The sequence below is a fragment of the Lissotriton helveticus genome, chromosome 4_1 (assembly GCF_964261635.1).
Source record: "Lissotriton helveticus chromosome 4_1, aLisHel1.1, whole genome shotgun sequence".
In the NCBI taxonomy this organism is placed as follows: domain Eukaryota; kingdom Metazoa; phylum Chordata; class Amphibia; order Caudata; family Salamandridae; genus Lissotriton; species Lissotriton helveticus.
The window spans coordinates 28,565,236-28,637,324 of NC_136063.1; the positions used below are offsets into that span (position 1 = coordinate 28,565,236).

At 47.6% G+C, this 72,089-nt stretch overlaps 1 protein-coding gene across 2 annotated transcripts; it reads left to right on the forward strand.

Moving 5' to 3' along the window:
- Positions 1 to 1,032: 1,032 nt before the first annotated feature.
- Positions 1,033 to 48,595, forward strand: LOC144828295 (C-type lectin domain family 2 member B-like). 2 transcript variants are annotated; one of them, XM_078686375.1, is made up of 6 exons: positions 1,033 to 1,636; positions 1,697 to 2,046; positions 20,190 to 20,264; positions 22,956 to 23,146; positions 28,116 to 28,219; positions 44,780 to 48,595. In XM_078686375.1, exons 1-6 carry the CDS (start codon positions 1,068 to 1,070, stop codon positions 44,889 to 44,891), a joined length of 1,401 nt encoding a protein of 466 aa, XP_078542501.1. In that variant the 5' UTR covers positions 1,033 to 1,067; the 3' UTR covers positions 44,892 to 48,595. The 2 variants fall into 2 exon arrangements, with proteins under 2 accessions (XP_078542501.1, XP_078542502.1); XM_078686376.1 differs by having other exon boundaries at positions 1,189 to 2,046.
- Positions 48,596 to 72,089: the final 23,494 nt, after the last annotated feature.

The window sequence follows — 72,089 nt, forward strand, 5'->3', positions numbered from 1 at the left end:
CCCAGACCAGGACGCCTGACTGCCACCGAAGTAGACTCCAGGGGCATAAAACACTGTCCACAGAGACTATGATTAATGTTTATTTACTCAAAACAACACCCCCGTAGCTGCCAGACTCTTAGAAAACTACAATACCCAGTAAGCTATGCGCGCAGGTCACATGACGAGCATTAACGAATAGCGCCCATGCTTCATTGTAAGGCCTGCATAGACCCGGAAGCAGGTGCCATCCATACACCTGCAGCCGGGCAGAGGATGGAGGGGCTGGGGAGGCCGGAGGCGATAGACTGAAGGGCTGGGATGCCAGGAGGAGGCAGAGAGGCTGGAGTGGCAGGGGAATGGTATTTATTTACTCAAAAAAACACACCCGTAGCTGCCAGACTCTTAGAAAACTACAATACCCAGTAAGCTATGCGCGAAGATCACATGACGAGCATTAACCAATGGCGTCCATGCGTCATTGAAAGGCCTGCTTGGAAGCAGGTGCCATGCATACACCTGCAGCCGGGGAGAGGATGGAAGGGCTGGGGTGACAGGGGGAGGGCGGAGAGGAGAGGATAGAGGGGCTGGGGTGGCAGGGGGAGGTAGAGAGGCTGGTGTGGCAGGGGAATGGTATTTATTTACTCAAAAAACACACCCGTAGCTGCCAGACTGTTAGAAAACTACAATACCCAGTAAGCTATGCGCGAAGATCACGTGACGAGCATTAACCAATGGCGTCTATGCTTCATTGAAAGGCCTGCATAGACCCGGAAGTAGGTGCCATCCATACACCTGCAGCCCAGGAGAGGATAGAGGGGTTGGGGTGACAGGGGGAGGGCGGAGAGGAGAGGATAGAGGGGCTGGGGTTGCAGGGGGAGGTAGAGAGGCTGGTGTGGCAGGGGAATGGTATTTATTTACTCAAAAAACACACCCGTAGCTGCCAGACTGTTAGAAAACTACAATACCCAGTAAGCTATGCGCGCAGATCACATGGCGAGCATTAACCAATGGCGTCCATGCTTCATTGAAAGGCCTGCATAGACCCGGAAGCAGGTGCCATCCATACACCTGCAGCCGGGGAGAGAATGGAGGCTGGGGAGGCCGGAGGGGAGAGGCTTGGGTGGAAGGGGAAGGCAGAGAGGCTGGAGGGGCTGGGGTGGCAGGGGGAGGCCGGAGGGGATGGGATGGAGGGGCTGGGGTGGAAGAGGGAGTTGGAGAGGCTGGGGTGCCTGGGGGAGGCGGGCCCTGATTCATGGGCCCCCAGCCTTACCGAAGAGGGGCCCTCGGAGCAGCGGGGCCGGGCAGAGACCGCCGACTCCGGCTATACCTCCACCCTGAGCAGCCGCCTCCTCCCCCCGCCCTGTGACAGCCAGGCAGACATCCTGTGCCTGGGCAGGGCACCGGGGCCCGAGGAGGGCAGCAACACAGTGCCTAGAAGAAGCAAGGGCCGGGGGGAGGGGCTCACGCTAGGCCCAGGGGGGGCCTGCACCCCTGCGAAGAGTGTCGGCGGAGCTGGTCTGGATGTAATATTGGGGGGCATTGGGCTCCATCAAAGGAGTGAGGGGGAGTGCTCAGTACTGCGAATTCACCCAGATATTCATGAAGAGAAGGGGCCCCTGCTGGGGCCTGGAGAGAGAGGGGCCCCAAGGAGGGGGTCTGAGGATAGAGGCAAGGAGGCCCTGCTGGGGCCTGGAGAGAGAGGGGCCCCAAGGAGCGGGTCTGAGGATAGAGGCAAGGAGGCCCTGCTGGGGCCTGGAGAGAGAGGGGCCCCAAGGAGCGGGTCTGAGGATAGAGGCAAGGAGGCCCTGCTGGGGCCTGGACAGGGAGTGACCCATGGGAGGGGGTCTGAGGGCCCTAGGCGGCTTCAAGAAGACGCAGGCATTGAAAGGATCGCTCTTGAGCCGGAGGGGCCCCTGGAATGGATCGGACCAGAGCCCAGGGGAGAAAACCAAAACGGGGCTTTCCCCCCAGAGGCAGAGCAGCAGAGCCCCCTACTGACCCCAGGACCAGAAGGGGCTTCTCCAGGAAACCAGAGGTGGATGAGGAAGCTGCTACCGCCTACAGGTAAGAGGAAGTAATTGCACCAAGAGTTCTTAACCCACCCTCGGAGGGAAGGAAGTGTACCAGTTGTTCATCTATTGCCCCTGGAGATAAAGCAGCATAACTTCACCAATGTTTATATACTGACCCTAGGCCCAGAATCATACCAGGGGCGTCCTCCAGGAAACCAGAGGTGGATGAGGAAGCTGCTGCCACCTAAATGTAAGAAGTGTTATTACACATGATAGTCCTATGCTTCTGGTGCAGGGGATGATGAACACATAGGGGCTTATTATGAATACAGTGTTCTTTGGGCTGCTGTACGCACGCTGGCGGTCTGACCACCCTACTCTGACCGACGTATGCCAAGTTAGGTGTTTGGACCGCAACCAGCCTGCTATGGCACCGCCAGGATCCTAGATCTCACTATGCCAGCGGTATGTTAAGTAGTAAGGAACAGAGGTTGTGCAGATCCCGGCACCACGTCCATATTAAGATTTGCCCATTGGGGTGGGTGCAGGACTGGCACATGTTGTGCCCCCTACAATTGCACTTTCGGGCATGTGCTTCGTGGCATGCATAACATGGAGCATGCCACACAGTACATGTAGGTGCTGCAGGCTCAATCACAGCGCCATTCAGCTTGTTAGGCTCTCCTCTGAGCCTAACCGTCTGCCACCGCGAGACAGCCTCCGCAACACCCTGGATTTAAATCAGAATCCGATGGGCGGGTGCACCACAGGCTTGGCGCTCTTCCTGTGCCCGCAGCTATCCTAGCTGAAGACTGCCAAACTTCGACTAAGGCCCTTGGTGCATATACTTAGCATTGCCTCTGAGGGTTAATCGGTGAACAGCTGGCATACATGGTCCGCCTTAGGAAGTATAACCATGTACCTATACCAGGTGATCATCCTGTGCACCCCAGAAGTAAGAATATATTATCTAAGCCAAGTGCTTATCTCTTGCTAGTAATCCATAAATTCCTATGCATGTAATTTTGTTTCCATCTCTGGAAGCCTTAATACTATTGGCCGTCACCTTTTGTCATGGAGGTTGTTAAATTTAGATTTGCTGCAGCATTTTGTACCTGTTTTGAGTATTTGAGGGTTGAAAGTTGGACCTCAATGTTGTCTTCAACTGTCCCTGATGACGAATTTTTGCGGACAAAAAGAGATCATGCATTAGGAGCAAATCAACAGGTATATGCTGTCGTCTTGCAGATAACTTTATCTTCTAGAAATGAAACCAAATCTTGAAACACTCCAAACGTATGATTAGAATTAAGTTTGATTTTTGTGTATTGTTTGTTAATTAAATTAAATATTTAATGTATGTATTTTCTGCATTTTGTGTATGATTTTGAGGTTTGAATTGTAGAAATTGCTTAGACTGAGGTTCCTTGTTTCTAGTAGGGTTTCAGAAGTCGAAACGTTAAGAACTACTCATTTGGAGCATTTGTTAGCAACTACAAGTAACTTGCTAATGGCCAGTCAGCCTCTTTAGTATACTAGACTATGGGACACTTGTTGGCCAGATTTTGCCAGTTCCAATTGCGACTTTTACGACTAACATTTAGGAAGTCAAAAAATGCAATGTACTAATGTGTCTCAGGCACATTTAGTCATTCCTAATGGGGTCCCTATTGGCTCCTTCATTAATATTCATGGGGTTGGTCACAATTTGCAATCCATTAGGAATCTCTAAAAACCCAGGGATAGTGGCCTGAGTAGGACAGCAGACTAATATAGCTGTGTTTGCTTTTAAATAACACAACTTTTTATGGGAAATGCAGCCTGTTTTCCTTAAAGGTATATGGGATGCGTTTCTAATAGAAACCTGAAACATTTCAGTTTTATTTTTTAAGATAGCCTCCTGAGCCCAGGAGGGAGGGTGCATTGTATTAAACGTGTGAGCATGTAAGTGCCTGCTTATTTGCCCCAGTGGCTTTACTATTGAAGGGATTCATAATTTGCTAGATGGTCCCTAGGATAACATGAGCTGGCACCCGGGCAACCCCAAGGGTGGCAGTTCCATTATGGTTCAGCCTAAAAATGTAATTCTTTGTATCAAACAGCATTTCTTCTCACACCTGACTCAAATCTCGTGTCAACTGCGATGTGTGAGCCACCCAGGTGGCTACATTACAGGTTGCACCAACTTTACTGTTCTCTGGCTGGCAGCCCGCACTTGCTGCCACCAACACAGGATTCTGACCTCCTGCCAGGCAGTGTGAACACTCCCAGGAGTCGGGATCAAAGACCTGAGCAGGAAGGTGGTCACACCTCCTCCCTCTCTGGTTGACTAGTGAAGGAGGTGTTCACCCCCGCAAGACAAGCCACACCCCTGGGGGGGGGGGGGGGGCTAGTCATTACATCTAAGGAAGGCTTCTCCCATTTTTAAAAGGGGTAGAAATGACAGGTTCTTGGTAGAAAAGGTGACCTACACCTCCGAATGTGATCACCTCAGGGACAGACTAGCAGACCCTTGACCCCTGTGAGACCCTCAAGGACCCTAGGACACCCTTGGATTATTGGCATTAGTCCTTTGCACACTGCAGATAAAAAAATGCTACAGATACAAAGAATCACTAGTTATCGTGCCCTCAGGTGGATACCCCAAAACAAGCTGGACTAGTGCATTGTGGGAACTGTAGCCCTGCCTTCCATGAAGTTAAACGCAGCTAGCGCATTCCTCAGGACCACCGGACGATGAAGTACCTTTCTACCAAGTTTTCCGCTGCCAAGGCTTGCTGGTCAGTCTGGCAACTGACCCCTTCACTTGACACTGCATTTAGAGGGAACTCCATCCGACTTTGCTCCGATTTCAGCAACCGCCCCATTTTATTTTTGCACCATGTTCCCTGCACCACCATGTTAGCTTTAAAAAACACCTCTACAGCGGCTCACTTTCAGCACCAGGGACTACCGGGACCCAGGCTCCATGTGCCAGGTAAAATTGAATGGACTGTCGTGGCATGGTCCTGGACCCTCATCTCCTTAACCCTCCTTGGGTTCCATGCAACTCCACCTGCAAGCGACTGATTGTCACTGCTACTTTTTTCCCATTGACCACAGTGCAAAAGTTTTGTAGTCTTGAATTGCTGTGATTTATGCTTTCTTCTAAAATCCATGGCGCTGGTTATATGTACCTGATCATTTTCCTTTTGATGTCCAAATAAATATTTGACACCAATTTATAAAATTAAAATTTTTTTTAATCTTAATCAAGTCGTGTCAATTCAATCAATCCATGAGTACTTGTAGAACGCGGCTTATCACGCTGGAGGGTATCCAGGTGCTTGAATGCTTGGCTAGTCGAAGAGCCAGGTCTTGAGTTTTTTCCTAAAGTCCGTCAACGAGGGAGATGTTCGAAGGTGGAGTGGGAGGGCGTTCTAGGACTTGGCTGCGAGGTGGGGGAAGAAGCGTCCTCCGCTTCTGTCTGTTCCAGGGCAAGGGAAGTAGAGCAAAGGTTTCTGAGTGGTTGGTGGAATTTCAGGCGGTGGATCATGTATTCTGTTCCTTAGTCATTGAGGACTTCGTAGGCGTGTGCCAGTACCTTGAATTGTCATCTTTTCTGGATGGGGAGCCACAGTAGGTCTCTCAAGTGCTCGGTGACGTGGTTCCATTTGGGCAGGTTGAGGGTCAGTCCCGCTGCTGCGTTCTGTATTATCTGGAGCGTTCTCATGAGTTTGCTGGTGGTATCTACATACAGTGCACTGCTGTATTCCAGACGGTTGGTGATTTGGGCTTGTGTGACTGTTTTCCTGGTGCTTGTGGGGGGCGATTTGAAGATTCTTCGGAGCATACAGAGAGAGAGAGAGAGAGAGTGTGGAAGCAGGGAAATCAATCAATCAATCATAACACTTGTATAGCGCGCTACTCACCCGGGAGGGTCTCAAGGCGCTTGGGGGAAGGGGTCCGCTACTGCTCGAACATCCAGGTCTTGAGTTGTCTCCTGAAGGCGAGATGGTCCTGGGTCAGCCGAAGGTGGATAGGGAGGGAGTTCCATATCTTGGCCGCCAGGTAGGAGAAGGATCTGCCTCCGGCCGTGGCTCTTCGGATGCGTGGTACTGCGGCGAGGGCAAGGCTAGTAGATCGTAGCTCGCGTGTGGGCGTGTAGAAGGTCAGGCGGTCGTTGAGGTACTTGGGGCCCAGGTCGTGGAGAGACTTGTGGGTGAGGAGCCTGAACGTGATCCTCTTGTTGACGGGAAGCCAGTGCAGGTCCCTCAGGTGGCCGGAGATGTGGCTGCGTCGGGGGATGTCCAGGATGAGTCGGGCGGAGGCGTTCTGGATGCGCTGCAGTCTTTTCTGTAGCTTGGCTGTGGTTCCGGCATAGAGGGTGTTTCCGTAGTCCAGACGGCTGGTGACGAGTGCCTGGGTGACCGTCTTCCTGGTTTCGGTCGGGATCCATCGGAAGATCTTGCGGAGCATGCGAAGGGTGTGAAAGCATGATGAGGAGACGGCGTTGACTTGTCTGGTCATCGAGAGGGAGGAGTCCAGGATGAAGCCCAGGTTGCGTGCGTGGTCTGTTGGCTTGGGAGTGGTGCCTAGGGCGGGGGGCCACCAGGAGTCGTACCAGGCGGAGGGTGATGATCCCAGGATGAGGACTTCCGTCTTGTCTGAGTTCAGTTTCAGGCGGCTGTTCTTCATCCATTCGGCGACGTCTTTCATCCCTTCATGTAGGCTGGTTCTGGCGGTGTCGGGGTCTCTGGTGAGGGAGAGGATCAGCTGTGCGTATCGTCGGCGTAGGAGACGATGTTGAGGTTGTGTTGGCGTGCGATATCTGCAAGAGGTCTCATGTAGACGTTGAAGAGGGTGGGGCTGAGTGATGATCCTTGTGGTACGCCACAGATGACTTCGGTGGCCTCGGATCGAAACGGGGGGAGGCGGACTCTCTGTGTTCTTCCGGCGAGGAACGAGGTGATCCACTCCAGTGCCTTCTCTTGGATGCCGATGTTGCTGAGACGCTGCACTAGGGTGCGGTGGCAGACAGTGTCGAACGCTGCAGAGAGGTCCAGGAGGATGAGTGCCGCTGAAACAGTGTTGATCCGTCATTTCATGGTGAGTTTGCTTTCCAGTATGATGCTGAGTTTGCGGGCGTGGTCTTTAGGTGTAGGGGTAGGTCTGAGGGTGTAGGGGTAGGTCTGAGTTCCACAAGAGGTATGGTTGCCAAAGATCAGCACTTCGGTCTTGTGTTGAGCTTCAGGCAGTTGTCCTTCATTCAGCCTGGGACATTCTTCATGCAATTGTGGAAGTTGATTTTTGTTGCATTGGGGTCTGCTCAGAGTGAGAGTATTAGCTGGGTGTCGTTGGCGTTGGATATGATGTTGATGTTGTGGGTTCTGACAATGTCGGCTAGTAGCATCATGTAGATGTTGAAAAGGGTGGGGTTGAGGGATGAAGCTTGAGGGCTGCATAGATGGTGCTCTTGGGTTGCGAGGTGAAGGGAGGAGACACATTCTCTGTTTGTGATCCGTGAGGAATGATACCATCTGAGTGTGTCTTCTTTAATTTCGATCTGGTGCAGCCTCTTGATGAGTGTGTGGAGAGACAGTGTCGAAGGCTGTGAGAGGTCAAGAAGGATTAGGGCGGCTGATTCTCCTCTATTGAGTAGGGTGCAGATGTCGTCTGAGGCGGCGATCGGGGCAGTTCCTGTGCTATTCTGTATTCTAAAGCCAGATTGGGAGGAATCTAGCAGGTTGTTTCTCTCCAGATGTTTGGTGAGCTTTAGGTTGATGGCCTTCTCCAGGACTTTGGGGGGAAACTGGAGCATCAAGATAGGGCGGTAGATCTGGAGGTCGCTGGGGTCTGCAGAGGGTTGTTAGAGGAGAGGTCTCACCTTTGTGTATTTCCAAGCGCCAGAAAAGATGGATTTGGTGATGGATGTGTTGAGAATGATGGTGACTGATCTCCTCGTTTCTGAGATTTAAGAGGCGTTGGGGCATGGGTCGGTGGGTGCTCTTTAGTGGATGGAGTTCATTATGACTGCGGTGTTGAGCTGTTTCCCCTTTTAGCCATTGGGTGTCACAGTGGCAATATCTGGTACCGACGCTGGGGTGAGCCATGTCTCTGTGATGAAGGTCACATCGGTGGAGATGGTGTCCCAAACCTCGGTGGTGTGTTTTGAACTGTTCTCCATTAAGAAGGTCTTGAGTGGGGCACTGGAGAGGTAGGAAAAAGGAAAGTAGCACTGGAACAGAAAACAGCGAGTGGCACTGGCCATGGAGCCTAGAGCACAGGAACCTCGGGGGCTGACATGGCATGCTGGTGAGGATAACTGAGAGGCAGGAGCAGCCTGGCAGCAGTGGGGGGAAGGAGGCGACTAGCAGCGCAGGGAGCTGGTCATTCATGTTGCTACTCTGAGATGCTTAACACATGTTCCTCTAGTAATGCCTGACTGCTCTCTACCACACTACCAGGCTTGAGCTACGGGTTGAATATTGTGAAGCTAAGGACCATCTTTCGGGTCTGCGAGTACTGCATGGTGAAGCCTAACCAGCATCACCACATAATACTCCACCTTCCTACATTGGTGTTACAGTTTTGGGAATTCTGGGCCTGTGCTTCACAGTACCACGTGGTCATTAGTGATGTTGCACGAAAAATCAACTTAATTGACTTTAGACTCAAAAATAATTATGCAGAAATGCTGGGTCTCCCGAATGGGGTGTGTGTTAACATAAGAGCACAGGCAGCACCTATAGCTGCCATGGTTTCAGAATGCTATGTGTGACATTTTAATTATTTTAGTGTAATTATGAATGAAATTTCAATGACTATGATCAACACTTTCTTGTGAGCAAAATTAAGCAATGAAGAAAGAGGGAAACTTAAATATCAGAACATACACCCATTTCAGCAACGAGAAACTCTGGGGGCACCTGACAGACATTAAATTATGATGCCCATTGACAATATCAGACTATTACCAAGTCAGGGATAGTAGGATAGTGATGCAGGCAAAAATGCACAGGTTAAGAAAATCACAAAGAAGAACTTACATACAAGAAGAAGGAATGGTATACGTTTACTACTCATTCACTGTGCCTATATTCACTTACATTCACACTGAAACTCAAAGATTTTTGCTCTTTAATTTTTACGAAATGCATGAAAGGTTTTATTTCTACGCTAATTCAAAAGTCCATTGCCTTTTAAAGTATCACAAATATTGCCTGTTGGGATTTTGTGTCACAAAAAATGGTAAGGAATGGGCAATTTTATTTTTAGATACCCAAGTACCATCAAATGGCCAGCAGTTTGGTCTCCTGTTGTCAAGCATCTGTTCTCTCTGTGAAGTAATCCAACTAGTGTGCTGTCTACTATATATAAACTTAAAAGCTCTCAGAATTAATTTTTGTATTATCAACAGATTTAGCTTATTTGTGAATACTGATTTAGAAATAAAGGAATCTCTATTTCATTGTTATGCTGCACTTTCAGCACTGCAGGTGAAAGCACACACAAATCTACCACTATTTCAACAAACAATAAGCATTGAAAATGCAATAAGTCTCACCTTTGATTAAGTTAAAACAATTTGCTAATGGTATTGTATTCTAGCTTTGCATTATTTAGTGTATATGTGTGATATGTTGTATTTGTATGTAGTTAGAATTGTTTTGTTAGCTGTGTAGTAGTTTAAATCGTAGCATTAGTAGTAAAAGAGCAGTGTTTGATATTTGGGAGGTAAATGAATATAAGAATAGTATGTGTGTTAAATTTCGTATAGTGAGGATTACAATAGCATGAGGCAGATGAAAGGGGCAAGGGGAGAGCATATATATATGCACATATCACACATTATCAATCTGAACTTCTCCCCACTGACTGACTTCTACATAGAACTGGACACTGCCTGGATCGACCATCCGTTCACTGGCCCAATCTGGTCATAAAGAGCTAACCTCTATCTCCATGATGTGACCTTTCTCTTCTCCATATTAATCAATAAAACATTTATAGTGTGGTAGATCATCTGTGAGGGCCGCGAGGCGCTGGATCTGTTTGTTGCTGCGTGGACATTTGGTCATTCTTGATCAATCAAACATCCAGGTCTTTAATTCTGTTCTGAAATGCTGGAGTGACGGTGTGTTCCTGAGGTGCAGGGGGAGAATGTTCCAAGCTTTTGTAATCAGGTGAGAGAAGGAGCATTCTCCACTGTTGGCTCGACGATCCATGAGGTGCCTGCAAGGTAGAAGGAAGCTGATCAAAAGTGTCTGGTTGGTTGGTTGGTGGAGAGTCAGTCTCACTAGGGTCTTGAACGCGGCAGTGGAGGCGGGTCTGCCGCGCTCTTGGTCTTCGGCCACCATAGTTCCAATTTTTAAAAAAGGAAACCGAGACGATCCCAATTGCTATCGCCCGATATCTCTGATTGACGTCACGGCGAAGGTCCTGGGTAGAGTGGTTTTAAATCGCCTGGCCGAATGGGCAGATACCCACCGGGTAATAACGGACACGCAATATGGGTTTAGGGAGGGGAGGTCGACCACGGACCAATGCCTGAATCTTTACCTGTTGGTTGCAAAGTACACCTTAGCTAGCAAGGAAGCTGTCTATCTAGGATTCATGGACCTCTCTGCGGCATTCGATCATGTGAACAGAGAGAAGCTATGGGCCCTGATGAAAGGTTTAGGGGTGGACCAGAATTTAGTTGATGTTCTAAAGGCTTTGTACTGGAACACAACAGCGTCCGTCCGTTTTAACCAAGACGGAAGCAAGACCTCACCGTTTCCATGCACTAGTGGAGTGCGGCAGGGCTGCATCTTAGCTCCTTTTTTGTTTTCACTAATTTCGACAGGGACTTATGTAAACTTGGAGTGGACTCCCCCCAAATAGGCACCCGCCCAGTCCCTGTCCTGCTTTACGCGGACGACGCGGTGCTATTAGCCCAGACACCGCGGGGGTTACAGAGGTTTATTGATGGATTTGTGAGTTTCATGGCCTCACTTGATATGACGGCAAATCTGGACAAATGTTATACTTGCGGGAACCAGGCCTGATAAGAAATTTACTTATAAGATAGGAACCCACAGAATTAATCTAGTGCAGTCCTTTCCCTATCTAAGTGTACTATTTGATGGGCTTCTAAAATTTAGATCTTTAGTGGACAAACACTGTGCTAAAATTGGTGACTTCATCTGGTGCCATAATGGGGTATGGGAGAAGGCTGTGGAGATGGTCTCCCGAGCAAGTGATGAATTTGTACAGATCGATATGCTGCGCCAAGGTAGCCTACGGAACGGAAATTTGGGGCTTTGTGAATATACACCCGGTCCAGGCGGAGGAAAACACATTTTTCAGAAGGATACTGAAAGTTCGATCTAGTACATCTGCCTACATTCTACACAAGGAACTGGGAGAACCCTATATTGAAGACCAGATTAAGATCAGACCTCTTTTGGCCTGGGTGAAAATCTGGTACAACCCCGAGGCAGACCTCAGCAGACAAATTATCACAGACTGTTTGAAACGAGACAAATGGAGTTCTATCCCCTGGCTAAATTATGTAAAGTGTACCCTGGAGGCTATTGGCTGTAAGAATCTCTTCACAGAACCTGAAGCCCTTACTGCCCAGAACAAAATAATGGTTAAGAAAATGTTTGGGGAATGGACAATTGCCAGGAGGGCGGCTACTGAAGAGTGTAAATCTACAGTGGGGGCTTATAGATTATTGAAAATAGAGAGTGGAAGAGAACCCTATCTCTCACTGATTTATAATGCACAGGACAGATTTTACATGACCCGATTTAGATTAAACCTGTTGCATCACTTGCTGGCTGATCCCCCTTGTTTTACCTTAACGGTTGAGCAGAAGGGTACCTGCGGCTGCGACAATAGGTCTCCGCAGGATACCCTTCATTTTGTTTTATTGTGTCCTTTTTATTCATTACCTAGGCGAAAGTTCCTGGTGGGTCTACTGAAACGGGCCAGGTTTAAACATGCTAAGGTAGCATTGGTGTTCTTGCAGATGGCTAATGATGCATATACCCTTTGCTGTATTACAAGTAAGATGGCAGTGAGGCTAAGGAACTCAAGAGAGATGAGCTAAATATGATGCCCTATAATTTGAGATGTTGGACTAACCGAAATGAAATGTACTGGATGAACTATTTTTAAAAATATTTTTTTAATGTATTTTTGGCTGTTTTTATGTACTTTTATGGTATCTTTTTAAGTGCCGAATAAAGAAATATTTGAAGTTTGAATCAGGCATGTGTTGATGTATGCTGATCCTTCTTTATGCAGGGCCTTGTAGGCGTGTGTCAGCATCTTGAACTGGCATCTCTTCTGAATCAGTAGCCAGTGTAGTTTTCTGAGATGTGTTGTGATGTTGGTCCTTCTGACTAGGTAGAGTATGAATCTTGCTGCTGAGATATGTATCGTCTGCAGTCTGTTCAGGAGGTGGGCAGTGATTCCTACGTAGAGCCTGTTTCAGTAGTCGAGTCTCCTGGTGACATGAGCCTGCGTGATGGTCCTTCTGGAGTTTGCAGGGAGACACCTAACGATCTTGCGGAGCTTGCATAGGGTGTGGAAGCAGGCAGCTGAAACTGCATTGACAGGCTTCTCCATGGATAGTTTGCAATCCAAGATGATGTGGAAGTTGGAGGAGTGGTCTTTTGGGACTGGGTGTGCCGGGCTCCGTGGGCTGCCATGTGTCAGTTCATGGCGAGGTGTTGTTCCCAAAGATGAGGACTTCTATTTTTTCAGTGTTGAGTTTGAGACAGTTGTTGCAGAAATATGAATTTATCTTTAAAAAACAAGACAAGAAGCGTTTGGCAAGACAGGAGCAGTTGGTTTAATTAAACACTTCAGCCAGGAAACATCAGAGTATTGTCTCAATATTCATTCTTTCTGAGTGCCTTTTATATACAGTTTTTTGGACAATCATAAAACAATTGGATCCTATTTTAGAAAAAGGGATGCAGGCCTGGCCCTGGAGTTATGAATCATGCCACCTGATAGCAAATGCAGGTGGATCGCGACCTTGCATGGACACAATTGAGACCAATGGTTGAAGTGTCCAGATGTCCGATATAGAATGCACATGATCGCTTTATTCTGGTTGGCTGAGTGTTCCTAAATATGTGCTTTATTGGAGCCAATCTCCTGGGACCATTGTGGCGTTGCTGCTTATCTGTGGAATGAATCTGGGTTTTTCCTGTTTGCGTGTGTGTCCAGCTGGTTATGTCTCACCCCACCTATGATCTGTCAATCAATAGCCTCAGGCCTAGGTCGCAGGGCCTTGCCTGACCGCATGCTTCTTACTCTGGGTTGATGGAGAGTTCATTTTAGGAGATTTCGTAAACGGTAACTTGATCTCATTTTTGAATGTGCATGTATCATTGCGTAGATTGACTTCCGTATTAACACAGTTGCCCTTCATCCAGTCTGCAATGTTCATCATGCATCCCTGGGTGTTATACAATGAGTTTGTCTTTGAACCTCCTTCGTCCTGGCCAAGAACCTCTCCACACTGTTGCTAATTAATGCTATTCCTTCTGAAATCCTCAATCTCTCCATAGCACCAGGACTGCACAGTGTGCTCCTCTCGCCAAAATAGTATACTATTTCAACTACTCATGTATTTTAACTTATTTACGTGTCAAATTATTGTGCATATGTTTCACTTTTAACTATGTTGCTCATTCTGCATATAGATGCTATATTTTCTGATACATTTGTCGTTTTATTTGAAGTCTTTAATTGGGTGCGTTGTGTTGGGAAAGTGACACACAAGCTGGGACACCACGTAGAGCTCCCGTCATGCTCTGTGTTTGAGAGACTGCATCCGAGTAATGGAGGACACTCCCCAAGATGGCGGGCGTCTAAAGCGCTGCTGCTCGACTGTGGTCGGATGTCGCCAATTCCGTATCTGGCTCCATAACTGCGGCATTAGGGCATTGTCGGCTTCAGGATGCAGGAAGTCACAAAGGTCTATGGCACATTGCTGCAGGGCAAACCAACAAAAAGCAGCAAGCACCTCGCGCTTCCTCCCTTACCCTTGTGCTTGCTCTGTGCTCTCAGCCCAGTTTTTGCTCTGCACTAGGAATGGCCCCATATCACCTAATATCTCACCTGTGCCGGCAACACACTACACTTTGGTTCACCAGAGGCAGGCCATTTCGGAGGTGGCACTTCAGGAATTAAGGAGCCGACCTACAAACCTTCACGTGTTGTTTGTAAGCCAACTAGGATTGCGGGCTTTATAATAGGTGCCAAAACCTTTGAGGCTGCTGGCCTTCGACTTCAGATGTGCCCGATTGAGGCACTGGGGTAAGACCCTTAAATAGTTCTAGTACTATACGGCGAGCATGATCCCGCCAAGGAAAGTTTAAGGGACTTTTTTGAAAGCTGCATAAGGGGAGACAAGGGGGGGGGACCTTTTGATCTTTGTTGCTTTGCACATATGGCAGGGCAAAAGAAGTAGCCCTCCAGTGGAGAGTGAGGAGCACAGGAACGTACATGGACATATTAAATAAGTGATCAAAATCTACCCAAGGAGGTACTGTTAAGCATGGCAACTCAAGTACCTCCGGGCAGAATATGCGGTTAGGGCTGGAGCAGCCTAAGAGGGCTCCTTAGGGCACCCTTCAGGTGGAAGGAACTTTTGGGGCTTTGCGTACGCGATCTGTGTATCACGGATGATGCTACCACACTTGAGTCCCAAGTTTTATAATTAACGGGTAAGGACACCCCTCCCCCCAAACCCCCACACATAACATTGTGATCGACCAGAGCTGTTTGGATTTGTTGTTCATGACGCTGTGATAGTCCCGGACTGAGCTATTGATGTCAAGGAACTGTATTTCAAGAATATTTTTGCTTATGGATGTTTTTAAGAACTTTATGGTGGATTCTTACCGGTTTTGGTCTTGTTTGCATGGAAATATATTTCTAAAACTAATGTGGTGTCCTTTTGCATTGTTTTCTCTGTATTTCTGTTGTTTATGTGCAAATGCTTTACACACTGCCTAGGAAATAAGCCTGACTACTCGTGCCAAGCTAGCAAGTGGGTGAGCAGGGGTTATTTCAGAAGTGTATCCCCCTTAACTTGACTTGAAAGACGGGTCCCTACTTGGACAGGGTAACAACGTGCAAACTAGAAACCCCCATTTCTAACACTGTGTCATGCAGTCCTCTTAGTAACTAAAGCTATATCAACGCCTGAGTAACCCTGGGAGAAACTAGTAACATGCAGAATGTTGGTATCCATTTAAGTCCAATAATGCAGTGTCCTGAGGACGCCAGTGGTAAACTGCATGGGCATCGCGGATTCCATTCTCTTTGCCGCACTTTCTTTGAAATATTTTGAGAATGTAGTTTTCGCCACCTGTGTTATAATCAGGTCTGGTTTCACTGTGTACAGTGTATGGATGCCAGAGGCTGGCTCTTTTTCCAGCTAAACTGCAGAACTGCATAACATCCTTGTGGACAGATACAACATGTGACAGGTAGTCAAGTGCTGAAAGAGGCTACCCCAAACTCACTCTTTGTGCTGATCAGACCTCTGCCTAGCTGGATTGGAAAAGAATCTCCCATTTGTTCAGATATGTCCAACAGAAGATCCAAACAACTCTCATGAAAACCATTTCTGATCCCTGCAGCCCAATAGCATGGACTTCTGCTTAAAGTGTTACTGTGGACAGCCTGGCGCACGGCTCTCTAGTGCCAAAAGGCCCAGACTGTTCTGGCGCTAGATGTCCCAGGCTGGACTCCTATCCTCTATAGGCATTGCCCTTCCTTGTGTGCTGGAGCATGTGTAACACCTTGTATGGCAAGGCTCGTGTAACACCTTGAATGCCGGGGCTTGTGTAACACCTTGTATGCGGGGCTTGTCAAACACCTTGTATGCCCAAGCTTGTAGAACACCTTGTATGCCGGGGCTCGTGTAACACCTTGTATGCCGGGGCTCGTGTAACACCTTGTATGCCGGGGCTCATGTAACACCTTGTATGCCGGGGCTCGTGTAACACCTTGTATGCCGGGGCTCGTGTAACACCTTGTATGCCGGGGCTCGTGTAACACCTTGTATGCCGGGGCTCGTGTAACACCTTGTATGCCGGGGCTCGTGTAACACCTTGTATGCCGGGGCTCGTGTAACACCTTGTATGCCGGGGCTCGTGTAACACCTTGTATGCCGGGGCTCGTGTAACACCTTGTATGTTGGGGCTCGTGTAACACCTTGTATGCCGGGGCTCGTGTAACACCTTGTATGCCGGGGCTCGTGTAACACCTTGTATGCCGGGGCTCGTGTAACACCTTGTAATGCCGGGGCTCGTGTAACACCTTGTATGCTGGGGCTTGTCGAACACCTTGTATGCTGAAACTTGTCGAACACCTTGTATGCAGGGGCTCGTGTAACACTTTGTATGCCGGAGCTCCTGTAACACCTTGTATGCTGGGGCTTTTCTTTTTTTTTTTTTATTCTTTTTATTAAAGTTTTTTCTTTACTTTTTTCCGAGTATTCCAATACATATTACAGCACAAATATTCAGAATACACAATAACACAAATAATTTCATTTCAATTTCTTGCATTACCCAACAGTGGAGATCCCTCCACTATCCCGCCCTTTTTTCCACTGATCTATGGTTTGCCATATCTCCCTCCCCAATGTTCTCGCCCTTCTGCCCTTCCTATCATATATTGCCTTCTCCAGATTGTACGTAGAGAGTAGCCTTGCTACCCATGTTTGGAATGTCGGTGGTGCCCTGTCAAGCCATGCCCTCGCAATACCAATCCGATATACTGCAGCTGCCATAAACAGAAATTCTGTGGGGAGACCCTCTACCCCTGCCATCACCCCCAGCATTATTAGTTCATCTGTCATTTTGGTCTTAATCCCTAATGATCCTTCCAAAAATTTCTCAATAGCCAACTTTAATGAATGCAGTTGTGGACAATATCCGCATTACTTGAATCGCATCTCGGGCAAGTTATTCCTGTGTCCCCCCCCCCCCCCCCCCCCACTGTGCAATTCTAGCAGGTAACACCTTGTATGCTGGGGATTTTCTAACACCTTCTATACCAGAACTTGTATAACATCTTGTATGCCGGGGCTCGTGTAACACCTTGTATGCCGGGGCTCGTGTAACACCTTGTATGCCGGGGCTCGTGTAACACCTTGTATGCCGGGGCTCGTGTAACACCTTGTATGCCGGGGCTCGTGTAACACCTTGTATGCCGGGGCTCGTGTAACACCTTGTATGCCGGGGCTCGTGTAACACCTTGTATGCCGGTGCTTGTGTAACACCTTGTATGCCGGTGCTTGTGTAACACCTTGTATGCCGGTGCTTGTGTAACACCTTGTATGCCGGTGCTTGTGTAACACCTTGTATGCCGGGGCTCGTGTAACACCTTGTATGCCGGGGCTCGTGTAACACCTTGTATGCCGGGGCTCGTGTAACACCTTGTATGCCGGTGCTCGTGTAACACCTTGTATGCCGGGGCTCGTGTAACACCTTGTATGCCGGGGCTTGTGTAACACCTTGTAATGCCGAGGCTCGTCAAACACCTTGTATGCCGGTGCTTGTGTAACACCTTGTATGCCGGGGCTTGTCAAACACCTTGTAATGCCGGGCTCGTGTAACACCTTGTATGCCGGGGCTTGTCGAACACCTTGTATGCTGAAACTTGTCGAACACCTTGTATGCAGGGGCTCGTGTAACACTTTGTATGCCGGAGCTCATGTAACACCTTGTATGCTGGGGCTTTTCTTTTTTTATATTTTTTTTTAATTCTTTTTATTAAAGTTTTTTCTTTACTTTTTTCCGAGTATTCCAATACATACTACAGCACAAATAATCAGAATACACAATAACACAAATAATTTAATTTCAATTTCTTGCATTACCCAACAGTGGAGATCCCTCCACTATCCCGCCCTTTTTTCCACTGATCTATGGTTTGCCATATCTCCCTCCCCAATGTTCTCGCCCTTCTGCCCTTCCTATCATATATTGCCTTCTCCAGATTGTACGTAGAGAGTAGCCTTGCTACCCATGTTTGGAATGTCGGTGGTGCCCTGTCAAGCCATGCCCTCGCAATGCCAATCCGATATACTGCAGCTGCCATAAACGGAAATTCTGTGGGGAGGCCCTCTACCCCTGCCATCACCCCCAGCATTATTAGTTCATCTGTCATTTTGGATTTTGGTCTTAATCCCTAATGATCCTTCCAAACATTTCTCAATAGCCAACTTTAATGAATGCAGTTGTGGACAATATCCGCATTACTTGAATCGCATCTCGGGCAAGTTATTCCTGTGTCCCCCCCGCCCCCCCACTGTGCAATTCTAGCAGGTAACACCTTGTATGCTGGGGATTTTCTAACACCTTCTATACCAGGACTTGTATAACATCTTGTATGCCGGGGCTCCTGTAACACATTGTATGCCGAGGCTTGTGTAACACCTTGTATGCCGGGGCTCGTGTAACACCTTGTATGCCGGGGCTCGTGTAACACCTTGTATGCCGGGGCTCGTGTAACACCTTGTATGCCGGGGCTCGTGTAACACCTTGTATGCCGGGGCTCGTGTAACACCTTGTATGCCAGGGCTCGTGTAACACCTTGTATGCCGGGGCTTGTGTAACACCTTGTATGCCGGGGCTTGTCAAACACCTTGTAATGCCGGGGCTCGTGTAACACCTTGTAATGCCGGGGCTCGTGTAACACCTTGTATGCCGGGGCTCGTGTAACACCTTGTATGCCGGGGCTCGTGTAACACCTTGTAATGCCGGGGCTCGTGTAACACCTTGTATGCCGAGGCTTGTCGAACACCTTGTATGCTGAAACTTGTCGAACACCTTGTATGCAGGGGCTCGTGTAACACTTTGTATGCCGGAGCTCATGTAACACCTTGTATGCTGGGGCTTTTCTTTTTTTTCTTTTTTTTATTCTTTTTAAAGTTTTTTCTTTTCTTTTTTCCGAGTATTCCAATACATATTACAGCACATATAATCAGAATACACAATAACACAAATAATTTCATTTCAATTTCTTGCATTACCCAACAGTGGAGATCCCTCCACTATCCCGCCCTTTTTTCCACTGATCTATGGTTTGCCATATCTCCCTCCCCAATGTTCTCGCCCTTCTGCCCTTCCTATCATATATTGCCTTCTCCAGATTGTACGTAGAGAGTAGCCTTGCTACCCATGTTTGGAATGTCGGTGGTGCCCTGTCAAGCCATGCCCTCGCAATACCAATCCGATATACTGCAGCTGCCATAAACAGAAATTCTGTGGGGAGGCCCTCTACCCCTGCCATCACCCCCAGCATTATTAGTTCATCTGTCATTTTGGTCTTAATCCCTAATGATCCTTCCAAAAATTTCTCAATAGCCAACTTTAATGAATGCAGTTGTGGACAATATCCGCATTACTTGAATCGCATCTCGGGCAAGTTATTCCTGTGTTCCCCCCCACTGTGCAATTCTAGCAGGTAACACCTTGTATGCTGGGGATTTTCTAACACCTTCTATACCAGGACTTGTATAACATCTTGTATGCCGGGGCTCCTGTAACACATTGTATGCCGAGGCTTCTGTAACACCTTGTATGCCGGGGCTCGTGTAACACCTTGTATGCCGGGGCTCGTGTAACACCTTGTATGCCGGGGCTCGTGTAACACCTTGTATGCCGAGGCTTGTGTAACACCTTGTATGCCGGGGCTCGTGTAACACCTTGTATGCCGGGGCTCGTGTAACACCTTGTATGCCGGGGCTCGTGTAACACCTTGTATGCCGGGGCTCGTGTAACACCTTGTATGCCGGGGCTCGTGTAACACCTTGTATGCCGGGGCTCGTGTAACACCTTGTATGCCGGGGCTCGTGTAACACCTTGTATGCCGGGGCTCGTGTAACACCTTGTATGCCGGGGCTCGTGTAACACATTGTATGCCGAGGCTTGTGTAACACCTTGTATGCCGGGGCTCGTGTAACACCTTGTATGCCGGGGCTCGTGTAACACCTTGTATGCCGGGGCTCGTGTAACACCTTGTATGCCGGGGCTCGTCGAACACCTTGTATGCTGAAACTTGTCGAACACCTTGTATGCAGGGGCTTGTGTAACACCTTGTATGCCGGGGCTTGTGTAACAACTTGCATGCCAGGGCTCACCTTTCATGCCAGGCTTGTCTAACACGTCTTTGTCGCCTCTCTTTCAGAGATCTGCTCATCCCCATGGTTCCTCTTTCCCTGGGCTCTTGTACTCTTGCTGATTCTCGTGGCTGCCCTGCTTGGTAAGTCTTCTGTAAACAAGCATTGCTAAAGCCAAGAGGTTTGTATCTGTATAATGCATGCACATAGAGGCAGGCAGCAGAAGGGCCAGCACAGCTTATTTTTACAAAGTCCAACAGACATAAAAATACCATGACAGACCAGAATGTATTAAGATTGATGATCCTGCAGGATTCTTTGCAATTTCATTTACACGTCTTGATGATTATTGGAACGGTTGTGCATATTAGAGTCAACTCAGCAGTTACTGTGAAAAGTATTATGAATGTTCGTTGGGCCCAGTGCTTAATTTGAGCAGGTGGGGCCCGCTGGCCTTTCATTTTCATCATCAGTCTTTGATCCATAGCAAAAGAGAGGAAAGGCAAAAAAGAGGAGGGAGACCTTAATCGAAGCTGGGATGCAAGACTTAAATAAATGGGCAGGGGAGATTTGATGATGGAAGAAAGGTGCATGAGATGGAATTAACACTATGCACCCTTATAATTCGGCAATTCTAACATGTGCCAATGCCTGCTGGTGGCTTCAGGATAACCGATCAATAACAATGAATCCGATAGAAGAAGAAATGCCCATAAAATTGAAGGTTGGGTGGATTACAGCAGCTCCCCATGGGGTAACTCTACCTTGACAGAATAACTTAAAACCATATAAGGAAGAAATACTTATTCACAGCAAAACTATTAGACTACTCTCTTGGAATGTAAATGGGGTACACTCTCGAATACAAAAGTAATCTCTTGCTTCCAGGATGATTAATAACTTTCAGATTATATTTCTTCAAGAAACCTGGGCATCCAAATCAATAATGCTGGAAGGTTTCAAAGAATATTTTAAGCTGGCAAATAAACATAGCAAATAAAGGCGCCCAATTGGGGGCACGAACAAGTAGTCCTAATCGACAATAATATTTTAATAGTAAAGTTACGATTTATGGAAAAAACCTATTACTCATAAACTAATATATCCATCCTAACGTAAGATCAAGTAAGATCATGGCTACCAATGTTACTAACTTTGCATTCCAGCAAATGATTGAGGACCCACACACTGAATATATTATTACAGAGATTTTTTATCCAAACTTCCTGTTGTACTATCAAAGAGATGACTCGATCGAACAGCAGAATCATCTATGGGCAATACTCCAACAGTCATCACCCACGGTATGAAGTTCTGAAGGAGGTAAAGTCAAAATTAATGTTTTAAAGGATATAGATTCTCTGGGATTGAGAATTCTAAATGGGTGGTTTCCTCAAGACATACCACCTGCATGGACATATCAATCACATGGCAATATATCAAGGATTGAATATAAAATATCATCTTTGAATTTAATTCAATAAAATATCATCCTTTCAATATCATCCTTTCAAATTGACACACAATAGTGATCATCGCCAGCAAATATTGGTCATAAGATTGCAATTTATACATCACAAAAAGCTTTCAACTGTACCAGGAATGACAGAAACAGTTAATTACAGGAGACTGTACTGGAACGATAATTCCTAAGCACCAACAAACTTAGTAGCACTTTAATTGGCTGAGGACAACTTTGAAGATGAATCTCTGATGGCAATTGAAAGTTGGGAGTACTTTAAAAAACAATTAGTAGCCAGATATGTCTCAAAAGTGTGTCATAAACAACAAATAAGGAATCAATATTAAGCCAGAAATAAAATTAAGTTATCATACGCAACTCACATCCTAAAAAATACTCTCAATAGGCTACAGAGACTTTTAAAAAAGCTTCCGGATGATATGGTCATACGATCAAAATTGAAAACTATAATCATGACTTACAGAAGGTAATTTGGAAAGAAAAAAATCAAGCAAAACAAACACTCTGGGCTGAGGCGTATAAAAGTGAAAAGAATAATTTAAGACGTTTTTCTAAATTGATAAATGGCCTATCACAACTAACCAAAGCAACTGTGCCATCCACGTTAAGTGAAGCTGACTCGATAGGATTTATAACGACACACCTAAATATTAACCAGGAAATTATACGAAATGTCATTAGGTCTAATGACATAAGGATGGAAATTAAGAATTTAGAATCCAAAACCTTTATTATGGAAAATCAAGTATGTAAATTAATCCAAAGACAAAAAGATGGAGCTCCCGGCCCTAATGGTATGCCATTTGCTTTATACAATGAGAACCCCGTTCTTTGGGCTGAATACCTCACGAACGTATTCAAGAAAGTTGTCGGATCATCTTCCATAGCAGAATCATCGTTAATTGAACCTATATTCAAAAAAGGTGATGGGCCCAACCTGGCAATTACTGACTAATCACTTTGCAAGATAATTCATTGCACACCGACATTATTTATGAAATTGAGGGTATAATCTTAATGATTCTGTTATAGCACATGATCCATATTGAGGCATGCTCTTTTATACGGAGATCTTTGCCCAAAACATTGACTTGTGAATAGGGACCTTCGTGTTTATTCAAGGCCTTCGAGCCTGGTTTGGTACCACGTAGAGATGGCTTCATTCCTGGATGTGCGCTGTCATTGTTTAGCATTGACGCTTCCTTGCAGTAGTGTCACCTGTAGAGTTGGTACTGTACCTCATCACTGCCTTAACATACTCATTTGAACTAGTGATTACTTTCAGAACTGAGATATCTGTACAAGACGAGCTGTATATTGGAAATCATGCTCTAATATTTCTCTCCTTTAGGCCACAGCTTATCTCAAGTTGCCCCGGTGCCTCCTTGCTTCTCGCCCTGCCCCATGGACTGGCTCCACAGTAGAAACAGATGTTATTACTTCTCGACGATGTACAGAAAGGAGGGGGACTGGGACGAGAGCCAGAGGGTCTGCTCCTCACACAACGGGTCCCTCGCGCTCTTCGACACCCAGGAGGAGCTGGTAAGGACCAGAATGAGACCAATGCATGAAGAACACCTTCAAAAGCAGTCTGAGCAGTGTATGGACATTTGGCACTTTAAAGTGGTGTTTAGTGCCCTTTGCCTCCCCCTCCACCACCCTCTCTGTTCTTTTTCTGAGGAAAGCCTTGGTCAAGGTGCATCCTGAGAGGTTGGATCAGGAGAGGCTGTTCCCAGAGGGGTCAAAAGACACTCAATTGAAGGACGGAAAGCAGAACAAATCAAAACATTCACCCCCAGTCGAGAGATCTGGGTTAAATCCATCATTCTTTTACTCACCATGCCAGTTTAGACCTGGCCATATGCAAATCAGCAATTTGTGAAGTTTTGGTTGTGCGTGTATCGTTGTATAGGAGTTGAATGTTGATTTGCGCTTTATCCTACTTTTGATAGCCTGGACAACTAATTAATCTGTAGTTTTCTTTCAAGAAGGTGCCCTGGTGTCACTAAGTGCAGGTTACGTCACTGAATTGTCTCTCGCCCTTCTGATCCCTCTGTCCTAGTTCTTGGCCCTGCATTGAAACACCCCTCAATGGGTCAAATCGAATGACTGTTTGGTAAATCTACCCTCAGACAGCTGTCTGTAGGCATAATTACAAATGTACGCTCTGCTCTTACCTTTCCTTATATTAACATGCACAAAAGGACAAGGGCTGAGCCAAGAGGTGGGGGCTGGGACCCCAGGGGCAGAAATGAGAGGCTGTGAGTCGCCCTTCTACCCTTGCTCCAGCTCCTTCCATGGCAGTGCTGCACTGTCCTGCCTCATGGTATACTTCTCGGGATCTGGTGGGAACCCAGGGCTGGGGTCACCCACGTTAGTTCATGTTTTACCTGGCGGTTGTGCTCCGCGTTGCCCCAGCCAATCACACTAGTGGCTGTAGTCATGCCCTTGTGGCCAATCAAAAGCCATTGCACATTTCACACATTACAGGTATCTACCTTTGTCGTCCTGATAGACTGTAAGCATGAGGGGGCAGCAGTTCTCTGCCAGTTGCAGTAGTTTCAAATGTTGTTGCTGTTAGTGCACACAAACATTAAGGCAACTTCACTTGCATAGAAATCGAGGTGTCTTGGGCGTCTGGTGGTACAAATTCCTCATTCCGGCTTTGGTTTTTAAATGTGCCTTCTCCATAAAGACGAACAGAAAATTACTTCAAGCGACACTAAGCATATCATCCAAGTACTGCTGCTAATACCATTAAACGCACAAATAGTGTCATTAAACAGGATTCTAGTACCAATCAATCTCTCCTCAAGTACCATTAAATGGTCTGCTAGTACGACTAAATGGTCCTCTAGTAGCATTGAACGTGCCACTAGTACCATTAAACGATCCTCCAGTACCATTAAATGGTCTGCTAGTACGACTAAATGGTCCTCTAGTAGCATTGAACGCGCCACTAGTACCATTAAACGATCCTCCAGTACCATTAAATGGTCTGCTAGTACGACTAAATGGTCCTCTAGTAGCATTGAACGCGCCACTAGTACCATTAAACGATCCTCCAGTACCATTAAATGGTCTGCTAGTACGACTAAATGGTCCTCTAGTAGCATTGAACGCGCCACTAGTACCATTAAACGATCCTCCAATACCATTAAATGGTCTGCTAGTACGACTAAATGGTCCTCTAGTAGCATTGAACGCGCCACTAGTACCATTAAACGATCCTCCAGTACCATTAAATGGTCTGCTAGTACGACTAAATGGTCCTCTAGTAGCATTGAACGCGCCACTAGTACCATTAAATGATCCTCCAATACCATTAAATGGTCTGCTAGTACGACTAAATGGTCCTCTAGTAGCATTGAACGCGCCACTAGTACCATTAAACGATCCTCCAGTACCATTAAATGGTCTGCTAGTACGACTAAATGGTCCTCTAGTAGCATTGAACGCGCCACTAGTACCATTAAACGATCCTCCAGTACCATTAAATGGTCCACTAAGACCACTAACCTCCTCATCTACCTGGAACAGCCTCCCCACACATCTCTGGACCATCCCCTCCCTTCCGGAGTTCTAAATGGCCTTCAAAGCCTGGTTGTTCGAATAAGCGTCCGGGCCTGCAAGCGCCTGGATAACCCTGTAGGGTGATTAGTCTCACTTTATAAATATTGATTGACTAACACGGCCTCTAGCACCACATTTGCAATCTTTGCCCACCTTCAAGCATCATGCACACTGGCTCGTATGTAGTAGTTTTAGTGTTTTTAATTAGTTGAGGCCCTTTCCCTAGATGGCTCACGTATAGCCACTGTTAGCGTGCCGTGTTCATCTGGAAATGGTGCATTTTTCTAACCGTGGCAAGGGAACAAAAGTCATGCTGTGGGATCAGCCTCGCCATCTATTCACCCGAGGCCACCTTCATGTTTGCTTGCCATTAAGCTTGATAGTCGCATCCTTCCAGGATGAAGATTAGAGGAGTATATTCCGTTCACTACATAACCTATCAAGTCCACCCTAAAGAGAGAGGATTGACCTCAACAGCTTCAGAAGACCAGCAACTGTCTATGGAATGACCTGTCCTTTAGAGAATGATAGTAATCCATCTTGGGGCATCCCGACCACTTGTGATAGGCAGGCTCGACTGTCCCACTTTTATGCATGAAGAATTTCTGATCTTGTTCTAGGCCATGGAAGCCAAAACTCTTCCCTCCAGTTATGCCCAAGGTAGCTCATCTATTTCCTTTTAACCCCAGAGACACAATTGTGAACCTTGTCTTCTGCAGTTTCTCTCTTTGTCTGGGCAGCTTCATAAACTGCAATTAATGATTTACTGGACTCCAAGAAGGGTTCACATTTGAGTACTTTTATTTTTCTTCAGATACCAGTTTTAAGCCCAATACTGACTAGGTTGCGTATTTCAGACCTTAGTCTGTTCGATGATCATTGAAGCAGTATTGGCTAGATTAGCAGGGACGATTGGAGACACAACCTGGAAGCAGGCTGGCCCTTTACTGGTCATAGCAACTAGCCACAAACAAAACGTAGTCACACTCAACACATGTGCCATACCTTCACTTTGCATGACGGGCCAAATTGGATGCATAGGACAGCTCGCCTCGCTTATAGGATGCAATTAGGAGTCTTCCTACTAATTCATGGGTCAAGGTACGGATGTCCAGCAAAGGGGCGTACTCCGCGAAATTCCACCCAAACCAGGACCCTAAGCAAGATTGTATTTTGGCTCCTTTACTATTTACCTTGTATCTTCCAGACCTTAATGCCCACCTTGCTAGAGTAAACTGATTTCCACTGAAACTCCAAGCGAAGAAGGTGCATATGCTACAATACGCTGATGATTCAGTGCATCTGGAGTAGACTGCAATTGGTCTTCAATGAGCCTTGACATCCCTGGCCAAATATTTTGAGATAAAAACTGTATCAATACATCGAAAACTAAGATCTTAAATTTCAGTAAAGAGAGAATCAAAAATGGAGCTTGGTGCTTGAACGCACAGAAGATCGAAAGATTGCCTAGCATCAAGGACCTAGGAGTTTGGATCAATCAATGCGGCCCTCCAACTCTGCATATCGAGGCTCTGCAACATCAGCAAAGGCTCCTACGTTTGCTTTCCAGCACCTTCTTCAAAATCGTTCCGGCCTGGACTTGACTGCATTCCGCAAAGTTATCGAAAGCAAATCGATGCCTTTATTGGTATATGGATAAGAACATATGGTATCCCAACTGGTATTATTCAAAGGCAGTTTTTAAGGATATGAATACAACATTATCCAGAAGGAAACAAGGAAACTCTATTTGATCATCAGGGCTGGGTAGGGCCGGATGCAGTGCTGGTGCGGGTGAAGCGGACGATGGAAAACCAGGCCCGGATCGTCAAATAATTCGTACAGGTAGTCAGCATAGATCGGTGCCAGCGAGTGAATCGACGTAGCAAGAAGTACGAGCAATCAGGGTGGCATGTGAACGAGGGCTGGGGCAATCAAAGCGCCTCGTAGTTGGCCCGGCAGGGCAATAGAGAATCACCAATCCAACAGTGATCGGAATTTAGGAAGAATCGAGGGCTAAAACAATTCAAAGCGCCTCGCAGTTGGCCCGGCAGGGCAATTACCAAGCGCCGATCCAGAAGTGATCGGTGTCCTGAGAATGAATCTATGTGGTGCTGAGAGCCGTGTGGAGCTCGCGCAGGGCTGGCGTAGCAACCACATTGTTTTTACTCACTGTATATATCCATGCGTAGCAATGCCATCATAGCAAACATTACAATGTATGATTTTAATTAATCGCGCAATCATGATAAACTTTGAATTTCACCATGAATACACACAACATGTCACCGCAAGGTTCTAATTGTCATGTCTGAAGCAGCGTCTCGTTTTAGTGCCCCACACCCAATCTGTCCACATCTGAAGCATGAGTCTCAATTGTCCCTGCCAGCCCGCAGATATATCTCTCCTATGACCTTTTTGTGTAAATCTTTCTGATCATCAAGATCTAGCAATAAGAGGATGTGTCTGTCATTTAGAACAATTGTCTCATGTCACTATGAAATCACAGAACGGATTTTGGCCCTTAGATTTACTATGGACAGGCCTTAAACTAGTCTTTGGGTAAGAGCACAGGCTTGATTATTGTGTTGGCTGGCACCTTTGCCCTGAGGACAGGGGTACATGTCTGTATACCATGCAGAAGACCTTCCTGCCCCAACATCCCGTGACTGTTCTTTATGCAAAACGAAGATCAGAAAATCCTTAACATAAGACAGTATCATATGTTTTATATTCTGGACCCCCCACGTATACTGTTGATAACTCTTTTGCTCCTGACGTAAGTCAGAACATTTTCTGAGATTTTGGCAAATAGAAAAGGGAATAGAAGATATTCCTTGCGATTATGTCTAATTTGGAGAATGTTTGCTACAAATATTTATGACTTAGTTTATTTTAAATAACATTTGAATGTTATTTTTTGTTTTTTCTCCTTCAGAATTTTTTACTGCACATTTGTTCCGTGAAACACATGTGGATCGGTCTACAGAGGAGCGGGAGTGGAATCCGGTGGGCGAACGGTACCGCCTGCAACAGCAGCCTGTAAGGGTCTATAGCCTATGCATTTGAATGTCTTGTGTTTGCTGCCAGATAAAAGCTGAAATCTGGGCTGAGTCATGCGTGTGTAGTGAACAACTTGGCTGACAGGCAGTCAGTGATCCATTTGGAGGCTGTGGTGAGGTAATGTGGAATAGACACAATGAGTCTGACTGCTAAAGGGCTTGTTACATGCTAGCTCTACCCGTTCACCTCGAGGAGCCTTCTAATCTAATAGTTATTTTTTCCAGAGATCAATGAACTACTTCTGAAATGAAACATTCACACAAAGGGATTTTTGTTTGTGGTAGCTCAAAAATGTTGAAGTTTTACTTTTGCTATTGTGTTGTAAACATTGGAGTGTTCATAGATATTGTTTTGGCCACTAGCCACGGACCTGTGAAGCCCTGTGTGGCTCGGAGCACTTACCCTCCACTGTAGCGGGACCCTGCCAGCTGTCTCCCCCCGCCGCCGCAGCCCCTGACATCGCGCTGCGGCAGCCGTGCGGGGGAGACTACAATCCCCAGCCTGATTTGCGGCAGGAAGCCGCGGGATACCACTTCCGCGCCAGGAGGCGCTACAAAGTCCCCCAGCAGTCCCAGGGGAGCGGGCGGCCACTAGCCACGGACCTGTGAAGCCCTGTGCGGCTCGGAGCACTTACCCTCCACTGTAGCGGGACCCTGCCAGCTGTCTCCCCCCGCCGCCGCAGCCCCTGACATCGCGCTGCGGCAGCCGTGCGGGGGAGACTACAATCCCCAGCCTGATTTGCGGCAGGAAGCCGCGGGATACCACTTCCGCGCCAGGAGGCGCTACAAAGTCCCCCAGCAGTCCCAGGGGAGCGGGCGGCCACTAGCCACGGACCTGTGAAGCCCTGTGCGGCTCGGAGCACTTACCCTCCACTGTAGCGGGACCCTGCCAGCTGTCTCCCCCCGCCGCCGCAGCCCCTGACATCGCGCTGCGGCAGCCGTGCGGGGGAGACTACAATCCCCAGCCTGATTTGCGGCAGGAAGCCGCGGGATACCACTTCCGCGCCAGGAGGCGCTACAAAGTCCCCCAGCAGTCCCAGGGGAGCGGGCGGCCACTAGCCACGGACCTGTGAAGCCCTGTGTGGCTCGGAGCACTTACCCTCCACTGTAGCGGGACCCTGCCAGCTGTCTCCCCCCGCCGCCGCAGCCCCTGACATCGCGCTGCGGCAGCCGTGCGGGGGAGACTACAATCCCCAGCCTGATTTGCGGCAGGAAGCCGCGGGATACCACTTCCGCGCCAGGAGGCGCTACAAAGTCCCCCAGCAGTCCCAGGGGAGCGGGCGGCCACTAGCCACGGACCTGTGAAGCCCTGTGTGGCTCGGAGCACTTACCCTCCACTGTAGCGGGACCCTGCCAGCTGTCTCCCCCCGCCGCCGCAGCCCCTGACATCGCGCTGCGGCAGCCGTGCGGGGGAGACTACAATCCCCAGCCTGATTTGCGGCAGGAAGCCGCGGGATACCACTTCCGCGCCAGGAGGCGCTACAAAGTCCCCCAGCAGTCCCAGGGGAGCGGGCGGCCACTAGCCACGGACCTGTGAAGCCCTGTGTGGCTCGGAGCACTTACCCTCCACTGTAGCGGGACCCTGCCAGCTGTCTCCCCCCGCCGCCGCAGCCCCTGACATCGCGCTGCGGCAGCCGTGCGGGGGAGACTACAATCCCCAGCCTGATTTGCGGCAGGAAGCCGCGGGATACCACTTCCGCGCCAGGAGGCGCTACAAAGTCCCCCAACAGTCCCGCGTCGCGGGAGCGCCGGGCTAAGCCCGGGCAAAGGGCGGGCCCTCTGTGGCCCTCCGAGGCACGAGGAGGACGGGACGGGCCACGTTTCCTGGCTCCATAGCAATAGAAGGTACAGTTATAGATACCATGTACATGACTATTCGCGGACATTCCTGGTTTTTATTTTTTTTGTCTTTTTCAGTGTCATATAAGGGGGCATACCAAACTCCCATAGCACTACCAGAGAATGGAACATCTTTTCCAGAGTTATGCATCACCCACCAATACCTGCAAAATTGATATTGATGACCGTTCCCAATTGTTATCCCCGTCACACACCCCAGCTAGCTTGCCAATCTTGTCCTACTGGGAGGAATTAAATGCTCTGTGTGGGACTAAGTTCATCCCAATAACATCCCCCCCGTAAAAGGCCTTACTACTAACGCTCCCTCTGATAGAACTTGTGAACCTCCCCTACCACCCAATGAGGATAACATTCAGGCCACTGTGGTGTTGCCGGCCCAAAGTATGAAAAGGAAACATGACGGGACAAATGATTGCGAGCTCCAACCTAAAAATCAAAAACTTTGTATCGATCCCCCAACGCCTGCCACAAACTCCATCATACCCAGGGGGGTCGCTGAACGCTTGGATGATCCTCTATTGCAATTAATGCCTCAGCTTGAACAATTGTTAAAATCTGTAATGGCACCCCTGCTAGAACGAATTACTTCTTTAGGGGATAGGCTGACAAGTATAGAGATGGCTATTAAGACTAACTCTTCATCTGTTATAAATATGGCAATACCCAATTGTACCACTTCACCTACTGTACCTGCAGGCCCTATGCTGACGGACATAACAAAATCTGCTTCCGTTGATAGACAACTTCCCAGCATGCTACCCCTAATTGATACTAGAACTGGCCGTAAACCCTTGAACAACTCAAAAATAAATGTCCGGACTACTAAACAGCCCCCTAAGTGCCAACCTCCACTGGTCACTAAAATTGTCCCCAAACCCTTATTAACAAACTACCCAGCCGCTAGCACAGAGCCAAACAGAGCAGCACATATAGACCTACCCCCGGAAGCCGCCCCCTTTGTGCTAGTTCTCTCTGGAGTACCAGCTCCCTCACGCAGGAAACCCGAGAGATACCAGGACCTATTACACAAGGTCACCTTCTGGCTAGATAAAAATAGACCACTGCCACCCAATAAGGATGGAGGTATACTGAGTGCCAGAAGGGTGGGCTGGTTAGGCTCTCTACCTAAGGACATTCCCGGGGACCTAATCCTTGTTAAATTTAGGAATAGGAACACTGTCCCCTATTTACGATCCTGCCAGCCCCACGAAGGTGACGGCCCCATCTCCATTTGGGATTTGTATGATTTTTATCCATGTACCTCATACTGCTCCCCTCGAAGATCTACAGTATAAACACTGTAATGCTTGAGTAATGAAGTTTACTCTTCAAACTAGTATTCTGATAACTTGTACGAAGAGCCAGTAGCTGAGTGACAATTTTACTAACATATATTTCCTGGGTAGCATTCTTGAATTGACTTTTATTAATTGTATTAACGTGTACTTAAACGTCTTTCACTGTCATTTATTTGTTTTCAAACAAGACTCTTGAAAATTCTAACTGTATGTATACATTTGTATATATTAGATATGTGTTTTGTGTATGTATTTTATATGCTTGTTGTTGTAAATAAGGCATAGAGGCAGCTGGTGATTCTTGTAGGTTCCTTTATTTGATTGAAGAGACAACGTAAGAGCAGACCACCCACAGCAGCAACAACCGGTCAACTGCCACAGGGTGGAACATACAAGGTAGAGTAGAACATAGAATGTGGAATGGAGAAGGTAGACATTAAATATTCTTGAGAAAGACTAGAATAGCAACTCACATGTACTACACATCTTCTCCCTTTCTGTTGTTTAAAAACAAAAAAAAACAAAAGAAACTTAACAAATAAAATCTTGCAGATAAGTAGGAGGTCGCCTAGGTCTAAGAGGGCGTGTAGAGAGAGATGAACCTTGAGTAGGGTCAGGACTCTGTAACAGAGCAGAAGCATCGCCCCCTCCAGAGACAACAACCCTATCTTGTACATGAGAACCAAGGGACGCATCATTAGAAGGTTGCAAATCATTAGTGTCATTGGCAAGCAAAAACCCACTGGTAACGGAGTCATCAGAACATGAAGTAGAAGGAGTAGGACTCTCAGAGTGCAAGGAAGACAAAGGGGAGGAGCCCTTTTCCCTCTTGTAGAGAGCCACCCTCCTGAAGTTCCAGCATTCGCCATTATTAAGGATGACACAATATTTGAGCACCTTCTTGACCTTAAATGGGCCCTTGAATTTGGATAAACCTTTCTGTAACCTTCCCAGTTTGATTTTAACCAGATCTCCCTCGAAAAAAGGAGAAGGAGAAGGAGAAACATTAGGTGTGGATTCAACTACATCAGATTGAAAATCATCTGGTAAATTACTCCGGGCTTGCAGAGCAACGACATCCTTCATCCAGGATGGAAATAACTTTAAACCAGGATCACGTCCTCTCATCAACTGAAACGGAGACAGATGTCCATTAGCTAAAGGGGTGGTACGGTATGCCCATAGCATTTCATTTACCATCTTCCTAACAATATGACCACCACAAGATGCCATCTGTATAATACCCTTAACAACTTTATTGGCTCTTTCGCAAACAGCATTCCCTTGAGGATTGTATAAGGAAGTATGGTGATGGGAGACGCCACACTCTTTTAAGAAGATCTCCATGTCCTTGGAGGTGAGTTGTGGACCATTATCTGTGATTAGGACAGAAGGCAGGCCTTCATCCTTAAAGAGGTTTCCCAAAAACCTGATGGAGTTGGAAGAAGTGATATCATTGGTAAAATGGACAACCAACCACTTGGTGAAAACATCAATGACAACAATGGCAAATCTATCACTCTCCCCCAACTCACCCATTGGGCCAATAAAATCAAGTGCAATAGTGTGCCAGGGCAAATTTGGTGAAAGAACGTGTGCACCGTCAATAATTTTTGGACCAGTCTTCAAGCGTTTCTCTCCTTCCCTGCAGAGGGAACAACTCTCAACCCAATCTACTACTTGGGAGTCAACGCCAGGCCACCAGAAGTGATCTTTTAAACGCCTTTGGGTAAGGGTCTGGCCCATGTGCCCCTCATGTGCTAAAGCCAGTAACTTAGTTCTTAACCCAAAGGGGGGTACAAATTTCTCACCTTTACACAGAATGTCCCCAACAATGGAAAGATCCTCTAGGACTTTAATGTAAGGCCTAACAGAGACAGGGACAGAACTCTCTCGTCTAGGCCCCAATCTTATAAGTTTGATGACTTCCTGAAGGGTGGTATCAGCAGACATTTCTCTAGACCAATCACTGGAAGAAAAAACACCCTCGCCAACAAAAACAGCATCCTCCACCGAGGCCACAGCTATATCATCTAAGTCAAGTGAAACAACTGAATTGTGAGGAGAACGCCAATCCATAGATAATCTCGAGAGGCAATCAGCTTGGACATTCCTCCAACCTGGGATGTATTCTACCGAATACTGAAATTCTTGTAGTCTGGCCGCTAGCTTCATAAGGCGGGCAGAACCCTTACCTGCCCCACCAGGTGAAAGAACCTTGATCAGGGGCTTATGGTCAGATCGTAGAGTGAACTTCATGCCCCAGAGGTAAGTACGAAAATATTCAACAGCCCAAGAGGCCGCTAACGCCTCCCTTTCGATAACGGAATAGTTCTTTTCCGTATCAGTAAGGGTCCTGGAGGCAAAGGCGATAGTGACTTCTGATCCCCCACACAATTGAGACAACATGGCACCTAGACCATGTGCACTAGCATCAACAGTGACAATAGATCTGTTGTGTACATCAAAGGGAGATAGCATTTTTGCATTGCAAATTTCATTTTTGATGTCTATAAAACATTTCTCTTGCTCATCCCCCCAAATAAAACTTACACCTCGTTTAAGTAAAGATCTAATTGACACTGTCTTATCAGAAAAGTTCTGTACAAACTTAGAGTAGTACTCTATCAGTCCCATAAATGACCGAAGCTGGTCTTTGTCAGAGGGTGAGGGTGCAGAGCGAATTGCTTCACATAGGTTTCTCTTGGGTTTTATACCAGAGGAAGTGATGGTGTAGCCCAGATAGTCTACTTCACACACACCAAACAAACATTTGTCCTTTCGTAAAGTCAGACCAGCATCAGATAACTTCTCAAGAACAACATTCAGGGTGAAATTGTGCTGGGATTCGGTTTGACCATAAATTAGGATGTCGTCCTGAAAGTAGACTACCTTAGGCACATCTTCGAAGATACCTGACACCATGCGCTGAAAAACGCTAGCTGCTGACTTGAGACCAAATGGCAGACGAGTAAATTGGAAGGTACCCCATGGAGTGATGAAGGCTGTCAGGGACTTGGAGTCTTTGTGAAGGTCAATTTGGTGGTATGCACTCCTGAGGTCCAATTTCGAGAACATTTTTGCGCCATTTAGAGTGGTAACTAATTCAGATATGTTAGGTAGTGGGAAAGTGTCGGCAACAACACAGTGGTTGAGAGACCTGAGGTCGACACAGAAACGGAGCTTGCCGTCAGACTTCTTGGTGACGACAATGGGCGAAACCCAAGGAGAGGCTTCAACCGGTTCAATGACCCCAGAATTCAACATGTCATCAAGGAGACTCTTGACTTCATCCCTTATGATGATAGGTATGCGTCTTACCTTGTGTTGTACAGGGACAGAGTTGGGTTTGATTATTATTTTATGTGAATAGCCCTTTAGTCGACCCAAACTCTCACCAAAGACATTTTTAAATTTGGAGAGTAAAGAAATTAGATCAGAGTCTTCTACTACCATGACTTGAGGATCAGCTCGGGGATTCACAATAATGCAAAGGTCATACTGGTGTATCCACCCAAGTATAGCGGGACCAGACTCTGAGACATATACTTTACCAAAAATTTGTCTGGTTGAGAACACAATGTTAGCCTCAAAATACCCAAGGATGCTCAGTGGTTCCCCTTGATACCCACCAGGAGAAATATCTGTAGGAAAAAGAGTAGCCATACCCCACAAATCAACAAAAAGTGAATTGGGAATGATTGTGTATCGCGAACCTGTGTCCACCATTAAATAAACATGCTTTTCATTAAGAATGAAAAGGGCTTTAGGCCTATTCTTACGTTTGTGGTCTTCACGTTGAAGATCACTGTCATTACCAACCACTAAAATTTTGTCAGTGTCATCTTCAACTACCGTGATATCACTAACATATGAAACAGAAGGACGGGCTTTACTTCTGCAAACACGAGCATAATGCCCCAATTTACCACATTTCATGCATTCTTGTTTGGCTGCAAAGCAAAACTTTGAATCAGAAGCATGTGCAAGGCTACCACATCTAAGACATTGTCTAGAAGAAGAAAGTTTAACAGTGTTATTAGGCTTGACATTTGCAGACTTTTTGTTGAAAAACTTTCTCTGCTTAAGAAGAGCAACTTCGTCTTGGTCATCATCTTCCTGACTATGATACATGTGTGAATGACAAGACACTTCACTAACGTCATTTGAAGTAGCTCTCTTTTCTAACTCTTTCATACACCCTTGGGACTGTTCAACAACTTTTGCTAAATCAATTGCTGTTTGTAGGTTGGGATTCTTGGCCGCCCAAAGACGTTCCTGAATTTTCTTGTTATTGCATTGTACGATAAGCTGATCTCTGATCAGCTCATCAGTCATGTTGCCGAATTTGCATTTCACTGACATTTCGCGCAGTCTAGAAACAAAGTCATCTATGCTCTCACCAGTTTTTTGACTTTTGGTGTAGAATTTATACCTGTTCATAACCAGGTTCTCTTCTCTGGCATACTTGACTTCAAGACGAGACACTGCCTCCTTATATTCATCCAACGGTGCTTGTGCGCCTGTCAATAGGACTTGCGGCAAGAACCTGAACACACGTTGTCCTTCCTTACCAAGAGAACCCAGCAGAAGTGCTTTTTTGCGTTTGGCAGGGAACTCTTGAGCATCTAGTGCGTCAAGGTAGTTCTCAAACATGGGAAACCAGTCTTCCCATGATATGCTGGGTTGGCCAGGTGAAGAGAGAAAACTGGGTGGTAAAACCACAGAGCCAGACGGAATTGGTGACTGTTCAGACATATTACAGATTGTGGTGAGAAGTACAGATAATGTTTTAAATTCTCACACACCAAAAAAAAACGGAATTGTCTGAAAAGGTAACTAATAGTTAATTAAGGCAACTTTTTCCAGGAATATACGCTACAAACAGGATTAAAATCGATGCTTTACTTGTCAAGAAGCTTTACTTTACGAATGCGCATTGGACGAGCGCATCGTCGTTGCTGGAGTTGAATCCGTAACTATGGTAATCCAAGATGGCCCCCTCAGCGTGATGACGTGGACGTTGAAACGCACTGGCTGTCTGGGAGAGACGGCGCGTTGAGACGAGTCACGCTGGTTGAGAGGAGCGCATGGTAACGTCACAGAGAAGATCGCTAACTCCTACGGAAAGTTCTAAGACGTCATCAGAGTCGGGAAGGCGCCGCAGGAGTAGGAGACTACCAGGAGGGAGACGGCAGGAGGACAAACGTCGGGAAACAGAGGCAGAAGTAGGTAAAAACTTGCCAGTTTCGTAGATTGTCCAAAGTGGAGTCGTCAGGTGCCCTCCGGTAGTATGCAGGAGCGTAAGCAGGATTCAGCTCAACACGGTCTGCTCTTTAGTGTTTGTCTGAGTTCCAGAAGGTGGCGGAATAGCGCAAGGTTCGAAGAAGCGTCGCCAAAATACTGTTGTAAATAAGGCATAGAGGCAGCTGGTGATTCTTGTAGGTTCCTTTATTTGATTGAAGAGACAACGTAAGAGCAGACCACCCACAGCAGCAACAACCGGTCAACTGCCACAGGGTGGAACATACAAGGTAGAGTAGAACATAGAATGTGGAATGGAGAAGGTAGACATTAAGTATTCTTGAGAAAGACTAGAATAGCAACTCACATGTACTACACTTGTCTTTTATGAAGGAAAACTTCGAAATAAAGACGTTAAAAACTGGATATTGTTTTAGGCTTATCTCGTCTCAATTTGCTCCTTTTTAGGTCAAGCATTCGAGACCTCTTGTATATACTTTAGTATATATACTTTAGTATATACTTATGTGTGTATGTACTTTGTGAGCTCTGGAGATCAGCCCTAGGACTTGTCTGCTTCCTCTTAGGGACTATTTTTTCTGTTCAACTGCCTCTATTTGACTGTCTTGATGGAAAACGACCAGTAGAGGTCAGCAAAATACCTGAATTGCTTTCTGCAGAGGGACTTTTTAAAAAAAAATTCTGGCAACTGCCTCTATTTAACTTTCTTGATAGAAAACGACCAGCAGAGGTCAGTAAAATACCAAAATTACTTTAGCATTCTCTAGATTCCAGTCCATAAAAAGTTTCTTCCACGAGCACCCGTAGACAATAATGTTTTTCAAATCTTGTATTTTCAGTGATATGGCAACCAAAGAAAGGTCCTGATTTTATATTGAAACCAGAGCTTGGACTATACCATTTCCCGCTAAATCAACCAATCAGGCAAATTTATATAGCGCGTTACTCACCCGGAAGGTCTCAAGGCGCTGGGGGGGGGGAAGTGTCCGCTACTGCTCGAAAAGCCAGGTCTTGAGTTGCTTCCTGAAGGAGAGGTGGTCCTGGGTCAGCCGTAGGTGGATGGGGAGGGAGTTCCATGTCTTGGCCGCCAGGAAGGAGAAGGATCTTCCTCCGGCAGTGGCTCTGCGAATACGTGGTACGGTGGCGAGGGCGAGGCTGGACAATCGCAGCTGGCGGGTGGGCGTGTAGAAGGTGAGGCGGTTGTTGAGGTACTTGGGGCCCAGGTCGTGGAGAGCCTTGTGTGCGTGGGTGAGGATTCTGAACGTGATCCTCTTGCTAACGGGGAGCCAGTGCAGGTCTCTCAGGTGGTCGGAGTTGTGGTTGTGGCGGGGGATGTCCAGGATGAGTCGTGCGGAGGTTTTCTGTATGCGCTGGAGTCTTTTCTGCAGTTTGGCAGTGGTTCCCGCGCAGAGGGTGTTACCGTAGTCCAGTCGGCTGGTGACGAGTGCCTGGGTGACCGTCTTCCTGGTTTCGATCGGGATCCATCGGAAGATCTTACGGAGCATGCCCAGGGTGTTGAATCAGGATGACGAGACGGCGTTGACTTGTCTGGTAATCGAGAGGGAGGAGTCCAGAATGAAGCCCAGGTTGGTCCGTTGGCTTGGGGGTGGAGCCCAGGGCGGGGGGCCACCAGGAGTCGTCCCAGGCGGAGGGGGATGATCCCAGGATGAGGACTTCCGTCTTGTCTGAGTTCAGTTTCAGGCGGCTGGTCTTCATCCACTCTGCGACGTCTTTCATTCCTTCCTGGAGGTTGGCTCTGGCGGTGGCGGGGTCTTTGGTGAGGGAGAGGATCAGCTGGGTGTCGTCGGCGTAGGAGATGATGTTCAGGTTGTGTTGGCTTGCGATGGCTGACGGGATCTCATGTAGACGTTGAAGAGGGTGGGGCTGAGAGAGAATCCTTGTGGTACGCCGCAGATGACTTCGGTGGCCGCGGATTTGAACGGGGGGAGGCGGACTCTCTGGGTTCTTCCGGCGAGGCACAAGATGATCCACTCCAGTGCCTTCTCTTGGATTCCGATGTTGCTGAGGCGCTGTATTAGGGTGCGGTGGCAGACCGTGTCGAACGCCGCAGAGAGGTCCAGGAGGATGAGGGCAGCTGTTTCCCCGTTGTCGAGCAGGGATCTGATGTCGTCGGTGGCTGTGATGAGGGCGGTCTCGGTGCTGTGGTTGGCTCGGAAACCGGACTGTGAGGGGTCGAGAGATCCGTTCGTCTCGAAGGCGGCGAGCTGTTTGTTGACGGTCTTCTCGATGACTTTGGCCAGAAAAGGGAGGAGCGAGATGGGGCGAAAGTTCTTGAGGTCGGTGGGGTCCGCTGTCAGTTTCTTCAGGAGGGCGCTGAGCTCGGCATGCTTTCAGCTCTCCGGGAAGGTGGCAGTGGCGAAGGAGATGTTGATGATGTCTCGGAGTTGGGGTGCGATAATGGAGTCGGCCTTGTTGAAGACGTGGTGGGGACAGGGGTCGGTTGGGGATCCGGAGTGGATGGTGTTTATCGTGCGGGTGGTGTCTTCGGTGCTGACCGGGGTGCAGTTGTGTAAGGTGATGGTGGGGGGCGTTGGTTGGGTGCGTGGGCGGTGCGCCGAAGCTGTTGTGTATGTCGGCGATCTTGCGGTGGAAGAAGGAGGCGAGTGAGTCGCAGAGGTCTTGCGAGGGAGTGATGTCGTTGTTTCCGGCGCTGGGGTTGGAGAGCTCTCTGACGATGCTGAAGAGTTCCTTGCTGTTGTGGGTGTTGTTGTCCAGTCGTTCTTTGAATGTTGTCCTTTTGGTGGTGCGGATCAGCTGGTGGTGTGTGCGGGTGGCGTTCTTGAGGGCAGTCATGTTTTCTGTAGTCTGGTCGTGGCGGCAGGCTTTTTTGAGGGTGCGGCAGTTTTTCTTGGATGTTTTGAGTTCGTCGGTGAACCACGAGGCTTTCTTGCTGCCGGGTCTGCTGGGAGGGTTCTTTAGTGGTGCGAGGTTGTCGGCGCAGTTGGTGAGCCACTGCGTGAAGATGCGGGCTGCTTCGTTGGGGTCCGCTGCGCTGGTTGGAGGGTTCTGGCTGAGGGAGGTGGTGAGCTGGTCGGCGGTGATCTTGCTCCAGCTCCTGCGGGGAACCTGTTGCGGGTGGTGGTGGGTCGTGGTTCTCCTGAAGCTGAAGTGGACGCAGCTGTGGTCAGTCCAATGGAGTCCGGTGGAGTGGCTGAAGGAGATGTGCTTGCTGGAGGAGAAGACGGGGTCAAGCGTGTGGCCGGCGTAGTGGGTGGGGGTGTTCACCAGTTGCTTGTGTCCGAGGTTGGCGAGGTTGTCCAGCAGGGTGGTGGAGTTGTTGTCCTTGTTGTTCTCCAGGTGGAAGTTGAGGTCCCCCAGGAGGATGTAGTCAGAGGAGGTGAGGGCGTGCGGGCTGATGAAGTCTGCGATGGCTTCGCTGAATTGTGTGCGTGGTCCCGGGGGTTTGTAGATGAGGGTGCCTCTGAGGGTAGTCTTGGGGTCGGTGTGTATCTGGAAGTGGAGGTGCTCGGCGGCGGTGAAGGTGTCGTCGGAGTTGGTCATGATGCGGATGGTGTTCCTGTGGACGATGGCGATGCCTCCTCCGGTCTGGTTGACGCGGTCCCTCCGGGTGATCTTGTATCTGTCCGGGATGGCTATGGCGATGTGGGGCGCTGAGGAGGTGTTCATCCAGGTTTCCGTGAGGAAGGCGACGTCTGGTGATGTTGTGTCGATCAGGTTCCAGAGTTCGACGGCGTGTCTGTGGACGGAGCGGGCATTGAGCAGGATGCACTTGAGGTGGTTGTTGCTGGTGCCTGGCCTTTCAGGTGCGGTACAGGTCCGGAGGCAGGTGAAATTGCAGGCTTGGCAGGTGAGGGGTCCGTGGGTGCGTTTCGGGGTGGCTCGGTAGCAGGCGGGGTTCCGGCCGGCGTTGAGTGTGTTGAGGGTGGCGGCGTCGAAGGTCCGTCGTGTTGGTCTGGCATCGTCGAGGGCCAGGGGTCCTGGGGCTGGGCGCGGTCCAGGCGCGGATGGGGGCAGACGGGTTTGCCTTTAGCGCGCCTTCGGCGCACACTCGGCGCGTACGCGTGGACTCCGCCATAAGTGGTGCGGTGGGAGGGAGGGGCAGCTGGGAGGCGGGAGCGGGGTGGGGCAGGGAAGGGGAGGATACAGAAAGGAAGAAGGGGGCGGGCCGCAGGGGAGCAGCGGCAGGGAGCGGGAGGGGACAGAGGCGGGAAAGTGATCCCGAGGGGGCAAGTGCGATCGGACACAGAATCAGGGGCAGCAAGAACAGTACAACCAAGCACAGGGAGCAAAAAAGCAACGAGCGAACGGACACAGAATCAGGGGCAACAATAACAGTACAACCAAGCACAGGGAGCAAAAGTACAGAAGCAACCTTGCCACGGGGTCAGCGGCGGAGCGGAGACAGGCAGGGATACCGGGCGCACTAAGGGGGAGCCGCGCGGCGTGTGGAGCGACCGGCGCCGACCAAGGTCAGGACAGGTCACAATAAGGCAATATTTCTCTCCCTGTGTTCCCTTACTTGGTTTATTTTACAGCCATCTCTGTTTAATTAAGTCAACCTCCATCGTGCATTTGAAATACTTTTCTGTTAAATGTAGCTTTTTGTGGCACAGATAACATAGTTTTGTTTGTGATATTAACACTGTATATATTTTATATTGCTACTATTCCAAAATAATATATAATGTGCTTAAGTTCAGGGTATTTTTTAATATGTGGGAGTGGTAGGTCTGTGTGTCAAAAGTTGTACACAATTTCTTTTTATTTACTCTAGTTGTAGCTTGGCAAAATACTTGAGAATTGCTGAAACTAGTATCTTATTGAGTTTAGATAGAATCAAAGTAATATATGTTTTGGATCTGTATTTTGCTTTCAGCCCTGCCAGTGCTTAACACCTTCGCTGCGGCGGCTATTCCGCCGCAGCGCTAACGGTCGCGGGGGGCGCGCGGCTCACCTGCGCGGGTGACAGAACCGTTCCGTCACGGCTCGCGTGTGAGCTGTGCTTGTGACGGAACGGTTCCGTCACGGCCCCGCCCGCTTAATGAAACATGCCGCACAGGCGCGGCAGCCGGGCTGTGACGGAACCGTTCCGTCATGAGCACAGCCCACCCGAGGCGTCGAAGTGGTTAATTGGTAAAAACATGAAGTGCCGAGGCTAGAAGCAAAACTGTAAAAATGCCCAAAAGCACATCAAAAACACAATAAACTATCATCTAAATACTCCTTCTCTTGAATTATCCCCAAATTATTTGCAAATAAAAACCAAATTACCTTTATAGCGACACAAACACAATAGGTATAAATTCAGCTGAAGAGTAAACCCCCAAACCAGATCTGCGTATGCAAAATCAAAGAACCCCCAAGTTCCACACTTCCATACTCTGCAGCTATATAAGTCCCAAATAAAAGCCTACAATGCTTAATAGGTAACATAGAAAGTGCCAGTTGAGTATGCCTTTATTTGGGACCCGTGTGGCTGGAGAGTACAACGTGGCATTTTCTGCTTGTTTGATTTTTTAATATGCAAGACTAGTTATTTAATTGCAAATAGTTTGAAGGCATTTCATTCAAGGAAAAAAGTATTTAGAGTCTACTTTGGCATTGCGTTTTTGACTTTTTTGCTCAGTTTTTAGGTTTTGCTTTTAGCCACAGCACTTTGTTTTACAAATCAAGCAGTGAGTGTAAGCTTTTATTTAGGACTTATGTGGCTACAGAGTGCTAGAGCTTGGAACCTGCTGCTTGCTTGTTCATTAATAGTCAAGTCTGGTTTGGTGCTTGTCTTAGTTTGAATTTACACTTATTGTGTTTGTATCAAAGGTTGCATGTTTTTCAGGAAGTATCTAGAAAGATAGAGCTGGAGAAAGTCTAATGTGACCACAGAGGCAGGTTTTGTGGTTGTTGCTATAGAAGGGAGCATTTGTTCATTGAATTGCAAGTAGTTGGAAGACAATTCATTCAAGGGAATGAGTATTTAGACTCTACTGTGACCTGGCGTTTTTGCTTCTTTTGGGCATTTTAAAAAAATGTGCATTTAGACCCGAAACTTAATGCTTTACAAATTAAGCACTGGCTGTGTAGGCCTTTATTTGGGAACTGTGTGACTGCAGAGTGCTGGAGAGTAAAACTTGGCAGTTACTGTTTGTTTGATTTTTCATAAGGAAGTCTGCTTATTTAATTGCAAATAGTTTGGCGACAATTTATTTAAAGGAAGGAATATTTTGAGTGTAGTTTATTATCGCATGTCTGACATGTTTTTGGGCACTTTTAGAGTTTTGATTTTAGCCCTGCCACTTCAGGTTTTACAAATTAAGCACTAGGTGTAGGCCTTTATTTGGGACATATGTGACTGCAGAGTAGAGCGTGGCAGGCGCTGCCAGTACTGCTGCCTGGAACTTGGTGCTTGTTTGATTCTGCATAGGCAGGTCCAGTTTAGGAGTTTCCTTTTCAGCTGAATTTACATTTGTGTTTGTGTCACTATGGAAGTGTAATGGCGTTTTTGGCTTGTTTTTGTGCATTTTTTAAGTTTTGCACTTTCTGATTTACAAACTAAGCACTGGGTGTAGGCATTTATTTGGGACTTATGTGGCTGCAGAGTGCTAGAGCTTGCTGCTTGTTTGCTCTTGGATAAGCAAGTCCACTTTGGTGCTTTTCTCTTAATCTGCATTTACACTGATTGTGTTTGTATCAAAGGTCGCATGCTTTTTGGAGAGCACCTAGGCAGAAAGAGCTGGGGTGAGTATAATGTGACCGAAAAGGTAGGTTAGCAAGGATTAGCATTACAATAATGCTCTTTATAAAAACTACAACACTAAACTAATTAATATGGCAAGACCGATTGGCATTGCCATTGCTTGTTTAGTCTGTAAGCTCTATTTTTTTAATGAGTTTCTCCTCCTGCAGGCACAACATGCTTTCCTGCAACATTCAGCGTGCCATGCGCGCTTCATCTTCCCAAGCAGCCCAAGACCATGGTGGCCGCTTTGAGCTATTGGCATTGTAAATGAGACTGCCTGTTATTTACGTGTTAATTAGCAAAGCAGATAAATAAAGGCATTGTCATTTTAATATGCCAATGGCTTAAACTCTTGAAAATGCGAGACGTGTTCCATTGCAAATGCTTGTTTCCATGTGGCCTTAAGACACCTTTTTTTAAGTTATTTGCACGCTTTCCCCCGCCAAAATCTGGAGGAGTGGGGATCCCGCGTGTAGCCATGTATTAGAGTGACGCAATCACACTTCAGGAGGAAATGGTCTAGAGCCATGCCTGATGCTCCATTGACTGTGTGATGTGACGGCTTTCCCAGCTCTGGTTTGTAGCTGATTGCTGTCCCAGGGTAAACAACCTTTACAACGCAACTTTTATAACGCACTACCATTACAGCGAAACTTTTACAATGCAACATCCATTACATCGCATGCCATTACAACGCAACCATTACAACGCATGACACTACAACGCACACCACTACAACGCATGTCATTACAACGCATACCATTACAACGCATACCATTACAACGCATACCATTACAACACATAGTACCCTTACACTCTCCAACACTTACCCTACTGTTGCACCCCCTGGAGTTAGAATAGTAATTTTTACCCCTACACTATCCAACACATACCCTACTGTTGCACCCCCCTGGAGTTAGAATAGTTATTTTTACCCCTACACTATCCAATACTTACCATACATGCAATGTAATGTTATGCGTTGTAATGGTATGCGTTGTAATTGTATGCGTTGTAAAGCTAGTATGCGTTGCAATGCGTTGTAAATGTAGTTTTTGAAAATTCGTTGGAATGGCATGCGTTGTAATGGAATGCGTTGTAATGGATGTTGCGTTGTAAAAAATGCGCTGTAAAGGTATGCGTTGTAAAAGTATGCGTTGTAACATCATACATCCCAGTCCCAGGGCATTGTTTATAAATAAGCCCTTCTCTCTAAATAGAATCCCATCTCTAGTGCTCATTCCAGCACATAATATATGAACAACTCACTCCTTCTACCCTGACCTCATTCTCTGCAATGATTTCTGCCCAATTCAATCTCCTTTGTTTATCTACATTATCTTCAGTGATTCGTGTTTGTTGACTCACTCTCTCACCCTGGATTTTCTCTTTCTCTTCCCAGATGTAAAGTGCCAGACTCTGGAGACTGCGCCTACATTCAAGATGATGCCCTGTGGGTGTCTGGATGTGACCTCCAAAGACCCTACATTTGTACTAAGGAGACTTCTCTCTAATCAAACTGCACTGGACAAGATGTGCAAAGGCCAGTAGGTGGCTGTGAGGCCTAAAATCAGTCTTCATATCAATTTTAGCTTAACGCGAATACGTTTGGTGCTTCAGCCTTTTCCAAGCACTGCAAATAAGAACTGATCCAGATGTTCCCTTCGTGATGTTGATCAACTGGTCCACTGAAGAGTGTTCCCTTTCATCAGGAAATCCCAACACTCACCATAGTGACAGAAGCTTCTCTACAGGGTTGGGGTGGGTGTGTGTGAACCATCTGCAAATCCAAGGAACGTGATGAAAGAAAAAAGACTGTACCATATCTACCTGATGAAGCGGAAATACACAGCCCTACACAACATCGGTCCAACATACCTTAACTACCTCCTATATTTTCACCAGCCAACTAAACTTCTCCTCTCAATCAGGGATTCGTAAAGCGCTGCTATTCACCCATGAGGGTCTCCAGGCACGGGGGGGGGGCTGCTGATCTGTCTGGGTGTGGAGGTTTGGTTGAAGAGCCAGGTATGAGGTCCTTCCTGAATTTGGTCACCGGTGCAGGTCTTGGAGACGAGGTAGGAGAAGGATCTTCCTCTGGTTCTGGTTTTGTGGATCCATGAGACGTAGGACAGGGCGAGTTGGGTGGAGCAGAGTTGTCTGGCTGGTGTGTGGAAAGTGATGCAGTGAGTCAGGTATTCTGGTCCTACGTTGTGGAGAGCCTTGTTTGCATGTGTGAGGAGCTTGAAGGTGATTATCTTGTTAATTGGGAGCGAGTGGCATTTTCTGGGGTGTTGTCATGTGGCTGCAGCAGGGAATATCGAAGGACCAGTCTGGTTGCGGTGTTTTGGAGGTTTTGTAGATTAATGAGCTGTTTCTGGGTGACACGGGCATAGAGCGTGTTGCCATAGTCTAGTCTGCTGGTGATGAGTGCATGGGAGACAGTCGTTCTGGATTCTGTGGGAAGCCATCTGAAAGTCTTTTGAAACAGAATGAGGATACGGAGTTGATTTGGCGGTTCATTGAGAGCGAGAAGTCCAGTGCAGAGGTTGCTTGCGTGGTCCGTAGGGGTGGAAGAGGTTCCAAGTGCAACGGCCCACCAGGAGTCATCCCAGGCTGAGGGTGTGGGTCCCAGGATGAATACTTTGGTCTTGTCCGAGTTGAGCTTGAGGCAGCTGTCTTTCATCCAGCCTTCATTCCGTTGTGAAAGTTGATTCTGATGGTGGTGGTTCCGTTGGTGAGAGAAGTGGTCAGCTGGGTGTTGTCGGCGTAGGAGATGATGTTGAGTCTGCCACTTCTGACGATGGCTGCGAGGGGGGCCATGTAAACGTTGAAGAGGGTGGAGCTCAAGGAGGACCCCAGCAGCTGATCTCTGTAGGCTCAGAGAGAAACAGGGCTAGTCTGACTCTGTGTTTGGCTGGTCAGGAAGAAGTGGATCCTGTCCAATGCCTTGTCACGGAAGCCTACATCGTGGAGTCTCGTGATTAGAGTGTGGTTGGAGGTGGTGTCGAGGGCAGCCGAGAGGTCCGGTAGGATGAGGGATGTGGTCTTGCCATCTGGTCGAAGAGGGAGCGGATGTAGCCGGTGCAGCGAGGAGTGCGGTCTGTGGTTGCTTTGGAAGCCGGATTGGGAGGTGTCCAGGTCGTGGTTTTCTTTGATGAAAACTCTCAACCACCCTCTCACTTACATACATCCCCGGCATTCACAAAAACAAAGCAGGAGTTTGCTCCTTCTCCTACATCTCCCTCAAAACATGGAACGACTAGTTCATCCGGGCCTTCTCTTCACTTCTGAAATTCCGCAAGAAGCTGAACACCTGACTCTTCGCATAACTCTGTGGGGGATGATACGCTCACTCACCTGCTCAGGTGCCTGGATACTGTCACGGTTGTTTAGTGTGCTCTAGCAGGCTACATAAAATCTGTCCATCTGGCTCCAAAATAATTTCTTTCATCGTTCTGATCATACAGATAACACGACAACAACGTATTATCTAAACAAATAAGGCGGGACTTATTCCAAACTTCTATAGTATATGTGGCATTTCGGAGTCCCTTTTATGCACTTTAAAAGCTGCAGCTCTTTCTATAGAATTTTGTAGGTAAAGTTTTCTGTAGCAGATGTCTATAAGGAATGGAGAGTCGTGTTCAGTGAAAACGAGTTATGTTCCGGTACAGGTACTACCCTTTTTTGTAGTCTGCACAAAGAAGAAAGTGCTGGATTGAATTTTTTAAAACTGTGATCCATAGGGAGTGGGTGGGGCAAAAACAGATTCTCCCATTTAGTCATCCCTACATAGGAAGCATTAGCTACCCTGTATTTAAGTGCCTCTGTTATGCAGGTTTCTATACTACTCTGTACCATAAGCACTATGACAACTATGTTTGCACTTTGCCACTCATATGACTCACCCCGGAAGGGAGCATATGTATAGTAAACTGTCCTTCTGGTGAGCATTTGGACGTTCTGAATTATGTAAGACGGCATTCTCAAAGACATTGACTCCATGTGGTGTGCCTTATTTTGATATTTTGTATAGTGCTTCCAGAAATATATTCCAACATTGCCCATTTGTAAACGTCTTGCCACTTCACATGTCTTTCCAAGGCAGGTCAGTGGTGTGTAAAGTAGAGGTGGGAGCCGAAGGGGCGTATGGCCCATTGTACTGCTTGGTAACAATCTTGGTGCATCTTTTTACTCTTTGACTGACGCGAGCCACGACCAGCGGCTTATAGCTCACAGGAGCTGCAATGAATGGATTACAGTTAAGGTGTAACCTTCTGCCTCTACAGAGATCCGAGGCGGGGCACGGTGAGAGGGGGCCGCCTGTGCCCAGACACTATGCCTAACGTTCCCATAGGTGCTCAAGCTCCTGCTGTGCACAGCCTTTGAATGTACGTGTTGGGCTGGTCACAGGACCTGTGCCAACACCTTCCCCCTCCCCCGTTTTCGCCCTCTCTCCTTGCGGGCACCAATCTGGTGGCTCCTGCAGGAGTATTCCTTTACCTCACGGGTTAACTGTGCTGGGTCTTGTGGGAGTGCCACAGAATCCATGATAGGAAAAAAAAATTCCAACTTCAATGAGTTGGAGGTTTTTTTGTGACCATTTCAGGACACTGACTGAGTCTACTGAATTTACAGTTCCACTGGGAGTTCCCGGGACCAACCGTCTAGATAGCACTTTAAGTTTAACCATTTCAAATCCACCCAAGCACCTCTTTAATGGCATATTTCCCAAATTAATAAATGGATATACACAAAAGCACACTTTGAGTAAAGTTCAAACTTGTTGCTAGATTTGGAGTAATTGCTTTGCCATGTTTTCAGCATTGCTTCCCAATAGTTCCTATATGATTGTGAACAGGAAGATGACATTTTCGGCCTCTACCCTTTTTTCCCTCTGCTGCTTGGCGGATCACCCCAAAGCTTTCCAGGAAGGAGCAGAGGTGGGTGAACATTGATAAAACAGCGCTAAAGTTTTAAAATTTTCTTCCTATGGAAACTCTAACCTAAATATACCTACACAGGGGCAACCCCCATTATGTGTTATGTGTATATACTCTCCTTATTTCAACAAATCATCATTTGCTGTCAGTTGCGTAGAAGCACACTAGAAGACCAGAATTAGGTGATCCGAAATATTGTTCTTAATGCAACATTGATCTTGATATGTGCCATTTGTGTAAATAAATCTGTCTGGGTGTGATAACCCCTCAAATCTGTGATTTCTTTATTAGTACTCAGTAGTGCACAACCGTTGTGCTCTCCTATGCATGCATTTTAAGAATTAGGGAATTAACCAATATACAGGGTTGGTGTTTGAAACAATATTCGTGACAGTAGTAGATTTTGCTTTCCCTAGTAGATCCCGCTTGCACCTTATTTGGATAATTACATATGTATTTCATTAGAACTCATGTTTAGATGACCATTCTAAATAAATCCGTAAGACGTCACTTTTGGAGGGGTTACCGTGTGGGACACGAGCCCCAGCTCATTTCTATTGGTCAGTCCCATGGTCCATCAAAGGACCTTTCCCAAATTAAACTGTCCAGCACAAGATACACAATAAATTCACAACATGATGACCCTAAATTGCTAATGGCAGTTTTATCAGCAGAAAAATGCCATCAGCAAGACAGTCGGTAATTCAAAGGAATAACACTCCGGTAGCAAAACCAAAATAGGACCATGGTCTTAGAAAGGCCTCTGTCCTGAAGCCAGCAGCATCAGTGATGTTGAGCAGTGGTGGCCTGTGTTGCTTAATCCAAGGTCTGCATCCGGCGTGCCCATACAGTACAATCACTTGTAGCAGCATCAGTGATGTCGAGCAGTGGTGGCGCGTGTTGCTTAATCCAAGGTCTGAATCAGGCGTTCCCATATAGTACAATCACTTGTAGCAGCATCAGTGATGTCGAGCAGTGGTGGCGTGTGTTGCTTAATCCAAGGTCTGCATCAGGCGTTCCCATATAGTACAATCACTTGTAGTAGCATCAGTGATGCTGAGCAGTGGTGGCGTGTGTTGCTTAATCCAAGGTCTGCATCCGGCGTTCCCATACAGTACAATCACTTGTAGCAGCATCAGTGATGTCGAGCAGTGGTGGCGTGTGTTGCTTAATCCAAGGTCTGCATCAGGCGTTCCCATATAGTACAATCACTTGTAGTAGCATCAGTGATGTTGAGCAGTGGTGGCGTGTGTTGCTTAATCCAAGGTCTGCATCCGGCGTTCCCATACAGTACAATCACTTGTAGCAGCATCAGCGATGTCGAGCAGTGGTGGTGTGTGTTGCTTAATCCAAGGTCTGCATCCGGCGTTCCCATACAGTACAATCACTTGTAGCAGCATCAGTGATGTCGAGCAGTGGTGGCGTGTGTTGCTTAATCCAAGGTCTGCATCAGGCGTTCCCATATAGTACAATCACTTATAGTAGCATCAGTGATGTCGAGCAGTGGTGGTGTGTGTTGCTTAATCCAAGGTCTGCATCAGGCGTTCCCATATAGTACAATCACTTGTAGCAGCATCAGTGATGTTGAGCAGTGGTGGTGTGTGTTGCTTAATCCAAGGTCTGCATCCGGCGTGCCCATACAGTACAATCACTTGTAGCAGCATCAGTGATGTCGAGCAGTGGTGGCGTGTGTTGCTTAATCCAAGGTCTGCATCAGGCGTTCCCATATAGTACAATCACTTGTAGCAGCATCAGTGATGTCGAGCAGTGGTGGCGTGTGTTGCTTAATCCAAGGTCTGCATCCGGCGTTCCCATACAGTACAATCACTTGTAGCAGCATCAGTGATGTCGAGCAGTGGTGGCGTGTGTTGCTTAATCCAAGGTCTGCATCAGGCGTTCCCATATAGTACAATCACTTGTAGCAGCATCAGTGATGTCGAGCAGTGGTGGCGTGTGTTGCTTAATCCAAGGTCTGCATCCGGCGTGCCCATACAGTACAATCACTTGTAGCAGCATCAGTGATGTTGAGCAGTGGTGGCGTGTGTTGCTTAATCCAAGGTCTGCATCAGGCGTTCCCATGCAGTACAATCACTTGTAGTAGCATCAGTGATGTCGAGCAGTGGTGGCGTGTGTTGCTTAATCCAAGGTCTGCATCAGGCGTTCCCATATAGTACCATCACTTGTAGTAGCATCAGTTCAGTGGTTCAGTTGATGGGCTGGTGGTTTATATTCGACCAGAGCAGAATTTGAAACTGTAGAATTGCTGAAAGTGCAGCAGCAGAGGCCTCTGGTGAATCTGGAGACACAGTAGGCTCTGCAGCCTGGATTGGGAGTCTGGATACCAGCACTGTGTTGTCTTTAGGCGCTATGCTAGTTTGAACAGATCAAAAAAACATTAAGCTTACTCTTCGAGGGGGTGCGCGTGCCTGGAACAACAAAAGTTTTTGTTTGTTTGGAGTAACATGCCAGCTATGTAGAGAGCAAAGACATTGTGTTTGTTCAGGAAGAAAGATCGTCCGGGCAGCATTCAGTGCAGCCTGCTCCTCAGGAGAGTCTCTGTAGGAGAGTAGGGTCTGCAATCCTATGATCACCCAGATTTTTGCTTTTTGCTGCACTGGTTTACGACTTTCTCTGGCTGTGGGCCTGCTAATCAGACCCACAGCCTAGCTGTTCTCTCTATCCAAATTGTACTCAGGTACTGAATTGGCACTGGGCCCTCTCCAAGTCCCTGTACCCAGGGCTGAGGTGCACCCAGAAGTCTCCCAGGGGCTGAAGCATGTATTGTGCCACCCCTGGGCTGACTAACTAAACTGACACAACTGGCTGCACGACAGCTGGGGCAAGGTGGTGTACTCACCCTTTGCTTTAGATATAGTATACCTATATCTAACCCTAAAATGGACACACAGATCTCCTATCAGTCACTCCTATGGCAGGCCTTAACAATCCTGAAGGCAGAGTGCTTGGAATCGTGTGAGATGGTGCTCTGGCATGAGCTGAGCCTGTCTGCGGCTTTCGGGATCTATCCCTTAGCCGTTTCCATGATATCGCATACCATATACTCTTAAGTGCATTATAATCCTCGTGGCTATATGCCAACTCTGGTATCGCTTTATCAAAACATGTCGAGTAAGGTGTCATACGAATTGGAATACTAACCCCTCGCCAATTCTGGCGACGGGGTTAGCATTCCACCCTTCTAGAGGGACACGACATGTATGTAACCTCTAACCCCGGTTAAAGTCAAACAGAGCCTCAGCTCCACAAAATGGATGCTGCCACCGAGACACAAGTCTGCCCTCCTGCTGCTGGGAGTCCTCCCAGAGCAGGAGATAAGGACAAAGGGTTTCCTGCCAGGGGCGGTGCCAGCACCGTCCCAGACAGGATTTTGTGTATCCTAGGTAGGCAGGGCTTCAGAGGAAGGTGACTGCAAGTGGCAACCCGGTGCTCACTGTGCATAGGCCGGCTGAAACCAGTTCCAGGGGCACTCCAGCCCCTGGCCTGGGGAAAGCCCGCCAAAGGAGAGGGGTGTAACCACCCCCCTCCTGGTCCCACCCATAGGGCAGGACTTAGTCGCGTGCCAGCCCCCTTTTCCCAGATAAAGGTAGGAGCAGGCCCCCTTCCAAATTAGATCATCTTTGGAATCAAGACACGACTTTCTGCGAAAGGACTTCAAGATTTCTTCTTCAAGATTCTCCCTTGTGGCTAAGGAGTAGTCACCCTGCATCCGCAGGCACCATCTTAAGAACACTGCGGTCTGCTGTAAGTCCTTCCTCCGGAATCCGACTGCCCAGCTCGACAAGACCCGGCTTCCCTGGTACCTCCGACCTCTACTCACCTCTACAGCCAAGCTGAGAACCGTGAGTGCGACGAGACCTCAAGGGACCGACTATTGCCAAGACTGCACGACTTCTTCACAGCAAGCCCGCCGAGTAATCTCCTGGCGAGTGCTTTGGGGTCCGAGAAGCCCCGACCCTGAGCAGCTCCAGCACCGAAGATCAGCCCCCCAGCATCTCCACGATCAGCGTGGGGCCCTTCTGCTTTTTGCTGCTCACCGCGTTGTTTGGCTACTAGCCCGCTGGCTTGTGGCCTTCTGAACGACGCCCGACGACATCACTGCTGCTGGTCTGGTTGCTCCAGACTGGCTCTTGCTCCCTTCCAGAAGAGGAGCACCCCGGACCCTCCTGGTCCACTCAAGACGCCATTTTGAGTCCACCGCGTGGGCTTGAATTAGCCAAGGCTTTGTTGCCCAATCCTGGGTACTTCGACGCCGACAGCTTCATCCATCGTGGGACAGCTCGCCCCTCCATCCTGGTCGCCGACAACGCCTCCTGGTCCGTGAGATCTGCAGAGCACAGCGTCGCCCACTCACCTAGTCGAGGTGACTACCATCTGGTGCCCTCCTGGTGCCCACTGACTACTGGCTAGTAGTCACGAACTTGGTCCCCTCTGCTTTCAGGTGTCATCCATCTTCCAGATCCAGGCTTGGATCACTTCGAACTCTCTTCACCGGTCGCCTGCCAGCATCTTTCTTCCAGGCTCCTGGTTCGTCAACGAGGATTCCCGACGTCTTTTGAGACATATGCAGCTGCAGCCCCTGGGCTAGGTAACTTCGGCATTTTGGTGCTCCAGCATAGCCTCACTATCGAAGGGTCAGGATCCACTCTCGTTTTCTCCCTACCAGGTCGGGTTCGCCCGTGAACACTAACTTTAACTTTACTAGCTATCATAGACTTTGTCCCGCATCCCGCGTGAGAGTGCACACTCTGCACCCGAGTCCCCTGGGCCTCCTAGAAGTAATCTGACGATTCTATAGTCAAGTCCTAGCGATTCCAAAGCCTATTAGTACTGTAGTTACCTGCTAGTAATTTCGCATTCCACTTTTAGAGTATATGGTTTTCCGTGCCCCTCGGGCATTTGTATATACTGTGCTAACTTAAGTATTTTTGTAAGAGTTTTGTTGTGTGCCTAGCACCCTGTCCTCATAAAGAGTACAGGGCTGTTGTGATTCTAATAAATACACTGTTTATTTTCATAACACTTGTGTGGTGTCCTTTCACTGGGTGTTCAAGGGGTAATGTGATGGTAAAACAGCTGGCTTAACACGCCCTCTAGAGTCTTAGCCTTAGACTGCTCGTATCCATGCTACTAGGATAGCTGGTCTATAAGGTTGACTTACAACCAATCATCAATAAGGGTTGTTTGGACTGATATATAGTGATCACTAGAATAGTGAGCACTGCACATCAGGCCAACTTCTCACATTGGTGAGCAGCGGTTGGGATTTGAGCTTGCTGTTGTTTTACCACACATATCCTAAGAATATCTTGTGAAAGATCACATAAGTACTAAAGGTACATATAACTTAGCTTAGAATACTCTGAGTTCTACTGAACCAGCTGTTGTAGCTCCTAGGGCCTAGCACACCCTAAACTACAACTCTAGCAAGGGATCAGTAGGCAAACATATAGTGTAGGTAAGTGCACCACTTACACCTCACTAGAAAAGCATGTCTAACCATGGAGAGTCCACTGAGACTCCCCTGGTGAGTGTTGACCCTCCACAGGTCACTTCAAGATATGCAGCTCTCAGTTTCCAGGAGATGAGACAAGTCTGTACCTCCAGGAAACTGAAGCAGGGGTCTAACCCCACCATTCCCTTTCTGATAGGTCTCTTAGAGACATATGATGCCAGAAAGATTTCTCAGTTACATGAGAATATGCCAGCCTTAGAGGGAACCTCTGGGGATCCAGACCTCCCCAACACTGCTACTGCAGTTGAGGAGGAGGATCAAGAGGAACTCTCTGGGGATGAGGTAGACAAAGGTCTTGAGGTAGTCAGAAGGCTAACTAGGGCCAACTTAGACTTACTTGGGCTAGGATCTGGGGGACCCCCAGTACTAACCCGAAGTGGGCCTAACCTTGGAGTTAGGAGAGATAGATCTCTTTCTAGGGACTCCAATAGATCTCTGCACTCTAATGCCTCTTCCCAGAGGAGGAGGAACTCTCCACAGAGGAGAGTGACTTTCCCTCGGAGAATAGAGCATGAAGCTAGAATGAGACAGGCTGCTCTGAGGATTGAAAGGGAAGAACTTGCCCTGGCCAAAGAAAAGCTTGCCTTTGCTAGAGAGCAGCAGATGAGTGGGCTAGCTCCCACTGGTGGCAGCATTCTCCCAAGAGATAGAGAGAAGGGTTTAGATACTAAACACCTGACTAAGATAGTGCCCCCCTTTAAACAAGGGGATGACATCCAGAAATGGATGGCTGCTTTGGAGAGGGCCTGCACTGTGCAGTGCATTCCCCGAAGTCAGTGGGCAGCTATACTGTGGCTCTCCTTTGATGGTAAAGGTAGAGATAAGCTCCTCACTACAAGAGTGGAGGATGCTAATGATTACCAGGTCCTGAAAAATGCACTGGTTGATGGGTTTGGTTTAACCACTGAGCAGTACAGGTTGCTGTTCAGAGACACCCAGAAAACTCAGTCTCAGGACTGGTCTGACTTTGTGGATTGTGCCACTAAGGCTTTGGAGGGCTGGTTGCTGGGTAGCAAGGTTACAGATTACACAGGATTGTATAATCTTATGATGAGAGAACAAATTTTAAACAATTGTCAGAACCAGTTGTTGCACCAGCACCTTGTTGATTCAGATCTGACCTCTCCCCAAGAATTGGGAAAGAAGGCAGACAAATGGGTCAGGACAAGGATCAAGCAGAACCAGAACCAGAACCAGGGTGGTCAGAAGAAAGCAGACCAGAAGGGTAATGTTAAGAGTGAACAAAATTACCAGAAGTCTTCACCAGGTCCCCAACAAACCAAAGAGGGTGGGGGTCAGGCTTCCCAGAAGAAGAAGACTCAAGAAGGCCAGTCAAAGAGGTGGTGCCAGTACTGTAAAAGTAAGTCTCACTGGTTTAGTGAGTGCACCAAAAGAGGAGGACAAACTCCTGCCACTACAGCCCCTAAGGCAACTGCACCCCCTAGTACAGTCAGTAGTGGTAGTGTACCTCCCAAGGCATTAGTTGGGTTAACCTTGGGAACTGAGGGGTCTGACAACTTAGTTGGCACACTCACTCAGGCTGTCCTTGTCTGTACAGGGGATATAGATCTATCCTCTGATATAAGTCCCAATACTTTGGGCAAATACAGGCAGACACCTTTGATTAATGGCAAGATGGCTCAGGCCTATAGGGACACTTGTGCCAGTGTCACCATGATGACACCTAACTTTGTGGACCCTGGACAGATCATGCCAGGTACAGATTTCCTGGTGACCAATGCCAGCAACGTCACTACCAGTCATAGTATGGCGATTGTGGCTTTCTCCTGGGGTGGAGTGAAGGGTCAAAAGAAAGTTGTAGTCAGTTCAGACCTCCCAGTTGATTGTTTGTTGGGCAATGATGTGGAGTCATCACTATGGTCAGAAGTGGAGCAGAGGACTCACATGGAAATGTTAGGCTTGCCAGCACATGTGCTTGCTGTGACTAGGTCACAGGCCAGAAGATGCCCCACTGAACAGGTGCTGGATCCTGAAAGTATGGACCAGACACCTTCCAAGAAGAAGAGCAGTAGGGTTAAGGCTTTGCCTTCCCCCTTGCCCCAGGTTGAGGATCAAGTCTCTGAGGAGGCTGATCTGAGAGAACTGAGGGAAACTGAGCCTAAAGAACTTGAACTTGATCAAGTTGAGTTTCTGGGCTCAGGGGGACCCTTCAGAACAGACCTGGGGAAGGCACAGTTAGACTGCCCTTCCCTTGAACCCCTCAGACAGCAGGCTGCTGCTGAGGCTGCAGGGAATGCCACAGGTGCCCACAGGGTATACTGGGAAGATGGACTCCTGTACTCTGAGTCAAGAGACCCCAAGCCTGGTGCAACCAGGAGGCTGGTCATCCCCTTGTCTCTGAGAGGTTTCCTTCTCACCTCGGCCCATGAGATTCCCCTTGCAGGTCATTTAGGTCAGACAAAGACATGGGACAGGCTTGTCTCACACTTTCACTGGCCCCACATGAATGAGAATACCAAGGAGTTTTGTCGCTCCTGTGTCACTTGCCAAGCCAGTGGTAAGTCAGGTGGCACCACAAAGGCCCCCCTCATACCACTACCTGTGGTGGGGGTTCCCTTTGAAAGAGTGGGGATTGACATTGTTGGTCCAATGGAACCCCAGACAGCATCAGGGCACAAGTTTATACTGGTGGTGGTGGATCATGCCACCAGGTATCCTGAAGCTATTCCACTTAGGACCACTACAGCACCTGTAGTGGCAAGGGCCCTAGTTGGAGTGTTCTCCAGAGTGGGCTTCCCTAAGGAGGTTGTTTCTGACAGGGGTACAAACTTCATGTCAGGATATCTGACTGCAATGTGGAAGGAGTGTGGTGTGAACTACAAGTTCACCACACCCTATCACCCACAATGCAATGGGCTTGTTGAGAGATTCAACAGGACCCTCAAAGGGATGATTCATGGGTTACCTGAAACTCTTAGGAGAAGATGGGATGTCCTGATCCCCTGCCTCTTGTTTGCTTACAGAGAGGTCCCACAGAAGGGGGTTGGCTACAGCCCCTTTGAGCTTCTGTATGGGCATCCTGTGAGAGGACCCCTGTGTTTGGTGAAGGAAGGATGGGAGAGACCTCTCAAAAAGCCTGCAACCAACATAGTGGACTATGTACTTGGTCTCCGCTCCAGGATGGCTGAGTATATGGAAAAGGCATCTAAAAACCTTGAGGCCAGCCAAGAACTTCAAAAAGCTTGGCATGACCAAAAGGCTGTTCTGACTGTGTACCAGCCAGGACAGAAAGTGTGGGTGCTGGAGCCAGTGGCCCCAGCAGCTCTGAAAGACAAATGGTCTGGGCCCCACACCATCATTGAGCAAAAGGGAGAGGTTACCTACTTGCTGGACCTTGGAACTCCCAGGAGCCCTCTCAGAGTGCTCCATGTCAACAGGTTCAAGGCATATGTTGACAGGAAGGACATGAGCTTGCTCATGGCCACAGATGAGGGACAGGAGGAAGAGAGTGACCCTCTCCCAGACCTGCTCACTCAGAATCCTGATGATGGATCAGTAGATGGTGTTGTCTTTTGTGGCAGCCTCACTGAGCATCAGCAACAGGATTGCAGGCAAGTTCTGCAATCCTTCAGACATATGTTCTCTCTGACACCCAGCCAAACTGATTGGTGTACCCATGATGTTGACACTGGAGACAGTCTGCCTGTCAAGAGTAAAATCTACAGACAGCCTGACCATGTTAGAGACTGCATCAAAACTGAAGTGCAGAAAATGTTGGAGCTGGGAGTCATTGAGCCCTCAGATAGCCCTTGGGCTAGCCCAGTAGTTCTAGTGCCAAAGCCTCACACCCAGGGTGGTAAGAAAGAGATGAGGTTTTGCGTAGACTACAGAGGCCTCAATGCAGTCACTAAGACTGATGCCCACCCAATACCAAGAGCAGATGAACTTATAGATAAATTGGCTTCTGCCAACTTCTTAAGTACATTTGATTTGACAGCTGGGTATTGGCAAATCAGGTTAGCTGAGGAGGCCAAACCCAAGACAGCATTTTCTACCCCTGGTGGGCATTATCGATTTGTGGTAATGCCCTTTGGTTTGAAAAATGCACCTGCCACCTTCCAAAGGTTGGTGAATCAAGTCCTCACTGGGCTGGATGACTTCTGTGCAGCATATCTTGACGATATTGCTGTCTTTAGCTCCACCTGGGAGGATCACCTGGTCCACCTGAGGAAAGTGTTAGAGGCTCTGCAGAAGGCAGGCCTCACTATCAAGGCCACTAAGTGCCAGATAGGGCAGACACAGGTTGTATACCTGGGCCACCTTGTAGGTGGAGGCCAGGTTCAGCCACTGGAGAGTAAGATACAGGCCATCAAGGACTGGACTCCTCCAATCACCCAGACTCAGGTTCGAGCTTTCTTGGGCCTGACTGGGTACTATAGGAAGTTTGTCAGAAATTATGGGTCCATAGTGACCCCTCTTAATGACCTGACAAGCAAAAAGATGCCAAAGAAAGTTCAGTGGACAGCAAGCTGTCAGAAAGCATTCAATGACCTAAAGCAGGCCATGTGCACAGCACCTATCCTAAAGAGTCCAGATTACTCCAAGCCATTCATTGTCCAAACAGATGCTTCTGAGTTGGGTGTGGGAGCTGTTCTGTCTCAGCTGAATTTTGATGGTAATGATCAGCCTATTGCTTTCATTAGTAGGAGGCTGACCCCCAGAGAGAAAAATTGGTCAGCTATTGAGAGGGAGGCCTTTGCTGTGGTTTGGGCCCTGAAGAAGCTGAGGGCCTACTTGTTTGGCACTCACTTCACCATTCAGACCGACCATAAGCCCCTCTTGTGGCTAAATCAGATGAAGGGTGAAAACCCCAAACTGCTTAGGTGGTCCATTTCCCTACAGGGGATGGATTTTACAGTGGAGCATAGACCTGGTACTGATCACAGCAATGCTGATGGGCTCTCCAGGTATTTCCACTTAGAGCAAGAAGACTCACCTGGTCAAGGTTAGTTTATTGTCCCAAAGTTTGGGGGGGGGGGGTCATGTAGGAGAGTAGGGTCTGCAATCCTATGATCACCCAGATTTTTGCTTTTTGCTGCACTGGTTTACGACTTTCTCTGGCTGTGGGCCTGCTAATCAGACCCACTGCCTAGCTGTTCTCTCTATCCAAATTGTACTCGGGTACTGAATTGGCACTGGGCCCTCTCCAAGTCCCTGTACCCAGGGCTGAGGTGCACCCAGAAGTCTCCCAGGGGCTGAAGCATGTATTGTGCCACCCCTGGGCTGACTAACTAAACTGACACAACTGGCTGCACAACAGCTGGGGCAAGGTGGTGTACTCACCCTTTGCTTTAGATATAGTATACCTATATCTAACCCTAAAATGGACACACAGATCTCCTATCAGTCACTCCTATGGCAGGCCTTAACAATCCTGAAGGCAGAGTGCTTGGAATCGTGTGAGATGGTGCTCTGGCATGAGCTGAGCCTGTCTGCGGCTTTCGGGATCTATCCCTTAGCCGTTTCCATGATATCGCATACCATATACTCTTAAGTGCATTATAATCCTCGCGGCTATATGCCAACTCTGGTATCGCTTTATCAAAACATGTCGAGTAAGGTGTCATACGAATTGGAATACTAACCCCTCGCCAATTCTGGCGACGGGGTTAGCATTCCACCCTTCTAGAGGGACACGACATGTATGTAACCTCTAACCCCGGTTAAAGTCAAACAGAGCCTCAGCTCCACAAAATGGATGCTGCCACCGAGACACAAGTCTGCCCTCCTGCTGCTGGGAGTCCTCCCAGAGCAGGAGATAAGGACAAAGGGTTTCCTGCCAGGGGCGGTGCCAGCACCGTCCCAGACAGGATTTTGTGTATCCTAGGTAGGCAGGGCTTCAGAGGAAGGTGACTGCAAGTGGCACCCCGGTGCGCTCACTGTACATAGGCCGGCTGAAACCAGTTCCAGGGGCACTCCAGCCCCTGGCCTGGGGAAAGCCCGCCAAAGGAGAGGGGTGTAACCACCCCCCTCCTGGTCCCACCCATAGGGCAGGACTTAGTCGCGTGCCAGCCCCCTTTTCCCAGATAAAGGTAGGAGCAGGCCCCCTTCCAAATTAGATCATCTTTGGAATCAAGACACGACTTTCTGCGAAAGGACTTCAAGATTTCATCTTCAAGATTCTCCCTTGTGGCTAAGGAGTAGTCACCCTGCATCCGCAGGCACCATCTTAAGAACACTGCGGTCTGCTGTAAGTCCTTCCTCCGGAATCCGACTGCCCAGCTCGACAAGACCCGGCTTCCCTGGTACCTCCGACCTCTACTCACCTCTACAGCCAAGCTGAGAACCGTGAGTGCGACGAGACCTCAAGGGACCGACTATTGCCAAGACTGCACGACTTCTTCACAGCAAGCCCGCCGAGTAATCTCCTGGCGAGTGCTTTGGGGTCCGAGAAGCCCCGACCCTGAGCAGCTCCAGCACCGAAGATCAGCCCCCCAGCATCTCCACGATCGGCGTGGGGCCCTTCTGCTTTTTGCTGCTCACCGCGTTGTTTGGCTACTAGCCCGCTGGCTTGTGGCCTTCTGAACGACGCCCGACGACATCACTGCTGCTGGTCTGGTTGCTCCAGACTGGCTCTTGCTCCCTTCCAGAAGAGGAGCACCCCGGACCCTCCTGGTCCACTCAAGACGCCATTTTGAGTCCACCGCGTGGGCTTGAATTAGCCAAGGCTTTGTTGCCCAATCCTGGGTACTTCGACGCCGACAGCTTCATCCATCGTGGGACAGCTCGCCCCTCCATCCTGGTCGCCGACAACGCCTCCTGGTCCGTGAGATCTGCAGAGCACAGCGTCGCCCACTCACCTAGTCGAGGTGACTACCATCCGGTGCCCTCCTGGTGCCCACTGACTACTGGCTAGTAGTCACGAACTTGGTCCCCTCTGCTTTCAGGTGTCATCCATCTTCCAGATCCAGGCTTGGATCACTTCGAACTCTCTTCACTGGTCGCCTGCCAGCATCTTTCTTCCAGGCTCCTGGTTCGTCAACGAGGATTCCCGACGTCTTTTGAGACATATGCAGCTGCAGCCCCTGGGCTAGGTAACTTCGGCATTTCGGTGCCCCAGCATAGCCTCACTATCCAAGGGTCAGGATCCACTCTCGTTTTCTCCCTACCAGGTCGGGTTCGCCCGTGAACACTAACTTTAACTTTACTAGCTATCATAGACTTTGTCCCGCATCCCGCGTGAGAGTGCACACTCTGCACCCGAGTCCCCTGGGCCTCCTAGAAGTAATCTAACGATTCTATAGTCAAGTCCTAGCGATTCCAAAGCCTATTAGTACTGTACTTACCTGCTAGTAATTTCGCATTCCACTTTTAGAGTATATGGTTTTCCATGCCCCTCGGGCATTTGTATATACTGTGCTAACTTAAGTATTTTCGTAAGAGTTTTGTTGTGTGCCTAGCACCCTGTCCTCATAAAGAGTACAGGGCTGTTGTGATTCTAATAAATACACTGTTTATTTTCATAACACTTGTGTGGTGTCCTTTCACTGGGTGTTCAAGGGGTAATGTGATGGTAAAACAGCTGGCTTAACACGCCCTCTAGAGTCTTAGCCTTAGACTGCTCGTATCCATGCTACTAGGATAGCTGGTCTATAAGGTTGACTTACAACCAATCATCAATAAGGGTTGTTTGGACTGATATGTAGTGATCACTAGAATAGTGAGCACTGCACATCAGGCCAACTTCTCACAGTCTCTCTCTAATCTTCTCCAGTTAGGTTGAATCTGGTTCCACACCATCTGGATCTGCTCCTTTGGAGAAGTTTCTCTCGCAATCAATGGTCAATTCCTGGGGATTATATAGGGTATTGACCACTGATTCCTATCTTTGTTTTCAGAATGGAATGGGGATTTTAAGATTCCACCTCCAACCAGACTACATTAGTGGGATTCAAAAAAGTCACCCATGTATCAAGCTCTTAAGCATTTATATCCTCTTTAGCTCACCTTTACTTTAATGATTTATTTCTAAAACATCGATGCAGATATCAGGAGGGTCTCCTAGACTTGTGACGCCTGATAGTGCAGCAATTCAGGTGAAAAGGTGCTTAGACATGAATGACATAGTCACAAGTTCTGCGAAAGGTGACAGAAACGTGGACTGTAAGGTCGAGTGCAGACAGGCCCGCTAAAATGAAAACTGTGGCTAGATTGGAACCCATCATGCATGTGTTTAAGAACATCAGATTTTATACTAAAATGAAAATACAGAAGCCAAAATGCAGAGGGTTCAAATAAAAGGGACTGGTCCTAGTGTTTGATTGCCCGGGATTACTTCTGAACTAAACAATCACTGAATGTGTTTTTTGTGTAAGCTTGATTATCCCTAACTTCATGACACGTTTACAAAACAGAGAAATAACCTATGAACGTGCATTGGATGGAATTGCAGTTCATCACTTGTTGCATGTTCAATAGCAAATGTTTTTCTACTAAAATGAAAGGGGCCTCTGCTTTGAAAAACACTGGATCATAGCAACCCACTGGAGGAATCTGAGCTCCATAAAAAGTGTATGTCCTGTATTTAGAGTCGACAGACAGGTTAGTCCATCTCAAAAGGAATGGATATCTCCTGTACTCATGTGTTTCTATTCAAAACATGAAGTATTTTTACAAAAGTGAGACACTGCTGCCTGACTGCCCCATACGCGGCACTCTCAGCGGAGCCGCGTATGGGGCAGTCAGGCAGCAGTGTCTCCTGGACCTTCGTAGCTAATCAGCACGTTAATCCCCTACGTTCCACAGGCTCATGAGGCTTTGCAAGAGAATTATCACAGTCGAAAATAGCGACTAAAACCAGTAGGTACATAACATGTCCTGCACATATATTTCACTTTTGTAAAAATACTTCACGTTTTGAATAGAAACACGTGAGTAAGGTGGGTATTTGTGTACCCTGTCCTGAAGAAGGAGCCCAGTCTCCGAAACATGTCGACACACACACAAAGGAGGTAGTGCACATAGCCTTGCACTTCAAACCTCCGTTTACTGCACGTTTTTAATAGTGCCAGCTCGGGGGCAGATTAACATTTTTTGTTACCCCACGAGCCAAGCCCTTTTTAAACTTCGCTCACCGTTTATAACCTCACCACTCACATAAAGATACCTTCACATACACCACACATAGGCTGGATTAAGTACTCCCGCGTAGTCGTAGGTCATAGCACGCCGCATCCCGTAGAGGGCTACGAAGACCCCAATGATGAAGCACGACACCAAGGGTCCTTTTGGTGTGTGAGGGGTATTTTAAAACATAGGGTGTTCCCAACCATAGTTACGGAAACCCTTCCTACAGTGGATTCTGTTTGTTTATAAACTATTTACCAAGGGGTATGAATCCACCTGTGGACCATCCCTCCCTCTTTGTTAATTTTGCAAAATAACTGTTTTGCCATGGCCCAAACCTTCCTTTTTAATATTTATAAGTCAACCCCTAGTGTAGACCTAAATGCCCATATGGCAGAGTCCATGGTATTTACTAATGTTCTACATGTCCTGGCTCTGACATTTTTTTTTACTGTGGCAACCTGGGGATTTGTCTAACAGAGAATTCCACAGCAGCCAAACATAAAAAAGAGCCAAACAGCAGAGCCCATGCTGACAGTACTCCGGGCAAATTAATTCCAGCAATTAATTATGGCCACCTGGCCTTCCAGGGAGCTTTAGAGAAACTCTTAGCTGCAGCCCAGATAAAAGCATATAAGACCGTGCTGCCGGTGCGAAGACAAGTAAGGGTCATCAGGTTGGGGTTGGAATTAGGTTTCGGCAGACCAGACCTGGCCCTACAGTGGGACCTAAATAAATATTACATCGGTGTTCTTAGCGCCCCCCCATACCGCTCTTAAACATCACTTGAACACGATCTTCAGTGAAGCGGATTCCTCGTGGCACACCAAGCGGGGCCAAGCATTCGGAACCCTAAAAATAGGAGCAGATTGTATACCCTTACACGAGATCCCACACTCCTTCTGGGCAAATGCAGTATATTGAAGCGGCAGGTTTGGTCCACCTCGTTCGAATTGGATCGAGCCTCACTCTGCCACAACTCCCACACAATGGCACTGGACAGGTCATACATCCCAGGAAAAACCCAACATTACTTGCAAGATGCACTCTCAGCTCAAGTCAGATGGAAAATACTGTTCATGCGGCTTATGAGCCTGAAGCATTTGGACTTTAATCCAACATAGGCACGAAAAGACGGTGCAGTCTCCTGTTGGCTATGCAATTATCACAGCGCATCTTGGTTACATCTTCTATGTTGCTGTCCTAAATTTGCCAGTGACGATCACCGACTACTACTCCCGATTCTAAGGGTCAAGGGCACTAGGTCATGCATGGAGGCTTCGGATTGGTGCTTTTCAGAAACCAACACCTGCCTACTCGCAAGAGCAGGGAAATGTATTCATCAAATCAGAATTGCCCTTGATGCCCAGCTACAGATGTCAGAATCTAGGGTCTGTGCCAATCTGGAGCTAAATTTGTTGGTGCCCTCGCAGCACAAGCGGGCCAAAGATATAACAGTTGAGCGACAACTACATTGATAACTCGACCACAAAGGAAGCCGTGGGGCCCAGCAGCGGGTAGATTTGGAACTTCAATACCGAGGCCCTGTGCTATTATATAGAGCAGCACCGCTATCACAACAGCAATCATGCCAAGAGACGACAACTAACCAGCTCCAATCCACAAGGATGAGTTCCACCCGGCATGTCCGAAGAGGACAACGAATCGGGGCTGAGTGCCCACACATATAAGAAAGATTCCTGGCCACTCCCAAGAACCAATCTACTCTGGTATTGGAACTTACGAACCAATAACGTTTGTGCAGACAGGCTAATGCAAAATATATTGATCACCCGCTTGACGGCAATGACTCCACTCTCTCAACCGATTATATAGTAATTACTAAAAACAAGCCGCCTACGTCAAGAAAGGGTTGCACCAATAGAAGGGCCACTAGACAGTTTGAGTTGTTTTAGGTAATGAAGGGATGGGTGGCTGAGCGATCTGAATCTATTGAACAGGTTCCTGGACAATGCTCGTTTAACAGAAGTAAATCCCTATCTTAAAGGTAAAGAATTGACACTTTTTAAACCATTTTTAGGGAGACGTTAGCACAATTAAAATGTATTATCCCGCTTGTAGGTTAAGAAGGGTCCAAGCAATAATTGGCGTACTTGCAATCGCGGTGCGTTTTTACTTCAAGGGATCGGAAGCAGTGGGTCTGGTGGCTCAGTGGACTAATGCATCCATTGCAGGGGCCTGTGTTCGACCTCGTGGTAACAGGTTCAAATCCCGGCGGGTCCACTCAGCCTTTCATCCATCTGAGGTTGATAAAATGAGTACCATTGAGTTGGGTAACAATGAACATCTGTTATTCAGCGCCAAGAGACCTCTGGGGGAACGTGCGCTTTACACATACACGTTATGTTATGTGGGAGCTGGGGCGAAGGGGTGTTGATTGTGTTTTTATACTGTTAAGATTTTAAGTAATCACACGGTTACTAAACTACTTACAGTGGCAACGCTAGCTTTCCCATAGAAAATATATCAATGTATAATGCATAACCTCAGTTGGGGAATAGCTGGAATTAAGGATTCAGGTCAATAGCCATTTAAATTTGAATATAATTATTAACTCGGAATTTAAATGACTATTTTGGAAATGTCACTTAAAGGATTAAATCAGTTTTTATTGATTTTAACCAGATAACATAACACTCCCCTACATCCAGAGGCCGGCTAAGAAATCAGGAAATCAAAAATAACAGAGAAGTGAGGGAACAGCTGGGAGTCTATGAAATGGAAATTAAAAGGGGAAGCGAAAGATGAAAAAGGGGCAGGGGGAATAGGTAGATGGTCTCACAAAGCAATGTCATTTGCTCCACAGCATGACAGGGCTATGTTGAGTCGGCTGTAAGACAAAGCACTCACAGGTATATTGGGCAGGAGAATTCTCGGTAGCTCGTAGACACAACTTCAGATAGGGGCCACATGTCTTTTCAAACTGAGGGATAGTGTGTTCCACAAAAGCCATTAACTTCTCTATACTGAGCAGGTCCCAGAGCTTGTGCAACCAATCGGTGTGTGGGCACTACATCTGTGCTCCATTGAGCTATCAGGACCTGTTGTGCTGCACAGAGCACTAAAGTAAAGGCTCTCCCTCTCGGGCACTGAGAAGGGTAATAGTGCATTGGGGAGACCTAGGAGGATGAAGGTTGGAAAGCGGGGTAGATCGGTATTGAACATCTGGTTGATATGCCTAAGGACGTCTGCTCAATACCGGTGTAATTTGGGGCAGTACTACAGCAGAGGAGACAAAGTACCCAAGTGGTCACACTGGCGCCAACAGCGGTAATCACCCTTCCCTCCACCCCGCAATGCGCGCGAGCGTATAATACCAATAGTTGGTAACTTTATGAAGAGTCTCCCTTCCTGAAGTGCTATAGGCCTAGGTGCATGCCCCCTGTAAAACATCTAACCATTCTTTGTCAGAGAACTGTCGTTCATGCTCCAGTTCCCATTGTTTGCGAGCAGTTGAGGCGGTGACGAGGGGAACGGTGCTTAGGAAAGTGTAGATGTCCTTTCTAGGTGTGTTGGTCATCACACCTAGAAAGGAGCCATCTCTCAAAGGGTGTGAGCGATCTGCATGCATGGGGTGCATCGACTGGCAAGGTTGCTCACTGTCTTATTGCAATATAGAGCCAGTGTTCTGAGTTGGGCAATCTAAAGTTCTTTTGCAGCTGAGGGAAGTCCAGTAGGCCCTGGGGATCAAATAAATCTACTAATTTGCAGTGGACTTCTTGCCAACAGGAGAAGTAAGTACCATGTAGCGGTGGAGGTGGGGGGGGAGGGGGAGGGTAATCTGCATTCCCTGTGATTGGTGTAAGCGGTGTGGAAAGCGGTTTAGACAGAACAAGTTTATCCCGCTACCCCACAGTGACCCTCACCACTGGCGAAAATACACACCTGGGGGGGTCAGGCAGTGTTTCTAAAGGAGCTACAGAATTTTCCAAATATGTAGGCCCGCTACAGCCTGGTCTTGGAAACACCAGTGTTTCTCTGAAGTTGTGTGTTGCCATTCCTCCATGAACCGCAGCTGCGCCGCTGGGTAGTAACGCATCAAGTGTGGGATTCCCAGTCCCCCCTCAGCCACTGGCAAGTATGATCGCTCCCTGGCCATCATAGGCCGCTTGCCTTTCCAAATGAAGGATTCAAGAAGCTGCTGCAATATTTGTAAGACATGAGGCGAGTGTGGAGAGGTATCTTCTGCAATGAGGTACAGAGTGTGGGGGAGCAGGGACATTGTGATTGCTGCTATCCTTCCAAGCCACGAGATGCCACCCCATTTACAAGACTGAACCGTAGATCGGGCAGTGTCTAGTAAGGTTGCATAGTTGACTACTGCGGTCTTATCCAAGGTGGAAAACAGCTGAATCCACAAATATGGAATTTCCCTGGGTCTCGACCTCCATCAAAAGGCCACTGATCCTAAGGGTCCCTACACTGTGTAAGGAGCGCTATCTGGAGCCCTAACAATGTCAGCTTACAGTTAACTCAGGGTGTTCCCGTAAAGTAACTGGACGCATTGGATCCAGGAACTAAATCAGGGTTGGATAAGGGCCAATGAAGAACCCATCCACTGTGATCTGGCGGTGCAATGTGCACGACCACGTGGAATTTCCACACTTCTCCTAGAAGAACCCACCCACTGTCAACTGGCCGTGCAGTGTGAATGACCATGCCGAACTTCCACACTTCACCCAGTCTCCAGAAGGCGTGAAGTTAAGGAACACATAAAACTTTGTTCTCTTTTAATAGTACTTTGATTGGACAAAAGTGGTAAAAACAGTCAGTACTTTATTTTAATATTGCACATATGGTTTTATTGGCCTGCTGGGGGGGGAGGAAGGGGATGTTCCTGTGTTTTATACTGTAAAGATTTCAAGTAATCGCACAGTTTAATCAAATTTACATTCCCCCAAAAAATTTACATTCCCTGGGTCACCCATGGAAAGGGGAAAAGGGTCTCCAAGTGAGCGTAAGGTATAGAGAGATTAAGAGCCTGAGATTACGTGCATTCATTTTAAACCCAGATGCTTTGCCAAATAATTCCAGCTCTTCCAACAGCCGGGGCAAGGACTGACGAGGTTTGGTTACTGCTAGAAGCACATCATCTGCATATAGCGCTATCTTGTGAGTTTGACCTCGCATGGTGATGCCCTGTAAGAGGGGGTGCCATCTGATCCACTCCGCCAGAGGGTCCATGTAGAGAGCGAACAGGAGCGCTGGCCGAGGTCACCCCTGTTGTGTTGCCCGAAACATAGGAAATGACTGTGGTAGCTGCCCATTAATTCAAAAAGATGCCACCAAACTAGCTTGACCATATCCATTGGCGGAAACAAGGGCCCAGACATAGCGCCTCGAGAACTGAGGGCACGCAGGATTGCATAGTATTGTCAATAAGGTGGATCGAACATTTGATGTTCTCACCACAGCTGTGCCCTAGTATGAAGCCTGCTTGATCTGGGTCTATCAGTCTGGGCATATACAGCCCCAGACCGGTGGCAAGAATGCCAACAAGGATCTTCATATCTACATTCATCATTGATTATACGGCGGTAGGAGGTACAGTAAGTTGGGTATTTCCCTGGCTTGAATAAAACTGTGATTGTAGACTATTTCTTTCTACCCACGAGGGATCCCTGTGCGCTAAAGGAATTATACAGTCTGGTCAGCACTAGAGCCAGGTATGTGGCAAATATTTTAAACCGGCAGCGGTGAACCTGTCTTGGCCTGGCGCTTTTATCAAGTTTGATTTGCCCTATGGCTCTGAGTAATTCCTCAACCATTATATGCTTATCGAGAGAGGATGCTTCTCTCTTGTGGAGTGTCATCAAAGGTGTCTTGAGTTATGTAGGTGGCAATATCATCACGGAGAAGCGATTCGGCTGCGTATAACTCAGCACAGAAACATTTGAATTCAGCCACATTCCCTACATCTTGTCTCACTGCATGGTTAGATGGGTCTCAGATTTTGGGGATCTGCTGGCGGTGTATCTGCACATGCAACCAGTGGGCAAGAAGCCACTCTGCTTTGTTGCCCCCTGCATTGGGGGCCCGATTCACAGAACTAGCTTAAGACAAAATCCTAAACTTACTCATTTTGGTATTCACAGGACTCCTAACTTTACTACTCCCAAACTGAGAAAAATCCTAACTTTAAGACTTTCGGTATTCACAGAAGGCATTTAGGAGTCCTAAAGTTAGGACTCCTAACTTCTGTGAATACCGAAATGAGTAAGTGCCTTCTGTGAATACCAAAATGGTAGTAAGTTTAGGATTTTGTTTTAAGTTAGTTCTGTGAATCGGGCCCAATCTTTCTGCTTGGTGAGGAGCAGGGCTGGTTCTGCCTCATCCATATGCAATGCCATGAGTTGCTTCCTAGCTAGTGTAAGTTGCGTACGCACCTTTTGTGAGCCTGTTAGCCTGTGGGACTCTTCCAGAGTCCTCCCCTGAGCCTCCAGTGTGGAACGCTTGTCTTTCTGATCTTGATTAAGCTGGGAACCACTGCTATATATGCTCCTCTGTCTAACGCCTTAAATGCATCCCAAAGTAATGGTACAGGTGAGTGTGTGTGGTGATGTTCATGTTGCAGTACCCCTCAATCACCCATTGGATTTCTTTGATTGTGGGTTCAAGAATACAATGACTTAGGATTGAGGTGCCATACTCGTGGGCAGTTTGTAGACAAGTAGAGCGTGAGTGTGATTGGAGCATGGTCTATTAGTGCTGGCACTTCTATATCTGTGTGGGTTGAATGCTGGCAGAAGGGGGCAGCCACTAGAAAGTAGTCTGTCCTGGCATAAGTCTGGTGCACAGCAGAAAAAAAGGAGTAGTTGTTGGTAGTGGGATTTAGGGATCACCACACATCCACCAGTCCAGCCTCTCCAAGCCACAGTAGAGCTTGGGAAGGTAATGCCCCCGCCGGGCCCCCCTGCTGGATCGAGTGGTCCAGGAGAGCATCGGGTACCAATTTGACGTCTCCACCAATGAAGACATTGGCATTGGGGGATGTAACTATCTTCTCAGTTGCTTTGGTAATAAAAAGTTCCTGGTGGTCGTATAAATAGATTACTGTAAGATTGTGGTGATTAAGTGAAAGTAGCAAGGAAAGCAAATGACCTATCATTTGAGAATTAACTCAGTGTACCTGTCTGGGTAGCGAGAAGGATCGCCAGCCCTAGTTTTTCCCATGGCCGGAGGAGAGGTATTGTCTGTTGAACTATTTCGATTTCATATAGCCCCAGTCATGTCTGAGGCGTGTGTTTCCTGCAAGAGGCAGATATCACACTGGGAAGTCCCAGCAGTGACAGTAGTGCCAGACATTTGTCAGGGCATTGAGCCCCCGTGCACTCCAGAGTAAGCACCTTCACCATATGCCCAGGACGAGAAGCAAGCCAAGATGGCTGCATTTGAGGTCATCAGTTCAAGGTGTCTCTGCCTTTAACTCCACTGAGCGGCAGAGAAAGGAGCTATGCGAATGCATGCGGTCTGAGCACCTATGGAGTTGGAAAGGGAAGAAACCAGGAAAGTCCACCGACAACATTATAATAAGACCCTCTGTTTTTACATTGATGTATTTTGGTGCTTCCTTTAATTTTTTAATTTTATTTAAATTGTTTCATATGGAGTCTGCCTTGCCTTATTGCCCCATCAAAGGCAATAATCCATTTATAATTTTTTGAGTTTGTACGGATGTATCGCCCTTGAGAGATACCGCATCCATTCCATGCGCTTTATTCTGCCCGTGATTGTTCTGTTTTCTTCTTATGGCGTGTTGTTGTTAAAGCAATTACTTTGTTGTTTGTGAGTTGTCGGAGATACTTTTGAATCGTTTTGGAAAGAAAAACATTTCTTTTGCAAGGCTTGCTTGTGTTGACAGTAAATGTGATAAACATCATGTTTACCTTTGATTCCTTTAATACATTTCTTTATTTGTTTCTTTCACAGTATACCCGGCTTATCAGCCTATCAGGAGCACAATCCATTAGGTGGGATTTATTTGTCCCCTGCATGTTCCGTTGTCTTCTTATGTGGTGTTGTTACTAAAGCTTTTCAGGTCTCGCCTATGCAGCGCACATGCGCTCAATAGGAAACCTTTAGCCATCGTTCAGCTGTTTTTCAAGCACTACACTCGTGCTTGTGGCAGCATACACCTTGCAGGAGTGCGCAGTGGCACGCCACAAGCATGAGTGCAGTGCTTGAAAAATTGAAGCCTGCTCTCCCAAGCGCGCGCGCCTACTGCTACAGCCTGCACGCCTTTTTTTTTAAACTTTGCACTCACGCTTGTTTCTCTTCCTTCGTCTTTGTCCTGCTCCTCTCTTTGACTTTATTCCTGTCTCTTTTCTCCTCCTCCATCTTTTCTTCCATCTTTTGCCCCATTTCTCCCACTCTTTGCCTATCGGGCCTCTCTCTTCCCCTTTACTGCCCTCCACTCTCTTACATGCCTCCCGCTTCCCTGTCTTTCTCCTTCCATCACTTTCTCTATTTCTCTTCACCCCTTCTCCCTGCTCCTGCTCTCTCCCTAGTTCTTTTTGTCTGTCTATCACTCTCCCTTCTTACCTCCCCCCTCTCTCCAGCATCCTCTATGCCAGGCTCTGTCTCCTATGCTATATATTCTTGGCAAACATCTGGAACCACTCTATTTAAAACTGCAGTCACTACCAATCAAAATAAACTGACCTCTCAAAGTTTCTACAGATCACTTGCTTTATGTGACGTGAACCACCCCCCAGAATGCATTGTGTTCCTGAGTGAAAGCCCAGTTATCGAGCACGGTGTGCTACCAACTGGCCTAGTGAGGTAAAACCATGCCCTTTTTTTCAGAAGAAGTTAATTATTGAACGAAAGTTACCACACTGTCTGCCCCATCAGTTTTTTTTGTTGCTGTTGTTACGGCTCCGTTAGGGATCTTTGTTCTGGCTGCAAGTCTTTACTACTCACTGGTCTGTGTTTATTAGGGGGCCATCCTTTAAAATGACATCATTTATCTATCCAGATAAAAGGCAACACATCTCACTCAATCTGCATTACTCTGCAGACAACTGCCGACATAGTCTTTCATATATGTGCACATTCCTGAAATGATTGCACACCCAGCCTGGTAAACATATTAAAGCTAATGATTGCATGCAGACCTATGCACA

Excerpts from the sequence above, each read along its gene's own strand:
- LOC144828295 (XM_078686375.1), top strand. The coding sequence starts at position 1,068 with ATGGAGGCTGGGGAGGCCGGAGGGGAGAGGCTTGGGTGGAAGGGGAAG. Across the intron at positions 23,147-28,115 it reads TCGACACCCAGGAGGAGCTG|AATTTTTTACTGCACATTTG; the intron begins GTAAGGACCAGA and ends TTTCTCCTTCAG. Across the intron at positions 28,220-44,779 it reads ACCGCCTGCAACAGCAGCCT|ATGTAAAGTGCCAGACTCTG; the intron begins GTAAGGGTCTAT and ends TTCTCTTCCCAG.